This window comes from Aptenodytes patagonicus, chromosome 5 (genome assembly GCF_965638725.1).
Source record: "Aptenodytes patagonicus chromosome 5, bAptPat1.pri.cur, whole genome shotgun sequence".
In the NCBI taxonomy this organism is placed as follows: domain Eukaryota; kingdom Metazoa; phylum Chordata; class Aves; order Sphenisciformes; family Spheniscidae; genus Aptenodytes; species Aptenodytes patagonicus.
The window spans coordinates 66,667,752-66,728,699 of record NC_134953.1 but is presented as its reverse complement, the minus strand read 5'-3'; the positions used below and the strand labels follow the sequence as shown (position 1 = coordinate 66,728,699).

At 53.2% G+C, this 60,948-nt stretch overlaps 2 protein-coding genes and 2 long non-coding RNA genes across 4 annotated transcripts; 2 read left to right on the top strand and 2 right to left on the bottom strand.

The window, feature by feature from the left end:
• Positions 1-596: 596 nt before the first annotated feature.
• On the top strand, positions 597-1,766 carry FOXE3 (forkhead box E3). Its single transcript, XM_076338229.1, has one exon. It carries the CDS (start codon positions 597-599, stop codon positions 1,764-1,766), a length of 1,170 nt encoding a protein of 389 aa, XP_076194344.1.
• Positions 1,767-9,997: 8,231 nt separating this feature from the next.
• LOC143161334 (uncharacterized) lies at positions 9,998-18,603 on the bottom strand. Its single transcript, XR_012995513.1, has 4 exons — positions 18,446-18,603; positions 12,628-12,743; positions 11,235-11,380; positions 9,998-10,412 (listed from the first exon to the last, which is right to left on the bottom strand). It is a non-coding gene; the product is annotated as an uncharacterized LOC143161334 (long non-coding RNA).
• LOC143161333 (uncharacterized) lies at positions 14,933-15,774 on the bottom strand. The gene is made up of 3 exons (XR_012995512.1): positions 15,671-15,774; positions 15,339-15,549; positions 14,933-15,125 (listed from the first exon to the last, which is right to left on the bottom strand). It is a non-coding gene; the product is annotated as an uncharacterized LOC143161333 (long non-coding RNA).
• FOXD2 (forkhead box D2) lies at positions 17,499-36,250 on the top strand. Its single transcript, XM_076340250.1, is given in 4 exon segments — positions 17,499-18,355; positions 18,358-18,407; positions 18,409-19,028; positions 34,943-36,250. Coding segments are annotated over 3 exon segments (1,335 nt in total). The 5' UTR covers positions 17,499-17,565; the 3' UTR covers positions 18,904-19,028; positions 34,943-36,250.
• The last annotated feature ends 24,698 nt before the right edge of the window (positions 36,251-60,948 follow it).

Genomic DNA, 60,948 nt, shown 5'->3' with positions numbered 1-60,948 from the left:
CCCGGAGCCGCCTCTGAGCACTTTTCCCGGGGGAAAAAAGACAACAAAATCCAAGTGGTGCGGAGGTCCCGGCGGGAGGTTACCTGCTCTGCTGCTGGGGGCTGGCTGCGGCACCAAACTCGCCTTGGTCTGGTCGTCGGGACTCGTTTTGTTTAGTTCTTGTCCTGGGAGGAAACACCAGTTAAAAAGAAAGCAAAGCGCCATGGAGAATGGCCCGACTCGCCCGAGAGCGGAGCCGGCCGCCGCGCTGGCACCCGGGACCCCCGGGGGAGGGACCCCTCGGGGGCATGGCTGCGAAATAAAACCCCGGGGAGAGGCTGGGGGATTTAGCCGTGGGAGTCAGGACCCCTCCCCAGGGGCCTCCTGCTCCCGCCGGAGGAGAGGGGCCGGGCACCGCACGCCCCTCCGGGGGGGCGGCCGCCCTATATATTGCAAAGCGGCTCGGGACCGACCTCCCCATCGCCGGGAGCTGCCGCGGCGCCTGCCCCCCCCTTCCCCTTCCCCTCCCTCTTCCCCCCTTCCCCTCCCCTCGGGGGGGCTCTTTCTCCCGCCGCCGCCCCCCCCATCCTCCCAGGGGAGGAAGGCGAGGGCCGTATATGAACGCGGCCGGCTTTCCCTGCCTGCGAGGCATGTGCACGCTGCCGGCGCCCAGCCCCGCCGCCGCGGCCAGCCCCGGCTCCCCCGGGCCGCCCCGGCGGTCTCCCCCCGCCGGCCAGGCGCCGCCGGTGAAGCCGGAGCCGCGGGGCGGTGGGGGCAGCCCCCCGCCGCTGCCGCCCCCCGAGGAGCCGCCGCCCCCCGCCGGGGGCCGCCGGAGGAAGCGGCCGGTGCAGCGGGGCAAACCCCCCTACTCCTACATCGCCCTCATCGCCATGGCCATCGCCAACGCCGCCGAGAGGAAGCTCACCTTGGGGGGCATCTACAAGTTCATCACCGAGCGTTTCCCCTTCTACCGGGAGAACCCCAAGAAGTGGCAGAACAGCATCCGCCATAACCTCACCCTCAACGACTGCTTCGTCAAGATCCCCCGGGAACCCGGCCATCCCGGGAAGGGCAACTACTGGACGCTGGACCCGGCTGCCGAGGACATGTTTGACAACGGGAGCTTCCTGCGCCGGAGGAAGCGCTTCAAGCGCACCGACATCACCACCTACCCCGGCTACATGCAAAACTCCAGCGCCTTCACGCCCCCGCCCGCTGGCCGCCCCGCAGCACCAACAGCACCCTACCCCAACACCCTCTGCTCGCCCAGCTACGGCCCCCAGCTCTCTGGCACCGTCTTCCACCCCTATGCAGCTGGGACAGCACCGCCGGCACAGCATCCCAGGATGTTCAGCATCGACAGCCTCATCAGTGGGCAGCAGGCCCTGCAGCCCTCGCCACCCGCCGAGCTGGGCCACCCATCGCTGGGCTTGCCCGGAACCGAGCTGGCTCCCGCCTGCTCTGCCGGCAGCTCCGAGCCCCCCTGCTTCCAAGTGCAGCCCGTCAGCCCCAGCTTGTTGGGCCGGGCTGGCCCCAACACCCTGGCTTACCCCTATGCTGCCTCGCCCCCCCAGCTGCCCGTGGCTCAGGGCAGCTACTCGCCTGGCAGCCCACAGCTCTATGGGGCTCCCAACAGACTGGCCCTGCCAGCCATGCGGCCTCCTGCCTGCGCAGAGCATGGCGAGCAGCTCCTGGGGCTCTCCGCGTCGCCCCTCGGCCAGTTCGGCTCCAGCAACGCCTACATGAGGCAGCCCAATTTTCCTGCCGGCCTGGAGCGGTACATGTGATGGGGTCGGGGGGGGCTTGGCTGGACATCCCCAGGCTTCCACGAGCATCTCTGGACATGCGGACTTCTCCCCGCTGTGCTGATCGGCTGGGGTGGGGTCGGGAGTCTCCAGCCTCTGGCTGTGTGCGGACACGCACCTGTGGGGGTACCTAACTCCTCTCTTTCTCAGCTTATTTTTAACTGGAGGCAAGGCGATCTATTTTTCTGCCCCATCCCCTCCTGGAAAAGGTGCTCTCTGGCTACATCTGCCAGGCAGGGCTCCCCGCACCCGGGGGGTGTGCCTTCTGCACAGCCTGACCCTGGGGATGCCGTCTGCGGCAGGGCACCCTGAGCACCCCAGGGCATGCCCGGGGTGAGGAGGAGCACACCCAGGAGGTGGGTGCGTGGTGTACTGTGCAGCAACCCAGAGAGCAGGAACTGTCCTGCAAATGGGCTTTCTCCTCTCTTCCCTGTGTGCCTCCTCTGTAACTGGAATGAGAGTCACCAAAAAAAACCCCCACTAAACCAATTCACTGGATTTTAAATGAATATTTAAGATGTTTATCATTTCCTTCCTCTGTAGGAAAAAACCCACCACCCTGACTACTTCTTTTTACTATTTTTAAAAATAACTTCTATTGTTAGAAAGGACTTTTTTAAAATAAAGCTTTTTCTTCCAACATGTCCAGTGCTGCCGTTCCTCTGGCTCTGGCCGGACCTTGGCGAGAGGAAATTATCAGTCTCGTAACCAGTGGGAGACAGACTCGTGCTGCTGTTGTGGCACTGCCACGTCTTACATTTTTAGTGACACTCTCTAAAGCTGTCTATTTTATTATGATTTTTTAAAAAACGAATGGTAACTAACCACTGCCGAGCCGTGTGAAGGCTGCAATAAGTTCTCCGTCACCTGCAAGGTTTGCCCACGCAGCTCTTACTGGACTCGATGGTTTCCATTTGCGCAGCAGGGAACGCGTCTTCCCTCCAAGGAATCCCTTGCAGGTGAAATTCTGATTTAGCACGCCAAATTACGAGATCGTAGCTTTCCTTCCTAGCAACAAAATCAATTAAAATTCCAACCTGTTCACTGGCCAGGCTGCTGCTCTTTCTTTACAGGACTGCCAGCCAGAGCATCTCGCCAGGTTTGAAGGCAGAATTCCCCGTCCCTGGATTTAGTGTTTTTTAATTTAAACATCCTCTGGGTAAAAGTGACAAGCTAGGATTTCTTTCCTGTTTTTCAAGGGTGTCCTCTGAAGCAGAGCAGTTTCTTGTAGTCCCTATTGCACCTTCCTCCTGCTTAAGGAGGAGTTTGATGTCAGTTGAGCTTTGGTGCAAAACTGAGCATCTCGTTCCCCGGCTGCTGGTCATGACCGAAAGCTGGGCATACAGGCAGGTACCCAAGGAGCCAACTTTTGCCCACAGCTTGGGAGCTTGTGGCTTTTCATTCTTTTATCCCATGTGCTCCGTAGAAACTGAGAGTGGGGTTAGTGTGAGAGGGGAGGGAAGAAAATACTTTTTTCCTCTTGACCTCCTTAAAATTGCAGCTTCATCTGCCTCTAAAACCGGGCCTGGCTCTGGTCTGCTGCCTTCGGCTGAGCCGCTGGGCTCTGGGTCTCCTCTCTGGTCCCTCCATCTTCACCTTTTCAGCTTTGACACCGGTCCCAGCAGCAGCTTCTGTGCTTTTCCCTTGGTGATAGCCCTGCTCCGAAAGGGCATTGTGAAAAAACTTACCCCTTAAAATACATTGGCTCTCTGCAGAAGATATCTGTAGACAGAGATCTTCTATCTAATGAAAGTTTGCAAAGTGCCATTCCTGTTCATAACATACCGTCTGTATAGATGGACTGGGGGGATGCTGAAATGATTGCTTGCAAGGACAGTCAGTAGAAAGGACACTTGTCATAGCTCACATTCATTCCCAGGGCCTGGTCCTGCAATGTTTTGCAAACAAAAGCACTTTTGAAGTCTTGCCTAAGTATCCAGTGGGTCAGAGCCAGACATGTGCCCGAAGCGCTGGGTCTGCCGGCTTCCCTCCAGCATCACCGGGCGCCAGGCTGGGACTCTGCTGGGTTTGCACTGTGAGCAGGAGGGTTGCTGAGGTAGGGGAGAACCAAGTACCGGCATGAAAGGAAAACAATGTTGGGTGGAGGGGGTGGGCAGGAGATGCTGTGGTTCTGCCTGGGTGGCCGAGCCAGGACATGTCAGACCAGGCTGAGCCTGCTTCTCCCCAGTCACCCTGGAGCCCTGCAGGAGTGGGGAGCTGGTGTCGGAAAGGGCTTTCCAAGTTCCTGGCATCTCTGGGTGTTAACTCAAGTGCTGGTGGAGCCAGGGGGGCTCAGGGTGCTTGAAGGGCTGGGCTGTGGCTTGCTCCTGTCCCCCAGCTGCCTACGCCCTCCTGCCACGGGGCTCTCTGGAGAGCAGCACCCAGCTCCAGATCTTAGGGGGGGTGTCTACAGGAGACCCGTCCCACCCCTGTACCTGTGCAAGAGGGGTCTCTTCAGCCAAGGGGGCTCTGGTGTGAAGCAAGAGTCACCATACTGGACTGGATCCCTGAAAACCTGGCTTGGAGAGAGCAGATGACCCTATCCTGGTGTGTTGGGACAAACCCTGGGGCGCAGTGTTGGGTTGCACATCTTCCCAGGGTCCTGTATCTCCCCGTCTGCCAGACAGCCCCAGCCCAGAGCCCCCTGCAAGCGGCAATAAACTACCCTCACTACAGTGAGGCCTTACGCTGCCAAACAAGCTGGAAAGCATGGGGAACAGACCCCTTTTCTTCTTTTTCCTGTAGATATTAATCCTCACACGCATAAACCTCTGGCAACTTGTATTGTGATTGTCATTAAACTAATGCCTTAAGGGTGTCTTCTTGGTTAACTTAATGTATCCCAACCAGGCTTTTAAGCTTTCATTTCAAAGCTTTGTTTACAGTTAGGGTGAATCTAGCAAATGAGTAGGATTAAAGTGTCATGTAAAGCATGAGCCTCGCTGGGACAGAGTAGTTTTAAGCTTTGTAAAGTTTATACCTGAGCCCTTCATCTGTTTTAGTGTCTTTTCGATGTCCCTGTTTAGTGAATAAGAAGGATTTGAATGAAACAGGAGTAATTATCACCCAGATTTCAGTTGTGAAACCAAGTCTCCTTTGAAATCCTCCCCTCTTTATTTAGGGAGTTTAGGGAATATTAAGTAATGACGGTCATAACTATCTCGATCTTGCTCACACAAAAGCCAGAGGCAAAACTTTCTTTGCTCTCCGAGACTGTGGAATGAACGTCATCCTTTAGGGTGATGGCAAGAGGTCCTGTGGACATCTCGCAGTGGGGAGAGCCCTATCTTGGGCCCGCGAGACGCAGGGAAGGGGGGTTGGAGTTGATCCCGAGCACCAAAGAGATTTGAGTGGCGATCTGGGCTATCGCCAAGACAGTCTGACTTCTCAGGGAACAGCCCTTTGCAAATCAGGCTGAATTCAGATCTCTCAAGCTGCACGTTCAGAAACAAATAACCAAAATGAGCTGCCGCTTTGAACAAGATCCTTGTTTTCCTCTGGGAGATACTGGCTGCCCAGGGAAGACCAACCGAGGTGCCACATCTGTCTCTGTACAACAAGGGTGTTTCATGCTTGTACCACCTTCCTACAGCTTCCCCACAGGTTAAAACAAGCAATAAGAAATGCTCTTTCCAGCTGATATTCCCAAGCTATAAATAGTGTTTTCTATCTGGTTGCAAACAAACACAGCATTAGCTGAAATTTTAGTCAAAGCACATTTCCTGAAGAACTTGTTGGTCTCTCTGGTAGTGTTAGACTTTGTCTGGATGCTGTCAGCTGTCCACTGGCAGTCCCAGTGTTGGAAATTTTATACCATAACTAGCTTTTATTCTATGCAATGCTTTGCCCTTTGCAAATACACGGCTTGAAGACAGTCAGTGGTGTCTCTTTGAGGTCAAGATTGAGTCGGTAAAGTCAGCCCGTGATGGGGACATGGGCAGTGGGTGCAGTGAGACGCGCTGAGATTGGCTTTGCCAGCTGATAATGAGTTTTTAACAAATTAGCATCCGGGATTCAGCACTGCCCGAGCACTGAGCTACATCTCGGGGTCTTGGGGGTCTGTCACCACCTCTGCTACGTTATATTTGGGTCCTTTATATTTGGGTCCTTCATATTCGGGCAGGAGCGGGTGATGCAGCCGCTGTGTTTGAACAGGGCCAGAGCAACACTGCCCTGACCTCCGCCGCTTTACCCCGCGGGTGTAACGCCCCAGCGTGGGGGGGGGTGACGGAGGGGGAGGTGGCCCGGGGGTGCTAGGCGCCGTGCTCAGGCCAACACTGACCTCCAGTGGAAAGCCCTGGGAAGCCGCTCCCGGCCCCCCGCCACGGGCCCAGGGACCGGGGGGGGCTCAGCATGTACAGGCAGCATCCCGGCCTTTGGGGTCTGTCTTGTTCACGGCTGCGTGGGGAAGGGCAGGACATCGTGGAGGTTTGGGGTATGGTCAGGATGAGAACGGGGTGAGGCTCGTCCAGGGAGGGTCATTAAACACAGTGGGCTGGATGCAATCTCCAGGCTGGGAAATCCCTAGAACACCAATTACTGACTCTGGGAAGATTTCAGAGAGGAAGGTTTTCTCTGGCTGTACCCTCTTTTACTCTTTTCCTAAGCATCCGCAGCAGGCCATCACTGGGGACAGGATACAAGGCTGGATGGCGCTGGCTGTCCCCCTGCAGCTCTTCTCCCTAGAGTGAAAATAGGGAAGCAAGTGGAAGCACAGTAAGAATCTGGGCCCTTGATCGAAGGTGAGGGGGCAGTGGTGAAGGAGCACTTTGCAGCAGCCAGCCTCGTTGGCAGCCTGACTTTGTGTTTGAAATGTGCTACATGGTGTATGTGAATGGCAGAGCTGGGGGCTGGACGGACTCTTACCGCACCCGAGAGGCAAGGCTGTGCTTAGGCAGCAAAGCGGCAGAGCCTGAGCATTAGCAGCGTAACACCTGCAAGCTCTTGGGAGAGCATCCAAGGTCCATTCATTTCATGATCTGTGTACTGGGACTGCTGAAGTGGTTACACTGCAACAGTTGGTTTTATGCATGTATTGAATCAACTGTGCCATCTCAACGCCAACAAGCAGCCCTGGCTCGTGGCACCTCGGGGTGCTGCATGGAGGAAGGATGCACCTGAACCAGTTATGTACGCGCCTGGGGAAAGTTTATTTCCCATTTGCATCGGCTCTGCTGAGTCAAAGGAAGCAGTGTACGGCATCTGCGGAGAATGGGCCCAACTGTCTCAGACATTTTGGGTGCTTTTCATCTGCACCACAGGCATCTCTACTCAGTTTTAAAACCCCTTCTGCTAACCGGGTGTTGGAAACCAGACCCAGCCTGTAGATCCATTTTCAGGAGGCTTCAAGCAGCCTAACCTGGCTGGAGAAAATACATGTCAAAAAGCACAAAATTGTCCAAGTGCACTGTCACTGGCCGTCCTGGCTCTTTGCTCAGAGCAGGCCATGGGTTTCAGCAGAGGAATTAATTCACCAATGCAGGTCAGGCCAACCCAGGTCTTGGTTATATCCTTCTCAGATGTTCCCCGCTTGAAAGACAAGAGACTGAGTAACACTAAGGGGACTCTTCTGCGCCACATTATTTTCAGTTTCAAAAAGGTGCTTCACATGGAGCTGTAACTCCTCTGAGCATCCCATCCAGCACTCGTCCACAACAGAGATGTGTTTACCAGTGGGAAAACAGGAGGCTGCTGAACCAATCCAATCATTTGGAGTCTTTACCCTCAAGAAATCACAAGTTTTGCCATGCCAAAGACACGATTAGGGAACATTTTCCTGCCAGACCCCAAATGCATCCCAACACAGCTACATGTTCCCTACATTGTATGGAGATGGCAAAACTGGCCACTTGGCCAAGGTGCTCCCTTCACGTCACCATGGAAGTGATGGAAGTGGAGTATGGTTTTGCCTCCTGCACCATAGCTAGCACCCACGAGGTGGCAGCCAGGTGACACCCTGGCCAAGATCCTGCAGCCCACCCTCAGCTCTCCTGCCCAGACCCCACCAGCCGCAGTGCAGACCCTCTCCAAGCAACATTTACTCCTCGCTGGTTACTTATTGTTAGGTTTTCTGCAGTGTTGGTTTAAGCGCATATCCATCTTCCCCCAGCTCGAAGCCCTTTCTTTCCAGGCTGTCTGCTGCTTGGGTTCTCCCCGAGCTGATGCTTACCCTCTAAGTATAATTGCAAAACAAAGTAGTTTCAGAATAGCATGCAATAGTGGCTAATTATTTGGAACAATTATACATAACAAAGACAGAGCCAAGCAGCAAGAGGGCTTAATTGTCTGGCCAAGCATGAAATAGCACAGGATTATCGCTAACAGGGGGAGGGGAGGTAACGGAGGAGAATTGCCCCATAGAATAGCCAAGAATCCAGGCTGCTCGGGAAGGCAAAGTTTATTGAAGAACTTGAAAATTCCCCTTTGAAGCATCTTCTGAGATGCCAGAGAAGACATGAAAAGGATAATGACCCAGAATACGGGCTTAAGGCACAAATCCCCGCACTGACAGACTCCAGGCCTACAGACGCTTAAGCACATGCTTAAATTTTAAGCACATGAATAGTCCCCTTTGACGGCTCATGTGCTTAGAGTTAAGCTCAGGCATAAGTGTTTGTAGGATCGGAGCCCAGATTTTTATTACAACTAGGCTCTTCTCAGTAATGACAGGAAATAAGAGACCTATAAAGCACACAAGCTCCTAGGACAATGCCATGAAGCCCTTCGCTCCACGTGAGTGGCGAGCACCTGCGATAAACCATGGGGACATCCACGCCTTCCCTCCCTGCCATGGAGCAGGGGGAACAACAACTGTGCTGGTGGTGAGAGCAGCATCTCCAAGACATGGGTTAAGAGTCAGGCCTGAGAGCCCACAGGTGTGGGGGAGAAGGTGAGGAAGGTGCAAAATGGAAACAGGATCGCTGCTAAAAGCAAAAAAGTGCTGCAGATGTTGCTGGGGTTGAGCTTTGCTTGGGAGCACCAGAGAGCAGCATCTTGGGGAGCTTCTGAGATGGTGGGAAAAGTGGGAATAATCTTCATTAAAAAAAGCGAAGAAAATATAAAAAACCTCTATAGAATATGAGCAAATCAATGCAATAGCAGCTCTTCTCCAAATATTCTTCACGTAAGCATGCACCTGCTTTTTCTGCAGAATAAGGTTTCTCTCATGTGAGATCTTCCCTGCTCTATCTCCATCTCTGAAGTTTTTTTGCGAGGCTTCCCGTTTTTACAAGACAGCTGCCTGCTGAGCACTAGCACTTGTCCCTCTGCTTGGACCTAGATCACTGTTTTTCAATGATCTTTAGGGCTGGAAGGCTTTGTTTTTATTAGTGGGACAACAGCCTTGTGCTGGTGACTGCAGATGTGCTATTCACTGGTAGCGATAGTGGTAGAAAGAAAAAATGTGGAAGGTGTGGGATATGGATACTGTGGGCTCTGGTGGGCTGACTCTGACCACAGGAGGGTACAAGACCTATGGTACCTGCTGTCCCATGTGCTCCCACATCGCATGTCGCAGACCTACAGCCATGCCTGAAGGTTTGGATTAAGGTGCCCATGACAGCAGCAGCGTATGAGAGCAGTCCAGCCTGGGAATTTAGCCATGAAGGAGATTTTTCCTTAGGAAAAAATAGGTGGACATGTGCATCTGCCCCATGGGAGGCCAGACCCACATCCCCACTGCTGGGCTGTACCCTGCACACCCGTATCAGCCCCCCAGGGGCTCTGCAGGGCTGTGCTCCACAGGGTGGGAGCTGCTGGTGGAGGAGGTGACCCTGCCACTGCCTCCATTAGTGCACCTGGGCCCCCGCCTATGGCTCAGGCACTGGCATCCATAGGTCCAGGACTGCTGCTAGCAGCCACTGGAGGGCATTACACGATATATACAGCCTTCTTATCCTGCGATATGTGCAGCCTCCTTACCTTTCTGAGAGGCAGACGTGGTAGAGACCATGTGCTATGGAAACACCCACATTGCCTTCTCCTCCTTTACATCCCAACTCCCATACCAGGGGTCTGGACAGCTGACATTGCCTATGGGGAAGGGACAGGGCAACGCATGCCAGTGTGAGCTGGGATAGCCCTCAAGCACTCGCGACCTTCCCGAGCCACCCAGATGCCTCGGCGCATCGCCAGCCCACCGCAACGTGCCTGTGCAGCAGCCTGGAGCAGCAGGGCATGGATGGAGGATTTTTCTCTGAAGCCAGAGGTTAATTATGCTTTATTGGATAATTTTCAGCTGCCAGTCCTGGCAATAAAGGGGATTTCCTCTAGATGGCACGCTTATCTCTGCGCTGGGAGGGAAGCCCCACCAGCCTTCTTCCCCGCGCGGGACCCCAGTGATATATTTTCAGGGAGCAGATAACTTATCCCAAAGCTTCATGCCTTCTTATAACACAATTTTAATGCTCAGTTTCTAGACTATGCAAAAGCCTGGAAAAAGGTAATTAAAAAAGGCATTTCAAAATGAGTGGTGGTGGGATCCGGTTAGCTGGGTGATGCTGAGTATCCATCCTGCAGAAATCAGGTCTTTCCAAGTAACGTAAAGCCAGATGTGAAACATCAGCCTTTCTTTCAGCAGCCCTCAGTGTCGTTTCTTCCTCTTCCCAGCAAGAATAAGCAGAGGCTCACCTGCAGGAAGTGAAAGAAAGGGGGATGTGTGTGTGTAAGTGAAGCTTCAACACCCCCAGAGTGGCTGGATTAATTTTAATCCATGTGTTGACAGTCTTTCCCTCTCTTGCCTCCGTGCAGCTTGGGGCAACAGTTTCTTCTGGTGGTTTGAAGAAAGGGGAAGGAGAAGTTACACTGGTCTGGAGATGCTGGGGATGGGTTTCTTGTGTGTCCCTTTTACCTACTGCGCACTGCAGAGCACCTATTTTATAGAGATGGAGAACTGTCCCTTGCAGCCACACTGATGCTGCCACAAAATCAGCCTGGGATGTGCCAGGGCTGTGTGTCCCAGTGTGCAAAGCAGGGATTAGCTTTGGGTCCTGGACCTGAAGGAAGGAGCTGCTGGGGTGTGGAAGTGCTGAAGCCAGGCTGTGGGGTGAAGCTGTGACCTGGTGGAGATGCAGTGGAGGAATCGGCATCCACAGCCATATGCTGGTGGGGTAACGGAGCTGAGATTCACCCTTCTGTGCAGATTCAGCCCCAGACTATTACAGTGATGCCTGGTTTGATATTTTTTCTACCTGGCTGTCCTTCACAAGATAAGGGGACAGGGTTAAGGGGTTTGGCTCTGCCTCTGCTTCTCTGCATGGGTGAGATACTTCGTCTTCCTCCCCATGCTTTAGGTTGAAAACTTTTTCGCCTCTGTTTATTCAGCTCCTTCCCAAGATGGGAACGGAGAAAAGGAGCCCTGCGCTATATTTCTGTGCAGTAGCAACATCACAGCCTCCAGGTGACTGAAGCATAGTCTTATTTGAGGTCAAGAGGCAAAATATGTCTATGAACCTGTTTGCGAGGCAGATCTGTAGATATCAGCATGTATGTGCAGGGCTGATTTTTTACAAGGATACAGCAGATTCACCCCAACCTGATCCCCAGCTGGAGATTGCCGGATACTTCCAGGTGCAAAGATTCCTATCCCCAGCCATTTACTACACACAGAAAAAAATAAAAAGGAGTCAAACACTTTTTGTCCCGATCAAGCTATATTCCAGTAATTTTCCACCTTCTCTATAACTTCCTCCTTTGAAGGCCCTCTCTCTGTATCGCTCCTGGCCCCCAAGCTGAGGGTCCTCAGCTGGTGTTTCTGGCAGAAGTGGACTTTTGTGAATTCAGTGGGTGAGGTGGGCACTCAGGCTGCTAAACCGCTGACTGCAGAGAACTCAGCAGCAGGGATTTCCTGGGCACATTTGGCATGCTCAGATGCTAACATGGAAAACCTGGACTCAGAAACCTCACCACGAGTTTCTACATCCTTGTGAATCTGGCCACTTATTTAGGTTCTTGCACTGGTGCACCCACTTTTGGAAAATCTGATTTCCTCCCACACATCCCCCCCCCCCAAAAAAAAAAAAAATCCTTTATTTTATTTTCAGGGAATGCAGGGAAGAATGAAGTGACTTAGCAGGCTTGTTTTCACAGGGATATTTTTCCTCGTGTGGTAGGCACAGTTACCAGGCTGTTCTATACACGTTGCCATGTACCAGCACATAATTGCCTTCCTCATGCATTGGCCTTTGGCTAATGTGTTTTTTATGGCAACCAGGAGAGCTGGCTTTGGTGAGTCTCGAAAGTGCACCTGGTGGTTTATGGCTTGAAATCACTGCGTTCCTCTGAGTCATATGTGTGTGTGTGTGTGTGTGTGTGTGTATCCTTCTCGTCTCATGTCAGATTGCTGAAGAACAGTATGAAAAAAAAACTTATACCAAGCCGGAGTTAATCAGTTGAGTGTTAAGCTGCGTATGAGCTTGCCTGGTGGGCTTCAAATCCATGTGGGATGGGATCAGCTATGAATAGAGAGCAGCAGACAAAGTTTTTGAATGGCAAGTCCACAACCAAGGTCCTAAAGTCAGATCACAGCACCTAAATAAATGTGTATGTATGGGGGGAGAGGAGCTTCCCACTCGTCTGAAGAGTAGGAAAGACAGGGAGACTTGCTCTCCAGAAGTTCACGGAGGTTCAGCCCTGCACATGGAGTGCCTGGGAAAAGCCTCCCTTGAAATCCAGGTCTTTTTTGGTGTGGATTTTGGGACACCTCCGTTTGAAAATGCAAGTGAACAAAACCTAGATGTCCAACATCTGGGTGCTGCAGGGATGGATATAGGCACTTGGCTCCAGTGGTTTCCAAACCGGGAATTTCACGTATCTCGCACTATCCAGCACCACCATTCCCACTTACCTCCCTGCGCTGGGAGCTCTTGGTGTGCAGGCTGCAAACTGATCTTTGCAAACTGGGAGCTGGCAGTACAGGGCTGGAAAAAAGGTTGAACTGCAGGGAGCACTGAAGGTCTGAGCCTTGGATATGGAAAGAAGAGAAATAATATCAAAGGAAATCACATAAGTGGAAAAAGAGCCCCCTGGGGCAGCCCAGGCAGCAGCAGGTCTGTCTTGCTCATGTTTTCAGAGAAGTTAGAGGTCAGCCAAGCTTGATAACGAGGTAATACAGAAAAATCCATCACTGATCCTTGGGGGACTTGTAGATGCGGTTCTCATCAGAATAAACGAATTTAGATGCTGCTCGGCAGAGGAAACAAGAACGATTATGTATTGCAAAACCAACAGATCATCTGGAAGGATCTGGGAGCAACGTCGGCTGGGCTGGAGCTAAACCCACCGCACTGCCCAAGGCAGCGCACGGAAACACTGCAGGGCCCGATGCTGCCCTTCCCCGGGCGCAGCCGTGCAGGATCAGGGCTTTGCCCCCCGGTAAACCCCAGCGCCGGCGGATGCTCCGGCCAGGACCCTTAGGCGAGGGGCATGGCCAGTGCCGGGGCGGGAGCAGCGATCGCACCCCGCGGTGCTCCGGGGTTGTTCTCTCTGCCCTCCCCTACACCTCCCCCCGGCAAATAACGGTCTCGGCGGACAGGCAGGGAACGAGCTTTTCCCAGTGGAAAAAAAAAAATTGTGCCTGGTCGTTGTTGCCGTTTTGCAGCTTCCAGGGGCTCCGACCCGCTCCCACGGAGCTGCCCGGGCGGGGGCACCGGGAGCCTGGGGGGGGAAAACCTCGGCCGGAGGGATCCACCTGCTAAAGAGGTCTGCAGGGCATCAAAACGCCGACCCAACGCCTCATAAAGACAGGCAAGACAGACAGTGAAAGTCAATTTAAAGGAGGAAAAAAAAAATCCTGATCGGCTGATGCCCACTTCTGTTTTTCTTTTTTTTTTTTTTCCCGCACTGTTGAGACTTTTTGGAGACCCTCCCACGTCGCCAGCTCTCAGCCCCACGAACGTTTGATACCGCAATTTGACGTGAAATGTAAAGCAGAGTCGGGTTAAAACGGGAGATGGGAAGGGAGGCTGTAATGAAATACTTCAGAGAGGAGAGCAGAAAAATTAAAAATCTGCCCAAGGAAAAATGCTTCCCTCCCAGCCCTGCACGCCTGGGAACAGTGGGACGATGACAAGGCAATCTTTTCGGGTAGATCGATAGGGTTTCTCTTTCGGGAGACGCATCGTTTCTTACCCCGGCGTGCAAACCGGGGTAAGATTAAAGGGGTGATTAAAACTCACCCCTCGCTCCGTGTGTGGATGCACGGCCGGGAGCGTATGTGTGTGTATATACGTGTCTGGGATCCAACCATCTGGTTTGCTTCACTCCCGGGTTTCCCTTTCCTAAATCTTTTCGGGACGGATGTAGTTTAGGTACTTTTTCTCGTTTTGATTGGTTTCTGCAGCCGACCTTGCGTGGCAAAGCCGAGGCTAATACCGGCTCGGCGAAGAGGAGCCGCTGGCAGATGGAGGGACCGGGACTCACTCGCTGTCGTTTCCTTTTGGGTCGTTCCCGACTTTAACGGGGACGGTATTTTGCCTTGAAACAGGCAGGAATAGAGTCGATGGTGGCTGATCGGGACACGCTATTTCTCGAGCTGCGGCGGCTCTGGATGCGCGATGCTGAAGGGGGAGATCCAGGCGGGAGCGGGACAAGGCACCGGCCGCATCCCATCAACAGCCGCCTCGGATCGACCCTTCTCGCCCCCCCGCCCCCCATTTTCGGGCTCATCGGGGTCCCGATGCCCATGAGTACAGCGGCAAACGGCTCCATCCGAGCCCCCCGTTGCCGGGGGCTCCCCCCGCGGGCTGCCCGGCGCTGCCCGCCCTTCCAGGCAGGGGGAGAGCCGGCAGCCGGGGCAGGGCGGGAGGGGGGGTCCGGGCAGCAGACACCCACATCTGTTTCAATTCGAGCCGTGCGGGACCAGCCTCCGGGCAGGGCGATCGGGAGGCGGCCGCCCTGCGAGCGGGCGCCGCGGGGGCGCGGAGGGGCGCGGAGGGGCGCGGAGGGGCATCCCCCGGGCGGTGCCCGCTGCCCTCGGCCGCTCGCAGCGCGTCATTTTGCTGCCCCTCCTGCCCTCCCCTTCGCCGCCCTGCAGAGGCACAAGGCGCAGCTCCCGGCCGTTCCTCGCTGCCATGAAATGCACCAAGTGGAAATTCAATCGCCCCGTTGTGTGTGTGGTCGAAATCTCTGGCAGCTGCTTCGGAATTTTTTATGACACTTTCGTTTATGTAGGGGAGGCATAACTATTATTTTACTTAATAAAAATGGAAAGCGGCTCGGGTCTTTTCCCTCCGCGCTCTCTTCCATTTGTTCTTCCCATCGCCTTTCCGCGGGGCTGGTGAACGGAGAGTTTAAACAAAGTCGGTAGGAAAGATGCGGCGTCTCCGAAGCATTTCTCCGTGTTAGCTAATTATATATATGTAAAAGAAAAATATAAGAAAAATACATATATGAATATAAATATATACAGCTGAATATATATACACACACACATATGAGAGGGAGATGCATGCGTATGCGTTGCAAACGCAGGTTATCGGCGTCGGAACAGTATAAAAGTGAAAGAGCTCAGGAAAGCTCTCCCAGTCCTGACACACGCCCGCGGGACAGACTTCCCACCTTCCTGAGCAGCTCTCAGCACGGTTATTCATCTGTTTTCCCCTCCGGTCGAGAAATCATACCCGATCGCAGCGTTGGCGGCGAGGGAGGAGGATGCGACCGAGTCCGCGCAGAGGCTCCGGCTCTGCGATAGCTGCTTCAATTGGAGATGTGCGGGCGAAGCGCCGTCCGCTCCTGCCCGCTCCTCGGGGTCCCCCCGAGCTCGGCGAGCCTGTGCACCGAGTCGTTAGGGCTTGAGTAATTGTGACCGGCATTTGGAAGCGGGGCCGCGCAGCTGTTTGGCCCGGCTCCCCGGTATTAGTGCTGGAGATTTTATCACCAAATGCTCGCACCTGTTAACGGCAGCGACTGGCAATTCATCACCGCGGATTCTCACACTGCTGAACCCGGCCCTGGGAGGGGAGAGATCTCCCCCTGGCACCCCCTTGGAGGAAACCATCCCCTTCCTCCCTCCCCAGGCATCCTCCCCCTCGGGAAAGCGGCTGCGTGTTTGCAGAGCCTCTAAGGAGAAAAAAAAAAAGAAACGTGCGAGCGTGGCTCGGTGTGTCCGCGGCAGAGACCGGGACACCGGGCTGCTACAGCCACCCACGGGGCGTGGGGAGGGCGGCTGCAGCCGTGGCCCTGTCGCCCGCCATGCACCGGGGTGGCCGACCCGGCCTTGCCCTGGGAAAAGGCGGCCGCAGGCGGGGGAGCGGGGCTCTGCCACCCGCAGGGACACCGCTGTGGCTCCGGGGGGCCTTGGGGTGCCTCTGGTTACAGGGAAATTCTCCCGCTTCGGCTGCAGCCCGCGGCAAGGTGGGTGTCCGCTGCCCACCACCTCCGCCCTGCCAGCCGTCGGGGGATGCTGTGCCTCGGGGGGAGCGATGGCAGGAGAGCGGCGGACGGCAGATCCCGAGGCCGGAGGAGATTCTCCGTCCCGGAGGGGGCCTGGGGCCTGGCCGGGCTGCGGGTGGGCCACCTCGGAAAGCGGTACCCGGCCGGGCTAGCCCCGTCGGTCGGGGATGCGGGACTCGGGAGCCGTCCCAGCACCCCGCGGACACGCACAGCCTTCGCTGTGGTTATTTCTCGCGTGGAAGAAGGCTTGACTGAGCGTTGCTCCTCGCCTTCCGCCCCGCACCTGCCGGGCGGCAGCATCCCTTCCGCGGGTGCGGGCCCGTGGGAGCCCTCGGGGAAGGCGGGTTTCCAGGCAGGGTGCTCCGGGCTCGGTGACGTGTCGGTGACGTGAGCGTGCGCAGGAGGGGAGCGGGGATACCCAAATTCACACACATCCCCTCGGGGGGTCGCGAGGGCTCGGCCCTGGCGGAGCGAGGGTCCCCGCCGACGAGGCTGCTGGAGGGCTGCAGCTCAGCCCCGTGGGTGGGCAGCCCTCGGGGGGAGAAGGGACCCTCTGCGGTCCCCGGGCGGAGGCAGGCGGCCGTCGCATCCCGCAGGAATGGGCCCTGCGAGCCTCCAGCTCCGCGGGGTGCTTGGGGCAGGGCGGGTGGCTTTATCCAGCGTCGACCCCCTCTCCCGCACCAGCCGGCTCCAAGCGTAGCCGGGGGCATCCGAGCGCCGGGGGAGCGGGCAGCGCCTTTCCTCGAAAGCATCCCCGCCGGGGGCGGGGGCCGCGCTCCCCGGGGACCCGGGCCGGGCCGGGCAGCTCCTCGCCGTGCCCCGCGGGGGCTGCGGCGGGCGCCACGTGATGCCGGGGCGGCCGTATAAAGGCCTGGGGAGCGCTGGCAGGAGGCGCAGAGTGGGAGCGTTTCCACCGGGTCCCAGCTCGGGCGGGGTGGGGAGGGGGGAGCCGCCTTCCCAACTTCTGCCCTCCCCCCTCCCTCTTCCCCCGCCCCTCCCTCCCCCTCTCTCCCCCCAGCCCTGCCAAGGAGCCGCCGCACCCCCCGCTTCCCCCCCCTTTTTTCCTCTCTCTCTCTCTCTCTCTCTCCTTTTATTATCATTATTACTATTATTTATTATCGCTGCTTCCAAGCTCCCTGCCCAGCCTCCGGGCGTCCCGTCCCTCCGCCCCCGCCCCGCGCCCCCTCCGCCGCCCCTCCCTCCGCAGCCACCACCCCGCAGCCCTGCCGCGGCCCCGCCAGCAGCGGCGCGGCGAGCGGGGCGCGGAGCGGCGGCGCCGGGGCGCGGAGTCCCAGCGGCGGCCGCAGCCCTCCGGCACGGCCCCGGGCCCATCCCGGGAGCCGCCGCTAGGTGGGGGGGGGAGCCCGGCCCCGGCCGCCCCGGCCGCACAACAATGACTTTGGGCAGCAGCGGCGGCGGCGGCTGCGGGATCATGTCCGAGCGCTCCCCGGAGGAAGAGCCGCTCTCCGAGGTGGAGGACGCGGATATCGACGTGGTGGGCCCGCCCCAGGATGGGGGCAAGTACAGCGAGGACGAGGAGGAGGAGGAGGACGAGGAGGAGGAGGACGAGGAGGAGGACGGCGGCGATCCGCTGGGGCTCGCCCTGCCGCGGAGCGGGGCCGCCAAGGCGCGCATGGGGGGGTCCCCGGAGCGGCTCTCCCCCGCCGGCGGCTCGGAGCCGGCGTGCGCCCGCGGCGCCGCGCCCGGGGAGAAGGCGCCTGCGGGCGGCGGCGGCGGCGCGGGGGGGAAGAACCCGCTGGTGAAGCCGCCCTACTCCTACATCGCCCTCATCACCATGGCCATCCTGCAGAGCCCCAAGAAGCGGCTGACGCTGAGCGAGATCTGCGAGTTCATCAGCGGGCGCTTCCCCTACTACCGGGAGAAGTTCCCCGCCTGGCAGAACAGCATCCGCCACAACCTCTCCCTCAACGACTGCTTCGTCAAGATCCCCCGGGAGCCCGGCAACCCGGGCAAGGGCAACTACTGGACGCTGGACCCCGAGTCCGCCGACATGTTCGACAACGGGAGCTTCCTGCGCCGGAGGAAGCGCTTCAAGCGGCAGCAGCAGCTGCACCCGCCGCACCCCGAGCTGCTGCTGCGGGCCGGGGCCGCCGACCCCGCCGCCTTCCTGCCCGGCTTCGCCTACGGACCCTACGGCTACAACTACGGCCTGCAGCTCCAGGGCTACCCCCACCACCACCACCACCACCCCGGCGGCGGAGGCGGCGGCGCCGCGGGCGCCTTCCCCTTCCCGGCGCCGCACTGCCCGTTACCGGCTCCGCCGCCTCCCGCCGCCGCCTCCGTCTTCTCCGCCGCCTCGGGGCTGCCCTCCTTCCTGGGCGGCGAGCTGAACTGCAGGAAGTCCTTCTACCACCCCCAGCTGAGCCCCACCGCCCTGCCCGCCGCCCTCCTCCAGACCCTGAAGCCGGACCCCACGCCCGCCGGCGGCGGCGGCAGCGGCGGCAACACCAACCACCCCTCCCGGCCCTCTTTTTCCATAGACAACATCATCGGGGGGGCCGTGCCCCCGCCGCCCAGCACCAACCCCAGCGCCGCGCCCGCCGCGCCCTACCCCGCCGGCCAGGCGGGCCCCCCGGCGCAGGTCCTGGCCGTGCTCAGCCCCGCCTTGGCCCCGGCACAGCCCCAGGTCAGCCTGGCACACGAGCCGCTCCTGCAGCCGGCCCAGAACTTTTCCAGTAAAATCACAACCCTGAGCAGCTGTCATTTTTAAAGTGTGCTGGGGAGGGGGGGGGAGAGTCGCGAAGCAAACGGCCCCTTCCCAGCTCTCCCCCCTCCTCCGAAACTGCTCCCCTTCCCTCTCCCCCTCCCCCCCATCTCCTCCTGTTGTGTTTTAAGGTAGGAAATATTTCCTTTTTTTTTTTTTTTTTTAATTTTTACTTTATTTCCAGGCTCTGTGGCATCCGGATCTGTTTGTGTCTCTTTGCTCGGGAAAAAAAAAAAAAAAAAAATAAATCGGGATGGCGGGAGGGGGGAAAGAATAACACGATTTCGTCCCGCAAGCGCCAAAGCATATTTATAAATTGGCCGTAACATAAGCTGGGACCTGGGCTGGTTGAACACGCAACGTCTTGCGGGGGGTGAGGGGGGGATGTTAAGAAAGAAACGGTCTTAGGGTGGGAAATGTTTCCTTTGAGAGGTGCGGGTTTTCCGCGGGGGTCCCCCAAATCGCCTGGGAAAGTGGCCAGGGGAGTTGCAGCCGCCCCTGGTCGCAGCGAGCCCGTTTTCATTCCTGCAAATCTCTCTCCCGGGCGGTTTTGCCATGTGTGTCTGTCTCTCCCCTGCTCTCAAAGAAAATGTTTTAATGTCTCGATCTTATTTTTAGTTTCTTTCGGGTTTGGTTTTAAAAGGCACTGTTTAGGGTTTCTTTATTTTTAAGAAGAAGAAAAGTCGGTGAAACTCAGGACTGCGGTTTATTTTTTTCCTTCCCCCCCACCCCCCCCAATGAAACATTCAAATGCACGTTTAAAAGAAAATCCGATCCGTCAGGAAGTTTGGAGAATTCCCATACTGTTTTTTTTGATCCTCCGTTTTCCCACCCCCTCCGTGCGTGGGTTTTTTGGTGTATTGGTAATTATTTGTATATAGATTATTCGGGAGCTAATGAGCGGAGTCCAGTTAACTCTTCACTGGTTGTGCATCCGTCATATCTATTTTATTGAGAGAATCTGTGAATAATTTGATGTGGAAAAGGCAACAGAATTTTGTCCACCGTTGGTGTAAATTAATAAATGTTTGTGACCTGGTTAAAAAAAAAAATAATCCCAATCGTTCTTTGCGATGTCCTTTGTCACGCTGAGAGCCGAGAGCCCGGCTCGGGCCTCGGGAAAGCGAGTGGCTCCCACCCGCGGGCTGGCGACACTCGGCCGGTCGCGGAGCTTCGCCGCCCGCAGCCGGCGGGGCTGAGCCCTCCCCTCCGCGGCCGGGCGCGCAGCCTGCGCGGGGCCGCTCCGCGCCGCCTCCCTTCCCACCGCTGCAGGCTGCCACAGCGGCGGTGCCTCCCCCGGCCCCTTCCCCGGCCGGGCGCCGGGGGGGGCCCACTTTGGGTCCACGGGCCGGCAAGGGAAAGGACCCCCCGGATTTTTTTTTTTGTTAATTTTATTTTTTATTTGTTTGTTTTTTGGTGTCCCCCCCAAAAAAAACCCCTCTGCCTGTTTGCAGGGGGAGGGAGGTGGGGGCCGGGAGAAAGGTTATCCCTTCTCTCCCCGTCCGCCTCCCTTTATTTTGTTTGGAAAAGTTGACACATGAGAAAATAAGTTGGAGGGTTTCCCCCCCGCACACACGTCCCCCTTGGGCCTGCAGCATTTGAATGACCGAATGAAACTTGATCTCCGCCTAAATTTTGCAACAACTTACAAAGTAAATAAACATCTTTAAGCGCTCCCTTCTCCTCCAAACCTCCCCCCCCCCCTTATTTATTTCGGGGACCAAACGTGGCTCTTTGGTTTGTTTGTTGGCAGGGACCCTGATCTAAAGAATCGAGGCCTTTCTGCCCGTGCAGCCAGCTGAAGGAGAAGGAGAAAAAGAAAAAAACTGAGACGTACGAGGCAGGGAGCGGGGGACGGAGCCGCTCCCCGGGCGAGCGGGGCTTTGTGCGGGGCCCGCCGGGGCGCAGGCAGGAGCCGGGCGGTGTGCGCCGGGGGAGGGGGGGTGTCAGCCTTTCTTTTCTCTTCCCCCCCTCCCTTTTTTATTCCCCCCTCCTCTGCCCCTGTCTGTGCCACCTCGAACCTCCGCGCAGTTTGTTGATGTTGTTCCTGAACGTGCCGCCTCCCCGCAGCGAGCGGTCTCACATCTCGCCTTCACACACATTTGCTTTTGAAAAGCGATCTTCGTGTCCGGCACTTGGTTGTCTCCCTTTCATGTCCAGCTCCTACAAAAGAGGCTACAAGACTCGACATGGGAGAAAAGAGGAGGCCAATGAATCTATTTTCCAGATTGCCAAGCACATGGTTGGAAATTGAAGGGGCTTTTGTAGCATTTCCCCTTCCTCCCTCCCTCCCCGCTCCTTTTCTTTTGCTTGTGTGCAAATTGTTCAATTGCTCTGGCAGGGGTGTTCCTGACAAGCTCATTACTAGAAGGTGCCAGACCCCTCCTCTCCCTCTCCCCCGAAGTCTTTGATGAAGTTAAAATGCGCTGATAGCTGCTCTCGGGGCTATCTTTGTTCAGCCTCCTTTAATAACCGAGCCTGCTTTGAGGAGACGGGATCCGAGGGAAGAAAGCGATGTGCAGCGAGGCTGGGCGGTGGTTGTGTGTCTGAAAGAGGGGGGGCGGGTTATTTTAATATAAAGTAGCGATTTTTAATTTTTTTTTGGATTGTTTGTTTGCGAAGTGCGGGAGGAAAATGAGCCGGGATGCCAGGAGCGGCTAAGAAATAGCAGCCGGTGCCCGTGGGGATGAACTAGTGCGTCTCGCCCCTGCAGCCCCCGCTGGGTGCAGGGGGTTCTCCAAGTTGGTGGTCTCAGGGTCTGGAGGGATGGAGGGGGGTCCTCTCTGCAGGGAAGCGGTGTTTCCCCGGAGAGACCCCTTCCCCCACACGCTCAGGGGAGGGGGCTCGGCGGTTTCTGGGGCTGGGACACCTTTCCCCGGCTCCGTTCCCCTTCTTTTGCCTTGCGGAGTCATTGCGGGTTTTTAAGCCGCGGTCGCCGGCCGGGATTGAAGCTGAGCTGACTTGGGAGCGGGGGGATTTTCCCCCCTTAACCGGGAGCCGCGGTACCCCCCGCAGGAAGGGCCGGGCGGGCTGCCCGCTGCCGGAGCTGCCGGCCGGGCTGGGCTCGGCTCTCCCGGGCCTGCGGGGGGCTGCGAGCGCCGGCGCCGTTGGTTTTTTTTTTGGGGGGGAAGATCCCCAAGCGGCTCTAACTTTAGATTTTTCCCATCCCCTAAATTTCCCTCAAGCACCCGAGCTCTTTCCGTGCCCCGGCCGAACTCACGCCGCCTGCAAACATCTGCGTCGCTCGGGGAGCCCGGGGGGGGGATCGGCGGAGACCCCCCGGGAACAGTCTCCCCCCTAGCCGCCGGGGCGGGCGGCGACGGGGAAGGGCCCGGGGGGGCTCCTCTGGGGCCGGGAACCCCTGGCCGGGCTCGGCTCGGGGGGTTAACGCGAAATCTTGCCTCGGCGAGGCAGGATGGATAATGGCTCCTAATTACGGGGCCGGCCGGCTCCGCAGCCCCGATCTTCACGGGACATTATTTTTAAGCGTTCAGCGAGGATCATTTTTCACGCCTCGCTGCCTAAAGGAGGGTTTTATTTATTTACTGGGGGCGAGGCGGGGAGGACACCAGCAATAACCGAGCACTGAAAGGAAAATAATTAGCTGTTGCAGTGGCTGCTTGGGAGTCCCTGGCCAAAAAGGCGACCCGGCGTTTCCCTTCCCTCTCGTCCGTAGGCGAACCCGCCCGGTTCTCGGTGTTGCTTTCCGTGGTTGTTTTGGCAGCGTTAAACCCTGGGCAAAGCCGGGCCGGCGGCGACCCCTCTCCCGCCGCGGGGCCCGATCCTTTGCCGCAGGTTTGGGGTTTTTTTTTTCCCTTCTCCCTTTCGCGACGGGGCTCGGCTCGGCGGCTGTTTGCGAGCGGGGCCGGGGGGATGCGGGTTTCACCGCCTTGCCTCTCCGCCCTTGGGCAGACATCTGTGGAGCTCATTTTTTTTTTTTTCTAATGTGCCCCCGCTCCTCTCCTTTCTACATGTCAGATGAAGGGGTTGTAACAAAAACGCGATGCTGTCTGCGTATTTACTTCGCGGCGGTTTTCCGTGTGTGCGCAGCCCGGGCGAGGCGGAAAACGGGGGTTTCTCCTCGGGTTTATCGAGGCGGGATAAAACGATCCTGCCCCGGAATATCCCCGTTGGGACCGCAGCGGGGAGGGATAATTTCTCTCTCTGCTCTCGCTTAACTAAGCCCGTGTTAAGCAGAGCGGGTCCCGAGGAAGGAAGCGAGCGGCCCTTCACTCGCCGGCCGGGTTCCGACCCGCCGGCTGCGGGCTGCGGGGTGCGGGACCCCGGCCCAGCTGCACCGCCCGCTCGGCCCTCGCCCCCTGCCTCCTCCCCTGGCACCTTCTGCTTTCCATTACTGCCGATTTGGAGAATTAGGAAAGGTCAAGATCTTATTCCTTTCTCCGGTAGCTTTTTGGTTTTCTCTTTCTAGTTCCTCGCAGCCCCGAACAAAAATAAATCAACCTGGATTATAGCAACCATCTTTAGACATCAAGAGCATCTTTTCCAATAGCTCGACCCTTCCTCCGGGACTGTCTTGGCCCTTCCCTGTGACTGCGCAAAAACTCCCGTTTTCACGGTGGATTTAGGATTTAATAATAACGCCCAGTCTCCCTGTGCCCCAGTGCCCGACCTGAAAACATTTTCCTGCCTCGTAACTTTGGAAAATAGGTGCCCTTCAGCGTCTTCTTTCCCTCTCCATCTCCCTTTCGTTTCTTTCCTTTCCCGGCACAGAAAGTAGAGAAACGAGGTTTTAAAAAAAATCCCATTTTCCGATCTGGGAGGGCGGGAGGAGCTGTCGCAGCCGACTCAGCCGCAGGAAAATTGCCTTGAAAATTAAGTTGGTGCTTTTGAAATCCTCCTCGAGATGTTCGCGGTAGGTCAGGGCCCTGCACTCGCCCCTCTGTCTGTCTGTCAGGCGAGGAGAGGGGCCGAGGCTCCGTGCTCTCCTCTCGCCTCCCGGACCACGGCTCGTCTTTTCTTCCTCCTTCTCTTCCTCGCCTTTTCTTTCTCGTCCTCTCTTTTTTAATTTTTCTTTTTCTTTTCTCACTCCCCCCCTCTTCTTTCTCTCTCTCTCTCTCTCTCTCTCTCTCTCTTTCTTTCTTTCTTTCTTTCGATCTCTTTCTCTCGATCTCGTTCTTTTCTTTCTCTTTTTCCTCTCTTTCTTCTATTCAGCTGTTATTTGTTCCCTTTCTCCCTCTTTCCCTCTTTATTTTAATATATTTTTCTCTCTCCCCTCCCCTATCTCTCTCCAGTTTGCGTTTCCTCTCTTTCTCCCTCTTCCCCCCTTTTTTGTCTCTCTTTTGTGTTTTTCCTCTCTTTCTCTCTCTCATCTTTATTTTCTCTCTTTCTTCGTCTCTCTCCCGCCCTCTTTTCCTTTTTATTTTTCTCTCTCTTTTGCCTTTTCTCTCTTTCTTTCTTTTCCTCTTTCATTTTATCTCTCTTGCTCTTTTTCTCTTTCTCCCTCTTTTCATCTTTCTTTTTTCCTCCCTCTTTCTCTCCCTGTCTGTCTCTCCAGTCTCACCCGTTTCGTCTCGGGTTCATCGAGGGCCGCTTTCCCGCTCTCTCCAGGAGGTTTCCAGCTCTGTCCACTCCCGGGAATCTCTCACCCGGCCGCAGCCGGGGGGGTCTCCCCTCCTTTGAACCAGGGGAGACACCGGCGGTCCCCCCGCCGGGCTCAGCGGTTCCCCTGCCTGAGCCTGGTGGGCTGCGGGGCAGCTCAGGGCGCGTTTCCCGGAGCCCAGCACCCCGGCCGGCAGCACGGCGGCCCCGGGAGCACATCCCCGTACACCGCCCCTTTCACCGGCCCGTCGGTGCGTTTACCGGGGGGTCCCTGCGGGAGGCGGCATCCCCGGCCCAGGAGGGGTTGCAGGGGCGAGCGTGTGCCTGTCCCCGCTCTCCCCGGACTCGGACGGGGCCCGGCGCCCGTGCGGGACCAGTTCGCATTTTTTTATTAAATAAAATGCAACTTGGCGCCCCAAGCCCGTGGCAGCAACAGGTGACGCTGCGATCCGGGACGGGAGAAAAAACCACTCGCGGCAAGGTCAGATCGCGCGTTTCCAACCCTTCCTCATCATTCACATGCTAATGAACTCCGGGTGGACGGTACCGAGATGCGCCCGCCCGCCGCCCGGGAAGCGGCTCGCCCGCCCGGCCCGGCCCCGCTGGGCAGCCGATACCGAGCAGCCCGGAGCCCGGCGGCCTTTCCCAGCCGCGGGCAAGCGGGATGCCTCGCTTCCTAACCACCCTGGCTGCCCGCATCCCTCCCCCTGGGATACGGATAAATTAGGTGTACGGATATGGAGTGAATTGTAATCGTTCATCTCTCCGTGTGCCAAAGCAGGTCTCATAAACCCGAATGAAAAACTGCAAGGGAGATAATCTCCCCGTTGAGAGGTCGGGCGGGAGCCCGAAGGGGTATAATGAGTTTGTGTGTCGGTTCCTACAGGGGAGGCTTCGTGTCGGTGCCTCGGGATCTTTCTAATTACCGATTTGGTGGTGTTTCTCCCACCCCCCCATCCTTTCTGGGTATCAAGGGTCGGGCTCCATGTCACAGGGCGGCAGAGAAGCGCTTTTCGGGGCCGTCCTTGTCAGTTTCGATCAGATTTCGATTTCCCCGCTTTAACTCGCCTTTTAAGTGAAATTACATTCTTCTTTCGTTAGTGCCGGGGTTTTGAAACGGGTTAAACCAACACCGGCGATTCCTTTCACTCTCGCGAAAATTCCCAGATACTCCGCTTTTCCCTGCCGACGGAGGCGAGCAGATAGTCCTCGGAAAGTCCGTGTAACCTGAATGAGCCCCCACTCCCCCCCCCCAGTCACTCCCCAGCAGTGAGAGCCGTCTGCGGGGCACACGATCGCCTTTAATTCCAGCCGGACTCCCTGCAAAATCCGTGGGAATTTTTCCCCCCACCCGGACGAGATTACCTGGGGTGCCCCCCATGGCGCCCCCTATCAGCCCTGGGCAGAGGGAGAGGGGGGGACACAGGACAAGACTCCGGGTGTAGGAAACCCTACACCCGGGTCGGAGCGGGGCCGTGCTAGGGGCACCCCCGGCCGCAGCTCAGCCGCGGTGGGCCGGACCCCCGGCGGGCCGGGGACGGAGGGGCCGCCGCTGTCGCTTTAAATTTAAACAAAGTAAGTGGAGAAGGAAAAACTTCCCCCGTCTGGGGACGGGGCCAAAAAATGCCAGGGTCCAGCCAGACGGACTCCCCTCGCCTCGGACCGCGGCTCCCCCTCCGCGGCAGGTCCCGGCAGGGTGCGTGGGGGCGAGGGGAGGGAGATGCGAAGCGGCTGGCGGGGCAGTGCTGGCCCCCCCCTCCCGCCTGCAGCGCTCCTGTGATCTCCTCTTCCCAGGAGAGAGACGTGGCCGCAAAATAGAGGCAACAAAAGGAGCGGGCAGGGCTCGGCCGAGAGCCGGGGCCGAGAGCCGGGGCCGGGCGGGAGGGCGCCCTCCGAGCCGGCGCGGGGTGCAGGGCCAAGCACCCACCGCCGGCCCCGGGGAGATGTGGGGGGCAACCCTTTCCTTAGGCGAGCAGGGTCTCCCAGCGACGCTCTCCTGGATCTGTGCCCCTCAAACGCACCTTCCCACCGCTAACTCCCCGAGATTTTACTGGGGTTATTTCTGAAATGCCCTTTCCTCTCCCCGCCCCCCCCCCTTTTTTTTTTTTCTTTTTCCTATTTAATTACTTCTCTTGCAAAACCCGAGGCCGCTGCCACCTAACGCGGATCCCAGCACTGAAATCCACGTCTCCTCTGTGACTTACAACCCAAATCCCAGTCCCATGACCTTTCCCTTACCCCCCCCGCCCCGGGTCCCCCACCCTCAGTCATGTGGGACACGAGTAAATTTATCCACCCTGGTGGAAAGGCCTCCCTTCTGCAGTTGCTCCGGAGGAGCCCGACACGTTTCACAAGGAGGATAATTTCGTTTTCCCACCTTTCTCTCTCTCTTCCCCTCTTCTTTTTAATTCTGTTTTAATTTCATTTTCTCCCCTGCCCCACAACGCTCCCATCTCCTCTCGGGCATGCTCCTACTCTGTGTATCTCTTTCAATAAGCCCCTGCCAAAAGGACCACTTCAGAGGGACGTTTCTGACGGCTCTTGAGCTCAGGAGATCGTCGAAAAGGGCACTTCTGGCCTCCTGGGAGCTGCGGCGAGCCCCGGCTGTGTCCCCGGCAGCCTCCCTTCGGCCCGGGTCTCCCCTCCCGCCGCACTGTGGAGGGTCCCACACCCACTGCGCTCTGCCCCAAGGAGCTGGAGTTGTGGCTGGGGGCCGGGACCCCCCATAGCCCTGCGGGAGGGGAGACCCACCCGCGGCCGCCTCTCCATCTCTCCCGCGGCTCCGGCCGGTCCTTCCCCCCCATCCCGGCCACTTTTCCCCGCCCCGGCTTCTGGGGGGAGGCCGCACCCTCGGGTCCCCTCGGGGAACCGCAACTGGCGAAACCGCCCACCCCGGGTGCCCCCCCCCCAGCCTAAGTGCGTTTTCCAGCCACAGCCGGAGGTGGGGAACCTGTGGCCAGGCTGCGGGGGGAGTGCCCGTGTCCCCCCTCTTCCCACCTCTGCTGAGACGTGGGTGGCATTAGGAATAGGGTGCCTCCCCCCCCCGGGGACAGCACGGCAGCTGCAGAGGTTTTGTACGAGGGAGGCAGCTCCGGAGGGTCGTGCAGCCCCTCAGGGAGGCCAGGGCCAAGCGGTGCCCCCCAGACCCTGCATCCCCGGAGCGCCGGGCCCCGCCGTCCCTGTCGCAGCGCGCCTCGGCCCCTTCCCCGCCGGCGACCGGCGCTCCGATTGGGGTGCCCAGATCCCCCCCCTCCCCGTCTGGCTCGGGGCGGTGGGCCGATGCTCGGCGTGGACGGCCCGGTGCGGGTGCCGATGCCGCCAGCTCTGCCGTCGGGGCCGGCTGGAGGAAGCCGCTCCGCCGCCGCAAACCGCGTGTGAACGGGCTGCGGGCGGCTCCGGCTGGGGTTGGGCCGAACCCCCCTTTTTTTTTGGCGCTGCCAGCCGTGGGCACGCTCCGTGTTCTGCCCGGAGTGGGGATTTATCCCCAACCGCAGGGCAGGTGTCGGGCACATTTTGGTGGAGGAAATGAAATCACGGCTCTGAGCGGAGCCGTCTGGTCTTTCCCTTCCGTCCTTGCTCGGTAAACTCCAGCCCACGGGCTCCCGTGGAAAAAAAATCGCGAGAAATTGATAGAAACGGCTCGTTTCCCGGTCCCGCTCAGAGGTCGGGAAAGATATTCGGGAAAGCGTCGCTGAAATCCCGGAAAGCCCGATTTCGGAGCTCTGCTATCGGCCGCTGGCGACGAAAGTCGGGCAGTACGTTCTCCCATGTGGAAAATACACATATTAGAGCCCCCCGCCCGATCCAGTTGATATTATAGTCGATATTCCCAGAATTTTCCTTTTGCTTTTGCACAGTATTCCTCGGTCGCGTTTTTTTATGCGCCCGGGACAGAACAGTTGGGAAATATTCATCGAGAGGAAAGGGTGTCTTGTGATAATAGGAAACACAGGTCCTTTTTTAAAACATCTTTTCTCGCCCCAAATTTCGAGGGGAAAAATAAAAATGCGGGAAAGCAGCGTAGCAGCGCCGATGAGAAATAATAAAGGAAAATCAATCGGAAACGAACGTTTCCCCGAAAACCAAGCGGCGAAAAGTGGCTTTCCGGCGCGGGGCCGGGCCGAGGGAGAGGGTCTCACCGCCAAAACCGCAGGTGCCTCGGCGGGGGCTTTATAACCCACAGGTTTGTACCATTTTCCCGGCTCCCGGCGAGCGCTCGGGGCAGGGATCGACCCTCGCTCCTTCCCGCTCCCAAATCCCGGCCGCCTCCGCCTCTTTCCCGCGGGCGGGAGCGCGCTCCGCTCCCCGCGCCCCCCCGGCTGGAAACTGACCAGAATTGGTCAATTTCACGTTCCGCGGGAGCGGGGGGCGGCTCCGCGCTGCTCCCGCCGCGTTTCGGTTGTTTTCCCTCGGCCGTTTTCCCCGGGAAGGTTTAAATAAACCAAACTCCCCCCCCCGCCCTTTGTTTGCATCGGGGTACCGGTGTTATTTCCCGGACTGCCCCGACGGGAAAGCTGCGGGGTTTTGCCGGGCTGCTGCCGGTTTTTAAGGAGGGAGAGGCACGGAGGGAGGGGGGGGAAGGGCTGTGCCCGGGAGTGGGGGGGTCGGCGGCCGCCGCCTCTATTTTAATGTCATTATAGTTGCCGTGGCAACCCATTGGATTACTCCTCCTGGAATGAACCTTGTGACAATGGTTGGTTTGAGAGAAATCGGTAAATGTGCAACCGAAGGACACAGCTACATTACCGCGAACAACAGCGAGGGTTTAACATGTGACCCTTCCAATTATACTGATGATACCTCGGTGCAGCTGCCTCCGCCGCGCTGCGAAGATGTGGCTGTTTGGGGGGTTTGGGGAGGGGTCCCGGGGTTGTTTGGGGGCACAGCCTGGTGAGGATAGGGCCGCAGCCCGCACGCCTCTGCCCTCCCGGGGAGCCCTAAGAGCGGAACAGCATCTCTGCACCGGGATCGCGAATGTGGTCCCAACCCCTCCAAAAAAGAAGAAAGGAAGAAAAAGCTTCTCCGGGGGAACGTGGAGGGAGCCGAACGTGCGGAGGGTCTGTGGCAGCGGGGCTGGGGAATAAGGACCTGCCTGGGGGGTGGGCAGGCCCCCCCCCGCCCCGGCCCGCCACCCCCGGAGCACACAGTACTGGCGGCACATCTGTGGCACGGCTGCAGGGAGGAACGAACAAAATCCGCCCCCTCCCGCAAAAAAAATAGTTTGAAGCCTTAAAATATGGTTCAGAGAATTACAAGTAATCAGAGCTGCGGGGGTCAGCAGTGCAAACTTTTTAAGACTAATGTTTATTTAGAAAAGTGAGTGGTGTCTGCGTTGCTTTTCTAGTGCCCCAGCACAAAAGTCCTAATGGCTTTTGCAGACTTTCCATCACAAACTCCTGCACAGGGCGCGGGGACCACCGCCGAAAGCAACCCCGAGCCGCCCCCTTTCAAAGGGAGCATTGGCACAGGGTTTTAAGCCACCCCCCCGTCTTTCCATGAATCAGTGACGATATTTTCTGTACCACTTTTGCGCCGCTTTCGCGTTTGTTTGATGTAACCCGAACCCTCGATAATACTGGGGAGGCGAAATCGGGGGACGGGGACGGCGATATCCCCACCTCCCCAGCCCCGTTCAGCCCCGGACGGCTGCGGTCCTGAAAGCAACGCGGGGGTTCAGCCGAGCTGGAAACCTCGTTAGGAGGAACCCGGGGGCAGAGGCAGGAACCGGCGCCGGGCGGGCTGGCCGGTGTCCATCGCAGGCAAACCCATTCCCCCCCGTCTCACACCCTCCCCGTTGCCACCCTCCAGCCGCTCTCCCGGGAGCCTAGCCAACCACCAGTACCTGTGCAGTTTTGGGGGTCTCTGCTGACCCCACCCCAAAATTCGGGGAATATGACTGCCCTTGCAGAGACCCAAGTCTCCATCTCGGGATGCTCCTTTCGTTCCCAGGACTGGAGGAATAAACCCAGCAGCCCCCAAAATCTCGCATGCCTTTTGTGGCAGCCCCCCCGACTTTAAGCAGGAGGTGAATCCAGGGGAAACCCAGACCTGGGATCCCATTGGAAACCAGTGGCACCAGTGCTAGGTACCTCGTAGCAGGGCTGGGAGAGCTCAGCTGGGTTTAATTCCTGCCCACATCACCCCCCTGCCCTTGACAGGTGGCAGGACCTGGGAGGGCTGAGCAGGACAGGGGGCTCTGCTCCCTTTCCAGCAAAGCACAGCAATTGCAGCCTGGATGCAGACTGCAACCAGCAGCAAACCCACCTCCTTCCCAGAGGCCCCAAGGGGAGGGCAGAGGTATTGGGGCTGCTCAGGAAAATGCCTGTGCTTACCCCCTCTCCCCAATCTGTGTGACAAACAGCCCTAGGAGCTTTCTATTTACTCTCTTTCTAAACACAGACCCTTTTACTAGCCGTGAGCCCAGCCAGCAGAAGGTGGTGTGCTGCTAAAATCCTCCTGTTCCTGGCAAAGGTGAGACCAGATCTAACTCACCCCCCTAATCCGTGGGGCCTCACTGGCCACCCTGGGACACCCCAGCCCCTTTCCCATCCTCTGCCGGTCTCGGCAGGTTTGAGTGTGCCACAGCACGCCATGGACAGGGTTAGCCTGGCCATGCTGGGTGAGCAGGTCTGTGGGGACTGCATCCCCCCGTGTGTCCCCAGGGGATCCCGCTCAGCAGAGCATCAGCTGGGAAAGGGCTGGGTGGTGGAGCCATGGGGAGCAGAGACCTGGAGAGAGCCCTATCTCTGGACTGGGGGGTACGAGGCTAGTGACCCCCCCCCTCCCGTCTGTTGGGTCCCCAGTATGGATGCACTGGGGAGCCCCCGGCATGGCTGGGGTCAGCCCTGGGGTCTGACACCATTGTCCCCTCTCCCGTCATTAGGGTTCACAGCTCATCATCGGGGCGCCTGGGGAGGCTCTGCAGCAGGACAGTGCTCTCAGCAGTGGGATGTGCAGGAGAGAAACAGGGTGGGGGAGAGGAATGGGGTGGAAGGGGGTGAGAAAGGGGCTGGATCATGCTCCCTTTCCAGCCAAGTGACTGCCTTGTCCTGCTCCCGGAAAGGTGAGCTTGGTTTAACCCCTTCTTTGGTCTGTGTAGGGAAAAAACCTGTGTAGCTCAAACCTGAGAAGGCTGACCCAAGCAACGGCAGCTGAAGATGCCTCTGGAAACACACACACACCTGAGGCCTGATCCTGCCTTCCCCTGGCCAAGTCAATCTCAGGTGCTCAGCTCTGTCAGGTCCGGGTCCAGGGCTGAGGACGCAGCCGGTGCTGCAAGGCCGAGTGTGGTGGAGGGAGGACATCAGTGTTTATAAACTGCTTAAATGTGCCTGACACTTGAGGGAAGATCCTCTCTGCTCCCTTAAGGGCTTTCATTTGAAGGGCTTGACTCTGCCCTCCAAGAAGTTGATAAGACCTTCTGGCTCCCATTATCTCCCCAAGGGCCCTGTGTCGCCCTCCTCGCGGCATGCTGAAGCACTGAGATCACATCGCTGTAATTGCTTGGGGAATGGATGTCCCCCAGGCAGGACCTGGGGGGACCTCTCTTCAGGGTTTGGCCTCCTGGTGCAAAGCCAGGCTGTGGGAAGGGGCTGGGTGGCACCAGCCCTTTGCTATTCTGCATCCCTCCATCCCCCTTACAAAGAACAAATGCTGGGAACGCCGTTCAGCCCCAAATTGGGAACATTTGGGCTGAAATCTTTTGAATGCATTTGAAAAGGGGAGGCAGGGAGGGAGGGTGGGGAAAGGGACATGGGAAGGGGAAAGAGCTACAGCCTTGCTAGCACAAAGTTGATTCGTCTGGATTCTGTCCCTTGGTGCCTGTCATCCGTCACTGTACCTGGGAGATGCTGCAAACCATGTGCAGATGAGGCTCAGCCATGCGAGAAGCATTCCCACATCAGGTATCGTGACACTGCACCCACCTTGCCTTGCCCCCCAACTTAAATCAAAGCTGTACTTCTCCCTGGCAGGGAAGGGGTGGGAATTTCAGCCAGCTCCTCCTGCACCTGTGTCCTGCTCCCCAGGACCTTGCTGGGGCAGAGAGGTGCGTGTGACAGTATGGGTGATGGTGGGTGATGGTGTGGGTGCCAATGGGTGGCCCAGGGAGGCCAGGGGCCAGTGGAGCAAAGCCCCCCCATCCCCTGGGGGCTGGGGCCAGCCTGATGCTCCAGCAAGGCTTTTCATCTGCCTCCGCGATGTCAGCAGAGCACAAAGGCAGGGGAGAGGTGAACCCCTCTGTTAATACACGTGTTTTAAATAACCGGTATTTTTATTTCTTCCCTTTGGTGCAGTGGGTTTGGCACGCATCTTTGTTTGCACAATTGTCCTGCCTATATGTTCTGTTGCCCAAGTAAGGAGAAAAAGATCCTGTGCGTGATCTGGAGGTGTGCTTTGCTGGTTCTGACATGAAATTATTAATCAAGAAACAACACTGAAGAGACAAAAAAACCCCTCCTACCCTTGAACCCCTTCAGATCCCTTTATTGTCCTGGAAGTTGTTGCACTTGGACTGGCTTTTCGCTTTCTCCTCTCAGAGAGTCTGGCTCCAGAAATGGTCCCCAGATTCCTCAGCTACGTCCTACTGAGGGAAAACATTTGTTGAAGTTTTGAGATTATTGGGGAAATACATATTTCTGCTTCTTTTCCAAACTCCACCGACATCTTTTCTAAGCCAGCCCTGTGTGTCAGCACGGGGGCAGGAGAGTCATCCTCTTGCTCTCCTCTCGAAGTCGCTGCATTCTGTGTGAATTTCAAGTACCCAGAAATGCCACGGAGAGGGATTCCTACCGTCACCGTGTGGTTCATTAGTGGGCAATAGCGGTGGGTATGCGTGTAGTTTATTTTCCTCCATAAAGCTGCACTTCAGCTCACTCACGCCTCTGAAGAAACAGGAGGTATGGACACATGCATCCAGCTCCTCAGATAACTGCGTTTTGGATGACCTTTGCTGAGGCAGCATCAATGCCTTGGTGCTGCGTGGGAGGAAGCAGAAGTGCGGGGGCTATGGAAAGCAAGGAGGTCAAGGAAGGAGAAAAGGTCTGGTATAAAGCTCCCCTCGCCTTGTCGGCACACACGACTGCGACTGAACTGCGGGTATGCACATGGGGTTGGGCCGTGTCCTTGACTGGAGCATCCCTCATCATTCCTTCCCCACGATCGTGTGAGCTGGCAGGGCTGGCTGCCTGGCATTGCCTGTGAGCACCGTATGTGCCCAGCGCTCACCTCCTGCCTCCCAGCACCCCGAGCCAGGGTCAGGGTACTTGGCACCCCCAGGGAAGAACCCTTGCCAGCACAGGGTGCAGTGTTTTAAAACAGCAGCAGGTTGCTTGCTCCAATCATTCCTACTTCAGGCTCTGCTCTGTGCATACACTTGTGTGTATGTGCCTGTGTGTGTGCAGGTGTGTGTGCGTGTATGTGCATGGGTGTGCACAGGTGTGTATGTGCATGTGTGCAGGTGTGTACATGTGTGTGCAGGTGTGCGTGCATGTATGTGTGCAGGTGTGTGTGTGTGCATGTGTGCACAGGTGTGTGTGTATGTGCATGTGTGTGCACAGGTGTGTGTGTGCAGGTGTGTATGTTCATGTGCGTGCAGGTGTGTGTGTGCAGGTGTGCAGGTGTGTATATATGTGTGCAGGTGTGTGTAGGTGCATGTGTGCAGATGTGTGCGTGCAGGTGCGTGCAGGTGCGTGCAGGTGTGTATATGTGCATGTGCACAGGTGTGTGCAGGTGTGCGTCCGCATGTGTGCGCAGGTGTGTATGTGCATGTGTGCAGGTGTGTATGTGCGTGTGTGCATGTGGGGAGCTCTCCCCTGGCAGCACAATGGAACAGCAAAGTGTGAAACGCTCCTGTTCTGGCTCGGTGGATAAATTGTCTACAAAGGGCTCTTCAACCTGAACGCACACCGCAAAGGCGCACGGCACTTCTCCGGGCGAACAATGGCTGGGGCTGAGTCACAGTGCTGCTGAGAAGCACCCCACTGCTGCCTGTCAAGGGAAGGGGGCTTGTGTTTTACCTCTGAGACAGCTTTTATTAATGAATTCCCGAGATCACTGTGAGATCAGGGGCACAGGCAAGAAGAGGAAAGGGAGACTAGGGATGAAACGCTCAGGCTCTGCGTCTGTGGGTCAGTCACAATGCTCACAGCAATAAGCAGATATACATGTAATGCTGGTCCCTTTCCAGTTTCCATCCCAAAAGCTGGGGCTGGGACCACGGGGAGAGGGCACAGGCAGGTGCCCGGTGAAAGGACCGGGCAATCTGTTTCACATGAAGAAGAAGAAATACCTTATAGCACCTCATAAAACTCACTCTGCTGTGGCTCTCACTCTGCTGGCAGCTTCTCAGTTGGTAACTACTAAGAGCTTGAGTTTAGACGTGGCCTTTAGCTTCATATGTCCTTGAAGCTTCGGCTGCTAGAGGTTGGCAGGTTGCAGTGGGGAAAGCATTGCTCTGTGCTCACTGTTTCTGATATTTTCTTTCTAGGCATCCATCCCCAGCCACTGCTGGAGAGGAGATACTGGAGCTTTGGATGAAATCCCACAAATTTTCATGGAAGCAGAACGGCAGGAAGGCAAACAGGAAAGAAGAGGAGTAATATACTATTCTCAGGGGCACTGGTTGCATTTCTCTGCTTGCTTTGCTGTGTTGTTTCCTTTTCCTCCAGCCACATACTACAGGATTATGGCAAATGAATTAAGGGATTAAATCATAAGGGAGAATTAGGATCCTGCTGATTTAGAAGCAGAAGCCCAGATGGGCTTATTTAACTCTAGATGATGCAGGAGCATCTTGGGTAGTGCTGTGGATGTAGGTCACAGGATAATTTAGGCTGGAAGGAACCTCTGAAAGTCTCTGGTCCAACAACCCTCAAAGCAGAGCCAACTTAGATCAGGTTGCCCAGGGCTTTGTCCAGCCAAGTTTTGAATGTCTCCAAGGATGGAGATTCCCCCACCTCTCTGGTCCCCTGTGTTTAACCATCCTCAGGGTGAATTTTTCCCCTAATATCTAATCAAAGCTTTCCCTCCTGCAACTCGTGTTCACTGCCTCTCCTATCACTGTGCACCTTGGGTGGATGTCTATGTGCATCAGGGGCCTATTCAGGCCCTGTTGTACCTGCCTTGTAAGCCAGATTGTTGGGCACAAGCTTCAGAGACAGTGCCAGCTTAGACAGCAGGTTCTGGGCCTCCCAAGCCCCTTGGACTCTTCCCATATGAGCAGGCCTGGATGGGAGGTCTCACCTCTTCATGGTGTATCAGTACTGCTGTTGAATCGGTCTCACCTGTATAAGGACAGGGTGAGGATTTGCTATTGCTATGACTGGGGACACCCCAAGCAATGTCCAAAGATTGCTCCCACAACTTATTTCCAGGGTCATCCAGGTGATGGTGGGTCTGGGGAAAAAGGACATAAAGTGACCTTTGGTCTGCTGCATCCACCTGGGGAAACAAAGGCATGGATAAAAAAAGATCACCTGCCCACCTTCATTGCTGGTGACTGAGCCAAGCAATTCCTTCTCCCCAGTGCCCTGAGCACTCCTCCGCGCTGCCTGAGGTCACATAGCATCAGGCTTACAGGCGAGCAGACCTCTTCCAGTGTATTTTGGCAGCTGGGACTCATCTCAGTGAAAGACGGAGCTGTGACATATTTGGCTGCGCCTTGGAAAAGAGAAGAGAAGGGAAAAGAGAAGAGAAGAAAAGAGAAGAAAAGAAAAAAAGAGAAGAAAAGAGAAGAGAAAAGAAGAGAGAAGAGAAGAAAAGAAAAGAAAAAAGAAAAGAAAAGAAAAGAAAAGAAAAGAAAAGAAAAGAAAAGAAAAGAAAAGAAAAGAAAAGAAAAGAAAAGAAAAGAAAAGAAAAGAAAAGAAAAGAAAAGAAAAGAAAAAAGAAAAGAAGAGAAGTTGTCTACAACATCCCAGCTTGTCTCCGCCACTGGGAATGGATGTGACGGCTTGTTCAGGGAGGAGGTAGCCTGGCCCTGCGCAGCGAGGACGGGAGAGGCAGAAGTCATGAAACAAGGCTCTGTTTGGACCCAAATTCGATTTGCATGGTTAAAACTTGTTGATCCCATACAAGGTTTTCCTGGCTGGGAGCTGAACTTGGTTCCACAGCCAAGCTTTTTTCTTTTCCAGAGTGTTCAGCATAAATCAGACTTTCACAGCCGCCTTTGAGTAGAAGGAGCAAGAAATCACGTTTTGTCTCCTGTCCAGGAGCTCTGGGAGAAAGGAGCTGTCAGGAACCAGCCCAGATCCTCTGACATGTGCTCTGTGCATCCTCGCTGCCTGGCTCTGCCTTCCCCCATCTGGTGTAACGGCTCCGTCAGCTCCTGTGTGCTGCCTTCCCCAGCCGAGATCCCAGCCAGGCTGCTGACATCCAAGTCAAGCTGTGCCCCAAGCAAGGGACACCGTGACTCCTTTTGGGCTGGGCTATGCTCTCCCCGGCCTCTCACCCAAGCCATTAAGCGGGTTTTAACACAGATCCAGATCTGGCGTAGTGCCCTGCTGAGACCACTTGCACCCCCCTGGTGTCATATCTTTAGGCTCTTTTTTTCTCTAGAGGATTGGCCCAGAGAAGTCACATGCTTTTCTAACTCTCTTGTCACTAGTCTCACTAGGAATTATTTTCCTAATATCTAGGTAGAATTTCCCTTGCTGTGCCTTGTGTCCATTGCCTCCCATGCACCTCCAGGAAGAGTGCGGCTCTGTTTTCTCTATAATCACCTGTTAGCCTTCTCCTCTGGCCAAAGGAGCCCAGCTCCCTCCACATCTTCCAATTTGGCAAAGTACCGCTAATTTTTCTTGTACTGCTTCATAAACATTTGAGGGGGAGGGGCGAGTTCCCACAAACACTACATGGGGCACCTACGCCCAAGCATGTCCCGACAAGTAGGGAGGGCTTTGGTGGAGGTGGCTGCAGAAATCCTACCAGCACCTGCAGTGGAGTTGAGCAAAGGACCAAAAGCTCCATTGCTGATCCTGTTGAAACAGAGGGTTAAAGCCTTTCTGCTGGAGCCATTCCCTGCTAGTGAGGTCCATGCAGTCCATTAAAATTAGGGATCTTATTATGGGCTATATAAAAAAGGTAAAGAGGAAATGAGAACCTTATGAAGGGTTTCTTATGTGTGCAGATGGCAAGGGCACCTGAGGCCAAGAAAGCCTCTCCAACAGGCTTTTTCCAAACAGAACTGCTCACTTCGCAGGTTTTCCCCTCTTTCAAAAAGAGATAAATAGACGCAGGACTATCTTTTCTGCACAGCTCACCCCTGCTGACCAGCCACACTGTCCTCGGGATGGAGAAACAGACCCTAAACATGTGTCATGCTCTCAGGAGCATGGTATCCTCTCCTCCTAGCACCAAATGCAGCCTTCAAATGCACTTTTAGGTCATACTCAGGTCTCTCCCGAACCCAAAGGAGCTGACTGTGTTTGCTGCTTCCCCCAGCCTAGTTGAGGACTGGTGAGACATCCTCTGTCCATCAGCACAGAAGAGCTGTTTGAGTCTATTGAGTAGCATCAGGAGCACTGAGAGCCAGTCAAAACTGGGAATTCAGCCTTCCAGCAGTGGCACTGGGCCACTGCTCTGCCTCTGTTTCAAGACAGCAGAAACCAGGGACCTCAAATATGGGAAGGGCTTTGGGTCTGTAGCAGAACCAGAGACCCTAGGAGTCTGGGCATCCATTTGTTCACTATGACCACCTGCTGGGACATTTTTTCCCTTTCTCCTCCTGTCCCCACCCACCGTGCGTGGCTGTGCTGTCACGTGGTGGTGCCAGAGTGAGACAAGGTCCCAGAGCTGCTCTCTGAACCTGTAGGATCCTGTGGGACCCCTTGGCCACCCCCTTGGGTCCTGTTGGGGCCCCAGAGTGACTGCAGAGGCTGGAAGTGTCCCTGGTGCATGATCCTTGTTTATACAGAAGCATAATCTCTCTATAGAGCTGTAGGGGAGTGATTTTTGTCTCCCTGTGCAGGCTAAGAGCTGAAGCACGGTGACATGACCAAGGTTGTTCAGACAACCTGTGGCAGAGCAAGAACAGCAGCCCAGCGGTGTCATGAGCCCTCGTCACTGCTGCTCATCACTGCTGCTCGGTGGCAGATCTCTGGCCTCCTTGTCCCCCCAGACGCCCAGCCAGCCAGCCCACTCCTTTCTCCTTCAGACTCTTAAAGACTTGCAAAGGCTCGAGCGTGGTTTCGTTTTCACTAATAAACCCCTGCTTGCACTTGAAGCTGCTGTGCCTTTTAAAACATTATGCGTGGCTTTGATTACACTCCTGATGAAAGCAGGCATGGCCCTATTAGTTTTCATGGCAAACAACACTGCCACGTCCTGCTATCCTTTACGCGCTCAGTAACCCAAGTTTCACAGGAAAGGGAGGGGGCAAAAAAGGCATCTTGTAAAGGCAGTGTCTGTCTCCACCTTCACTTCAGACTGAGGACATTACACACTTGAAATCCCCCCCTAGAAACAGCTTTGATTGGTCCATGCCATTTTTTTTTTTTTAATTTTTTTTCAAAATTATTTTTTTAATTGCTACCAACAATTAACTCCTGCTCTGCAACTCCAACCTGATGCCTCTGCCTCTCCAGCACCTGCAAGCGCTGCACTAAGGGGCGGTAATGGGCATGGGGTGGGGAGAAGGGAAACAGGAGCTACTTAAGCAGTGATGAGCAATAGCTGCTCTGTAGTGGTGTCTCCTCTTCATGGCTCAGAGAGGAGGTGGATTTTTGGGGAGCAGAGTTAAATGCCCACAGCCAACCAGTGTGAAAAACCCACCCCATAGTAACAGGTTTGCTCTGGGTCGTTAATCCAGATATGCAGAGGGGTAAACTGAGGCACAAAGGTGTTAATGCTCTCTAGTGGGAGAGGGTGGGGGGAGAAGGGGAACTCTGTTCCAAAATTGCTGAGGTGAGCTTTTCAAACTCCTTCAGCTTTGTTCTGTCCCTTAGGCAATGCTTGGAAAGCTCTTGGGAAATGGGTTTACAGTGAAAGCAGAGAGACTGTGCTCAAACAGGCCTGCAGGCACCAAGCACAGGGACGCAGGACCATGGCAGTGAGGAAAAGGGAAATAGAGGGAAAGGGGAAGGGAAGGGAAGGGAAGGAAAGGAAAGGAAAGGAAAAAGAGAGACAGAAGGAGAAAGTTAGTAAGAAAAAGAAAAAGAGAAAGATAAAAAGAGAAAAAAGGCGAGGATAAGGAGGAAAGAGGGAAGAAGGTGAGGAAGCCCCTCTGCAGCTCCCAGGGTGGCCGGGTGCCGGAGGGCCGTGCTCCCCCTCTCCCGTGCTGGATCGCGCACCACCACCTGTGTCCAAGCACATTTCCTCCCCTGCAGAAGGGCTGGCTGCCCTGCCCGCCCCAAAAACAAGCCCAGCAGCTGTTGGAGGGGCTGGGCGGCCGAGCCGCTGCTGCAGCCGGGAAAGCACTGGCTTAGCTTGGCTGCTGCCCGCGTGGAGCAGCCGGGAGAGGGTGGCAGGTGAGCGAAGCACAGTCATTACTACAACAGATGGGAGAGGCATGACATTACATGGCAGGGCTATTATTTACTGAGTGCTCGTGTTTGTCATGGCTGAAGATGACATCTTATTAAGGAGTCATGACACTATGGGATGTTTTTAAGCCTGGGGGCCAAGAAGGCTAATGAACAGGGATAGCTCTAGGAATAGATGGAGGGTAGTGCTGCTTTCAGGTTGCAGGCAAAGCTGACTGATGTTTCACCAACTCGATTTCTGGGAGATTTTTAGGCTGTGGCACATCTTCCTCCTGCTGTTTAGGGATGGACACTCCTTGCCGTGGCCTGATCGTTCTGGCTCAGGTGGAAACGGCTGTCTCAAGAGATCCTGCTGCAAGGGAGCAAAGCCTGAGCTGTGTTACTAAAAAGCTCCTACCTGTACCTAATACCTGTGGACAGACAAACACTGGTACTCCTGCAAACAAGGGCATGTGGCAGGGAAAGGCTTTTGGACAGGTTTCCCCAAATCCCACCTTGCAGGGTGTTTGGAGGAGGACTCTCAGGCAGCACGCGCAATAGCTAGGGGAGCGCGGGAAGCGGGAACCCGCTGTCGGTATGGCACTATCACCCCTCTGTGATGCTTGTCAGGACAGCTAGACCAAAAGTGGGGCTGCCTGGCCCATTTTGTCCCCCCTCAGCCTGCCCCAGCACCGTCTCTGCAAGCCTTTCCCTCCTTTGCCTGAAATAAGAGCCGTCTCCCTGCAGCTCCCATGTGCCGGCTCCTTATCACTGACCCACACTGTCAGAGCGGGTGCTTGACTAATGTTCCCTTGTAAAATGTTGTGTTAAGCACATTCCAGCTGCTGACATTAAATACTTGGGCCAGGGCAGCGCTCACCCTCCGGCGGACAGAGCGCTGAGCCAGCCCCAGCCACACGCCTGATGCTGCCGCAGCCAAAACATTTGCTCTTTTCTGCCCCATCTCCACCTCTCCCCTGCCCTCCCTCTGGCGCAGGCAGCACAGGCAGGGGGGGAAGGAGGCACTGGGCAGGACCATGGCTATCTGGCAGATGAAATAATAATTACCCCAGCTGCCTCCCAGCCTCCCTTGCATTCCTCTGTGCTAACAGCTCGGCTTATTTTGTTTTCATCCACAAATATTGACTCGCTGGGTTCTTTTCACCTCGTGCCTATTAAAAAGGCATTGCTCATAGTATTGTTATTGAATTTGTTCTGCAGCTGCGAGAAACATCCAGCGGCTTCAAGGAATTCACCCGTGCCACTAGCGTGGGCCCTGAGGGCTGCGTGCCCCCAATACCCTCCGAAACTGCTTTGTCTGCTGCTGTCCAAGGGACAGGACCTGGGGCTGGCTCAGCAAGAATGTTGCCCAGCCTTTCCACCAAGGGGGAGATCAGGGTGGTGCTGGGGATGGGGCTGCAGAGATGTGGTCTGCTCCTGGGGGATGCTGCTTTGCTGCTCTGTGCCTCAGTTTCCCGGTTCAGCCTTGTGATTCCTGACTGTTTTTGTAATGCACTGTGAGTGTTAATGAAAAGATGTGCGGTTTAAGCCTGACCATTTGGTGCTGCAACTTGTCCTTCTATACTCAGTTCAGCTTGAAAATGTGGGAGTTGTTTTCAGATGCCTTAACCTGGCTGGGGCAATAACCAGAAAAATAAACCCCTTCATTTCGCACTGAGATGAATTATCTGGGTAATTCATGAGCATGACAGCAATGCTCACACAGCTCCAGCCCTGAGAGCTTGGGATCACGGTTGTGGTGGTTAATGCCTCTCCCCCATGTAAGGGGGGGTTTGCTGTGCAGGAGAGGGATGTACAATCTCTCCCCGCTTTCCCCACAGTGTTCAGCTGAGGGCAGGGGCAGCGGGACAGCAGCCTGCTCGTGAGGAAACCCCCTGTTTCGGCAGCTGTGCTCAGCTTTGGCATCTCTCCCAGAATAAAATTGACCGGCACCACATTCCCGGGGAGTCCCCTCTGTCCCCAGCCATCCCTCCGGGGGAAATCCCAGGGATGCTGGCGCTCTGTCAGCAGATCTTACCTGATTCCCAAATCCTGAGACAAGATAGGAATAGGGAATTGGGACAGGTAAGAAAGGCTGCAGCGTCAGCAGGCACTCGGAGGTGGGTGTCCTCATCAAAACCTCTCCCTGTCCCTTGTGAAGTGTCCTGATGCCCCCTTCTCCATTGGAGGTCTGACAGATGCTCGTACCTGCGGGTGGGCTGGGGTGTGGGCAGCCTTGGGATCCTCTATGTACACATCTCCTACGGCATCTGAGGGAGGGAAGGAGCCAGGGCAGCAGCTCGCAAGGGTGAGGTCTGCGCATATAACCAGTGACAGGGCTGCCTCTCCTCCTCCCAGCTGGTCTTGCTCATCCACAGGACAACTGAGCAACAAATCTGTGGAAAAGGACTTTCCATGCTGATCTGATGGACCAACCCTTCCCATCCTCCAGCAGGACCCTTGGCTCAACTTCTTCACCCCTCTAACTCCCTCCAGATGCCTTTTAACCTCCCCCAGCATGAAAAGAGCTAGCAGGTGAAATCCCAGCTCGCTGCCCCTGCCTACACTCCAGTGATAACCACCAGCCAAGTGCAGGGGCTGCTGCTGTCACTGGCATTGGGCAGAGCTGTGACCCCCTCGGTGGAGGGATGCTCTTTCAGGGGAAGGGATGACTTGTGTGCTGGCTGCCTGCCCCCTGCCTCATGAGGCCATACCTGCTGCTGCTGTGCCGCGCTCAACCCTTCCACTCGTGGGGCTGCTGCCCTGGGGACCTCCCCGGCCCTGGTGTGGGGACAGCAAAGTGTGGCAAGAGATGTTTAATCCTGCAGAGACACCTGGGAGCATCACCAAGGCTCGGGACATGGTGGCAGGTTCAGCTGAGGAAGAGGTCCACGCAGAGGGGGTTGGCCGGGGTGCATTGGGGATGGCCGCAAAGTCACGGGGGCAGATGTGATCCCAAGCACCCTGTGTCAAGCAGGTTGTTTCCTGCCTCGTGACCGGCCTGCAAAAAATAACGCGGCTCCCTCCTTCTCCCAGTGCCTGTTCGCAGAAAGCAAATGTCAGCGTTGCCATGCCTGAGTGTTTATTTTGGCAACGGCCGGGGGCCTGGCCAGCAGGCACGGGGAGACATGGCAAGGTGGATTAGCCGCCCGGCGGCAGCTCCTGCCATGCCTTGTTGAGGATGCGGCGTGGCTGGCGGGAACTTTTCTCCTGGCTTCAGGCTGCACCACATCGGTGCATTGTAAATACTGACCGGCTGCAGGGAGGGCATCACTCCGGGCCCTGGCGGCAGCCAAAACCTGGAGGAGAACAAGGACCTGCCTGTGGGTACCACTGAACCCTGGGGTGACCCATCAGGGCACTGGCTCCAGCTGATGCCTAGGGTCATTCCAGGCATAGCAGCCCCACGTCCCTGCCACGGGGGCGGGAAGAAAATCACCGCCAAGGAGTGTCCTGTTCTCCTGACCTTTGCTCTCCAAATATTTAGGATCCCACAGTGCACAGTCACAGGCCTTGTTCGGCTTCAGCACGATGCCATTTGCCTCATGTCTCAGCTGTCCTCAGTAATTCATCTCCGGCTTGCTGAGCCGGGGACAGAGAAGACGCACTTGCACCACTGGGCTCCCTGGGGTTAGTGCAGGGCCTGGAGCACCCTCCCAAGCCCTGTCTGTCCCTTGTTCCCTGGGCCCCCCTTGTCACAGGACCATGGTCAGCAGGGATGGAGGGGAGCATCCATGGGAAGGCAGTCCCCTGTCCCTGGCAGGGCTCACTGTTAGTTCCCCTGTCTGCATCCTTCAAGCCGGTGGTGATGAGGGAGAGTCCAAGCATGGTCAGCAGACCAAATGACTTTGCATTAAGGAAGGTGCTGGGAGAGTGTGTTTGGGGAGAGTCGGTGTAATAAGCAGGAGGAGAAAACTGAGGTGCCCGTGAGCCACTGGCAAACCAGAGAAGCAACCCCAGACCTCAATATAGCCTGGTGTTTTTTGGTTAAGGACTTGGGCTGGTGGCCATATGAAACTGTACTGCACGTGCTGTAATTCCCAGCCTGTGTACATGGCCCTGGACAGCACCTGCGGGGTCTGAGCTTGCTGTCAGGAGGTGGCATAAACTAAGAAGGGTGCTTTTATCTCCTGGGGTCGTTGCAGTTATACAACCCCTGCTGCATGAGCTCCTAGAGGTGTCTCTGCCCTGTGGCCACTGGGAAGAGACACCTGGCTGGGGAAGTCCGGGTGGAGGCTGGGATCTTTGGAAGAGACTCCAGGAGGAGGAACCTCATTTGGGCAAGATCATCCCTTCAGTGAAGGAGGGAGAGTGCTCAGGTGGCGAGTCCTTGGGGAAATGGCACTATCATTGAACATTAGTGACCTGAGGGTGCAAAGGAAGAACCCAGGAGGAGGATGCTGAAAACAGGAGTGACATTTTGAAAGGGGCAATGGTGGCTGTTGGCTTATCTCTGCTCTGACCATAGGTACGTGTCATGGTTTAACCTCAGTCGGCAACTAAGCACCACACAGCCGCTTGCTCACTCCCCCCCACCTCCGTGGGATGGGGGAGAGAATCAGAAGAGTAAAAGTGAGAAAACTCATGGGTTGAGATAAAAACAGTTTAATAATTGAAATAAAATAAAATACTACTACTAGTAGTAATAATAATAATAATATACAAAGCAAGTGATGCACAATGCAATTGCTCACCACCCGCCAACTGATGCCCAGCCAGTCCCCGAGCAGCGGCCCCCCTGGCCAGCTTTCCCCCAGTTTATGTGCTGAGCATGACGTCACATGGTATGGAATGTCCCTTTGGCCAGTTTGGGTCAGCTGTCCTGGCTGTGCCCCCTCCCAGCTTCTTGTGCACCCCCAGCCTTCTCAGTCAGTAGAGCATGGGAAGCTGGAAAGTCCTTGACTAGTGTAAGCACTGCTTAGCAACAACTGAAACATCGGTGCGTTATCAACATTATTCTGGTACTAAATCCAAAACACAGCACTGTACCAGCTACTAGGAAGGAAATTAACTCTATCCCAGCCGAAACCAGGACAGTACGGCTTATTATATATGCTAAAATCCTGGGGTTGGCCATGCTTTTGCTCCCTTTGGTTGAACACCCACTGCTTCCACAGAGGACTTCCTCATTCATACCTGACACAGTGAAAGAAGAATATGGACTGATTTAATGAAGACAGCACATAAGAGTCAATGCTTTAAATGAGACAGAGCCATAAGGGATGTGTCCATCAGAGACCATTGAGCCAGAAGGCCCAGATGGACCCTGCCATTCAGAAGTTCCTTTGCTGATGGTTGCCAGGGGCTGAGGATGGCAAAACCCCCAAACCGCAGTGTGCACGGTTTTATGATGAGCTAAAAGTTTATGGTGTTTCACAGGCAAGAATTTTTTTTTTAAGGTATTTTCAAATGAAATGATATTATTATATTTTATATATAATATTATATAAAATATATAATATATATTTCATGCAATATATTATATATTATATTATTATACTAATTATATTTTCTTTTTTTTATGAAATTACAGGTGTTTTTTCACTATGCTCTTTGAAATCCTGATAGCAATTCTTTTATTGGCCAAACACTACATTTTCTTACCAAAAGCCATATTTCTGATGGTTTCCAAAAATAACAATAAATTCAACAAAAAGTACTGATGAAAAATCATAGAAAAGGTGCCAGTTTCAAAGCATGGGAAATGGGAAAAGAATGTGAATTTTTTTCTTTTTTTTTTTTCAGACGGATTTGCTTCCATTTCCAATCAACTTTTGATCATCCAATAATGATGTTTTCTTGAGAGAAAAGAAACCCCAAGTGACCACAGCAACGTGGCTTAGATTTTCAGCTGATGCAAGTCAACCCATCTCCACAGGGGCTGGCCTGCATGTTTATGTGGTGTCTTCACACCCCTCCGTTTCCTGCTGAAACCGGTAGCAGCACTCCTGCCCAGACCAACAGGGCTGCGATTGAATCATGTAGAGCAAAAAACCCTGCGGAGATAGAGAGAAAATCATAAGCAAATGAAAAATGGAAGTTGAAAGGTGAGGTTTGATGAGGGGAAGTGACTCACGGGTTGGGAATGAGGGACGGGGTCTTAGGGAGGCTCGGCAGCTTGAGCTCCAGTGACCCCCAACTGCGAGGAGTCATGGGATGGACGGAGGAGAGGCCAAGCATGGAGCAATGAAATGAACGGTTGAGCCCGGGGAGAGCTATGAAAACCAGGAAGACAAGCCCATGGCGGTCATGCAGAAAGTGGAGGGATATCCAGCGTTTCCAGACTGTCTGTGCTGTTTATCCTTCCCCTGGCTTTGACCGGGGGCTGTGTGAGACATGACAAGGTAGAGACCTGAGGGAAACCAGTAAAGCTGATGCATCTCCAGCAATGGTTTAAAGCTGCATTCAAACTCCTGACTCCGCATCTGCTGTGCTGTGTAAGGAAAGGCAGTGGTATTTCCTAAGCCACTGTAGCATAAAGGAATGGGGTAGTATGTTTTGAATAGTTTGGATGTCCTCAAATGAACCCTCTGATTTTCTCCTGCAAAAGCCACCAGAAGCCAGCAGAGCCATTGTGTGTTCACAGCCAGGGCTGGGTGAGTTGGGGAGGGACGTATGGATGCTGCAGCGGTGCACATGTACCACATTAAGCAATGCAAATGTGCAGATGAGTCAGGGACCCACTCCTCTTCACATTACTCTCCAGTAAATCTGTGTCTATGTGTAGTGAGGCTTGGTGTATTTGCATCTGGTTGTAAAAAAAGCTATTTGGACACCGGTTGTGTCTTAGCAAATAGTGCCTGAAATAACACAAAGAAGACCTCACCACTGTAAAAATGGGGCTGGCTCACAAGTCGGAGAGCTACTTCCAAAGGTGCTGCGGTGGCAGCTGGAGATCAAGCCATATGCTCACCCACTGGTGTCCTCTGCCTGCCCTAACCCTGTCTCCGCGCTGCCTGCACCCTCCTTTCCCACCTCATACAGGTGGTGGCTCCCGTGGCATCTTCACAGCTCTGAGATCATGCAGAGGGCAAGTGCCAAGAGGCATCCTTGGCTGACTCTAACAACACTGAGCTGTTCTTGGCTTCGTTAGAGCCTGATTTGCACAGAAGGGAAATAATTGGCTCTAATTGACTTAGACTGGACATGGTCTTCAGAGGGATGCAATGCTTACAAGGGAGTTGTGGAGCAAAGTGGCTTTTTCCACCATTCTAGGGAAGGGACGACATATAGATATGTATATTGATAGTAGATACCTGTTTTTGCAGGTAGATAAAGGCTTTTATTTAACCTCATTCTAATAAAACCAGATTTTAGCTTTAGCTATAGAACATCCATTTCTGAACATCCCAGATACACCTCTGTCATTCATGCATGGTTTTGCTGGAGTACTTCTAGGGCTAAAGCAGGCTGGAGATGCTGCTTTCTCAGGAGAATGCAGCAGTTGTCTGGAAACCCTGTTAGTGCCTGAGCTGCCATGTGCCAGGACACCAAAAAGATTTAATTCCAGGGTCTGTTCTCCCAGGGTTATACAGGACAGCCTCAAGGAGGTGGAGCTGAAGGAGACCCCTTTGATCTCTTGGTCCTTCTACCTTCATATCTGATCATTGCTTCTGGGGACAGAGGAGGCAGAAGCCTGTTATTTGGAACATGAAATTATTAGGCGAGATATTGCAGCATGGAGACGCTGTATTTCCCAGTTCCTAGCACAGATGCTGAAAAGCACAGCTTTTAATGATCCCTTCTGGGTGGAAAGCCCCAGAAATACCACACAGAGCCTACCAAAGCCCTGGCCAGGCTTCAGCCACCATGGAGCAGTTTCCACGCTTGCATCCAGAAGGCTTGTGGCCAACCTAGTTTAAACTCAGCGTGCGGCGGAGCTCAGCGTTCAAGGGGGAGTCAGTCAAGGTATGCTTGATGCTTCCCATCTCTTCTGATAAATCTGCAGCACTCATGAACTAAAACTGAGCTTTTGCAGACTGTAGCAGGGGAATTTCTCTCCCGCTTTCCTAGGCCAGCACTTGGATGAGGCTCGGCAGAAGTTTTAGGGTAGATTCTACTGGGCATAATACTGGAGCCTTTAATTGTTGTAGGAGTTGGCTTGGACTCCTCTATTTCTTGAATGCCGTTGAGACAAACATCCTGGCTGAGGAATCAGCCCAGGCACCCCCTAACTTGGAGGCAGTAACTTAGGCCAAGTATTGCTGTGAAGCACTGAAGAGCGCTCCAGCATCCAGCCTGGCTTTGCCTTTAATGCAGAAGGCAGTAGGTGCCATTAATTTGGGCCATGCACTTAAAGAAGATCATTTAAAGAACCCAAATCCTGTGAAGCAATGCTGCTCCGGAGCCAGGGCAGAAATGCCCCTGATGCTGTCTATCACAGCTTGGTGGCCACCCTGTGTGTGTGTGTTAGCTCCACCCCATCAAAACAGGCCCCGCCCTGTCACAATAGGCCCCGCCCAGTCATGACAAGTCTCCTGTAAATAGCCCTTTATTTGCAGCAATCTCTGCTCTGCAGTGCAAGGTGCTGAGTGTGGGGAGAGGATGGAGGTGTGTGCCCTGCTTGGAGGGGAAGAATAGGAAATTTAGGTTGCTGGCAAGCCCTGTGCAAGTTTTTCTTCTGCTTGTCCTCCAAGCAATCTTGCTCTGCTGCTTGGAAAATAATCTCTGTGATATTCACAAGCAATGGATTTGTTGATTGTAAAATTAAGGGAGGCTTTGGGATTAGGGACCCTGACGTCAGATCTAGCTCTTCTGAGGTTGTGGATCCAGGCTGGTGTTTTAGCTGGAAAGCATAAATTTTTGAGCTAGCAAGTAACAATAAATGAGCTTAATGTTGGTTTGTTATGCCTCTGTTAGATGGATTTTAAATGTGGAGCCCTAATTGTAGACAGAGCCAGGTTAATACTGAGTAAGGGAAGCTGGTTGGAGGTTTTTTTTTTTAAAATTTTGTTTTGGAAAAACTTGAGTTTTTTGTGGGAGGAAAAAAATGTTTTACTTGCTTTCTGAAGCTATTTTTAATGGAATTAAAAAAAAAAAAACAAAACACATGAGCTGAACTTTTTGTGTATAACTGGTATTTCCTCTTTTTCCATACTAAAATGGTAGAGGAAAGATAAAGGAGCTGGGAGAGAAGAAAAAAAAGGGATATAAAAAGATTAGCCTGTTTCCCCTAGTCTTTTTGATAAAAGTATTTATAAAACAGTTTTTAGAGAATAAACACTGTTCCTTCTTGAAGTATATGGAATGGAAATGGTTGTATTGTGGTGGAATGAACCTTTCACTTCTTAAAACCAACTTTGGCAAGATATCTGTAATATAACTGGAGGGTCTTAAATTGCATTAATCTTGTGTGCTCAGAAGTCCTTCCATTACCTTCAGAAAACTGACATCTATTTTTTTTTTCAGGCAGAGCAGTGGAGAGATGTTGCTGAAGAGACATGCCTGTTTTTTTTTTCTGACGATCCTCCAAACCTGCTTGTGCTGTAAGTCAATGATGAAATAACTGTAGTCTGGATAGAGCTTTTAGTGCTGAGTGTGAAAAAATAAGCAATGGGAATGGGGCTAATTTGTCTCTCCCCTTGGAGAAAGATGACTCTTGTGGCCCAGTTGCCATAGTGTCAGCCAGAACTAATTTGCAAATGAAGGGTCTGCAACTCTTGCATGAGCCTATTGCTGCTCCAAGAGTTCATCCCATAATTTTCTCTGTGCTTTTGTGTGCTTTATTGCTCAGGGGTATGGCGAGGTGCCAGCAATATGACAGCAAGGGGTGAGCACTGCCAGCAGATCCATTTTGGGCTTAGTTATGAGTATCCCAGGTGAAAAGTGTTAGCTAACAGAAATCCGCCTGAAGTGTCAACCTCCATCTCCAGGAGGAGGCTCCATCTGGGATGTCATTAGAGAAAGGGAAAAACCTACCCTGGATTCTTCTACCCATTTGCAAGGAGATGTTGGCTGCAGCTTTTAAGCCATCATTACCAGGGCAGTCCATGTTCCACATACCCACCAGGACTCGCTTTAGAAAGATGTTAGTGACTGACAGAATTGGATGATTGGGGGCTGGGGGGAGAACATCATCTTGGGCAGCTTTTGATGGGTCTCTGCTTTGTCTTCTGCCCAGGTTCCCTGGTGTGCCAGCAGCTGGGATCAATGGTCAAACAGGACAGCAGTGCCTGGCTGTAAACTTGCACCTGGATTGCAAGGTAGGGACACAGAGGCATGTTTTATTCCAAAGGAAAAGCAGAAGCTCCACCAGCTATGCCAGGCAGCCAGCTTGTCCTCTTGGCCTTATGTGTCTCCATATGTCATGCGCTCACAGGTGAGAAATATTTACTATTCTTGGAGAGATGAGTCTAAATGTGAAGCTGGCTGTTGTCATATATTTGTTGTTATTGCTTTGTTGTACCCAAGTGGAGCTTATCACAACTTCACCCTGTTCATATCTGCCCCCAGTTCTCCTGTGGTGTTTCACAAATTAATTCTGGTTAAGTTCTTCGTGGTGCTGTTTAGGGCTAACTTTGTTCCTGTCTGATGAACAGGGCTCCTCTTCTAGGTTTGAGGACTGAGATGTGACATGGATGGCAGTTACTTTTATTTATATTGTCAAAGGGAAGGTTAAAAAAATGTTTTGATGTATGTTTTGTATTCAAAAGCAAATCTTACTGGAATGTGGATTTTTTTGCTGCAAAGAAATGTTATTTTGTGTTGTTACATTGTGCGGACCTTTAAAAACAGCATTTGGAAGCTTTCTGAAGATAAGGGACAGGTTGCATTTGTGTTGTCTGCTAAATTGTCCCATGTAATAATGCAGGCTGGTGGGATAGCAGAAGGTCACCTGCAGAACCTGAGGTTTCATGGTGAACAAACCTACTGAGCAACATATGTGGGTCTTCGATTTGCTTGCAACAGTCCAGTGTGGGAGAAGTTTCAGTAGTATGTGAAACTGCTTTTGAAGTCTGATTCTTCTGTTTTTCTTATCCAGCCATGTTGTTTTAGGACGGGTGGGGTGATTTACTACAGGTGTTTCTCAGGGGGTGGTGAATGAGCTGTGAAGGAGATCAGGTGTAGCTAGGAGTGTAATCAAACACTAATTCAACAAACCAAGTCTTTTGGCTCTGTGAAACCATGTTGAAAATATTTTTTTCCTCTTGGGGAAGGATGTGTTTGCAGCATCTGGGATTTCTGGGAATTCCTCATTCTGGATGGACTTAACCACAAGTAGAGCAGAAGCTGTGCTCATCTAATGTGTCTGTCTATGCAGCTCCAGCCGGAGACTTCACCGGGTGATCCTCACATCTGGCACAAAGTCCTGGGGCTGAGCAGTGTCTAATGGCACAGAAAGAAAATCAGTTTCAAACTGAAGCTACTAAATGTTGCAGATGCTCCTCTTGTTAACTTCATGCTCTGCCGAGATTTCCTAGCATATTCTCACTCAGTCATTGGTCCAGGTCTCTGGATGAGGCATTGGGCATATTGTTTGAGAAGGAATGGAGATGTGTTAGTGGGGCCCAAGCAGGTCCAGAAGGAATTTGGGGTTCACTTTTTTCCTGGGTGATTTGTCTCCTTGACTAACTGTGAGGGTCAGGATAGCACTCTGTTCAGCTTTAGGTCCAATCTTTAGACTGTTTTTGGGGATTGTTTAGGCCTGTGTAATATCTTATTCTATATATAAAATAGGCATTTATTCTTTGTGTGTAAGCAGGTTTTATATCAGTGCAGAGACAGTAATCCTAACAAATCCCTTTTCCTTTAGTTAGCAATTAAAATACACATTAAAATCCTCACTGATCGGGTGAAAAACTTTCTGCAGATACTTCTTGACCCTGCTTTATGTCCTGGTGTCTGTTACCCATCTTTGGCATAATCAAAGAGCTCCAGTACAGCAGCTGAAACCAGATTCTCTAAAACGTTAGAGTGGTATGTTTGACCTGGTGTTAATTATATGTGTCAGTGATATTTAAGTGGTAGAGAGAGGAGATATGTGCCAAAGATCGAGTTTTGCTGGGCCAAGATTCAGTAGCAAAACAGGACATGGCTTTTACAAAGAGAATCCCAGTCTCTGGCAACATCAGTTCCGGATCCTGGAAGCCAGAGCCCACAAAAATGGGCACTACTCAAGTTTGCTTTGCTTTGATGCAGAAGGCAGCATTAGATCTGGTATTATAGGGGCTGGGGAGGGGCTGAGCACCTGATGCCCTTGGCTTTGGAGCAGAAGAGCTGAGATGATGCCTTGTACTCAGGCAGGATGTCTTCTGCTGGGAATGAGACCAGGTGTTTCACAATCTCTTGACCAGCTCTTTGACATGTGGGCTCCAGAGTTGTATCCTGGAAGTATGCAGCTTGAATGGCAAGGCTGTTTCTGACCCATTTTCTGAAATGTAAGAAAATTCTGCTTTAAAGGAAAATAAGGCTTTCCTGAGCAATGAATCCAGTGAAATCATCATTGTAACCTTCACTTTTCATACGTTCTTGTCCAAAACAGTCTCTCATTTCCCTGATCTCTTAATGATTCTCTGTGCAGCAACATGCACAAGATGCATCTGGTTCTGAGCTCTTTGTGGTGTTTAGCTGGCCGTATTTCCATGTTTGTGGGACAGTTAAACTGTCTTTGTTTCCTTTTGTCTTGAGGGACAAACTAGGCTTGCTGCTTTTTCTTTGTTTCTGCCCCCTCCCCACCCAATTCACAGCAGTTTTATTTTTTTTAAGCTCAGTAAAGACTGATCAAGGGGTAGAAAAAGTGGGGAATGGTTCAACATTTTTAGGGGGAATGAAGAAATTGACAGAATCATTGCATCAGTGTCTTTAGTGTTAGCTTACAAGGATAAGAGAATAAAGTTAAATTATTTTCATCTCAAAGATGAAATTGATATAACTTTGTTAGCATGTGGACAGCTATCACCAGCAGGAAATGTATTAATCTATCTCCTTGGGGCGGGGCGGGTGGGGGGGAGGAGCAGAAAAATAAAGGCTGGATACCAGACCTATATTCAAAGTAGAATTACAGTACATTTCTCTTTTTTAAATAGTGAAGAGCAAGCTGCAAAGAGAAATGGTGGAATATTCATCTTTGGTCTTAAAATCAGTATGAATGTTCTCTTTGATGTCCTGGCCAGTTGGAAGTTACTGGGCTCAGTGGAGGTGTAACTGGGTTAAGTTCTGTTCTAGGTGTTACTTTGGAGGGTCTTGCCTGCCCCTTCATGTCCCTGAAATGCAGCACACAAACCAGGAGACTTTACAGTAACGTGTCACGTGGGGCATGTTCCTGTAGTGGCTGGTCTAATAATCTGCATGTGTTAGCAACCCAAAAACAGATCAGGGAAATAACAGGGCCTCATTCAAGGCTGTACCTGTCTAAAAAAAGTGAATTTGCAGTTGCTGGGACCAATACCAATTTACGTATGAGGGTGTCTCCCTGCTGGAGTAATGGCAGCATTGAAACCAAGCTGGGTTAGAAGTTGACTGCAGTGGGGGTACAGTTTGCTTGAGCTTCTTGGGTTTCCTTTTAGATTCGCTAAGATTTTGTTGTCGTTCTGTAGGCTCTTCACATCTTATTTTGCAAGTCAGTAATGAAGCTTGCAAGCAAAGGTGTATCAGGAGAAGGAATATGCTGTACAAGCCTGGTTCTTGCATTATTTCTGATTCTTCTGTGGTCCTGTGGCAAATGTTGGCCAACAGATAGTACTTTGTAGCTGCTCCAGCATCAAAGCTGGCTTAGAGAACGAGCTGGACCTTTCATTTGGCTTGCCTTTGGTTTCAGTGGGGTGGATGTTTACCCTCTGTTTGCTCTGCACCCTATGTATAGCTTAAAGTTCTCCTAGATGCCTTGTGACCACAAGTTCCTCCTGAAAAATGGAACAGGACACCTTTTTGGCTGCCTTTAAACCATAGAAATTTTGCTGAGACTTTCTGTGAAAGGGGAACAATACAACCTCAACAGAGAAGTTAATTATAGCAATGGAAATTTTTCTTAAAGACTTTCTGACGTGAGGCTGGTATTGCTTTTCAGCAGGATAGAAGTCTTAGAAATGCCACTTTTAATGAAAAATGTTTTAATGGCAAATACTTTCCACAGTGTAATGGTTATTCTTGGGTTTGTCTGAAGCCTATTGAACCTCTGTATTCCTTTGCGGAGTTATATGTAACAGGGTTTGGCTCTGCCTTTTCACTCTTGCTCAAGTGCAGTCCTGGTCTAGGTGAGGTGGATGCCAGGGAAGTCATGGGAACTGAATATGATAATTGTGCAAATATTTTTTTAATGTTGTGCTTAGACCGTGATTTGTATTGAACTGCTGTACAAAGTAAGACATTCTGAACCTTGGACTAATGGATATTTGTTTCTGATATTCTGGCCCCCCTAAAATCATAGGCCTTATTCTCATCTCTATCTTCAACTTCATCCAGCTTGAGCTATTCCTGGTTTATCTGGGTTTAAATGTATGAGAATTCTCCTAAGAATTGATCCTGTAGGCTGTGGACTGCCTGGGATGTCAGCAACAGGTATCATCTCACACAGATACAATCCTAAAGCAAGGTTCTGGCAACAGAACAGAACTTTTCCCTGTAATGATGATTTTTTTTGAGGAGAAGGCAGAAATTTTCATATAGCTGAGATCCCATCTGTTCTTATCCTGTTTCATCTCTGGACAGCCTGAACTGTGCTTTATTTTCTGAGTTTGTGCCAGACTTGCTCAGTTCCCCCTCTTCTCTGGAAATCTCTGCAACTATGATTAAGGACAGCTTATGCTAGCTGGGAAGGTGTGAAGCAAGTGTCCAGGCTGGATCATGGTATCAGGTTGCCACTGGCACTAATAAAAGGACTGATAATCTAGTCATGTTTTTGAATACTGAAGCAACTTCTATGGCCTTGTGTCATGGTTTAACCTCAGTCGGCAACTGAGCACCACACAGCTGCTCGCTCACTGCCCCCCCCACCCAGTGGGATGGAGGAGAGAACTGCAAGAGTAGAAGTGAGAAAACTTGTGGGTTGAGATAAAAACAGTTTAATAATTGAAATAAAATAATAATATACAAAGCAAGTGATGCACAATGCAATTGCTCACTACCCGCCAACTGATGCCCAGCCAGTCCCCGAGCAGCGGCCCCCCGGCCAGCTTTCCCCCAGTTTATGTGCTGAGCATGACGTCACACGGTATGGAATATCCCTTTGACCAGTTTGGGTCGGCTGTCCTGGCTGTGCCCCCTCCCAGCTTCTTGTGCACCTCCAGCCTTCTCAGTTGGCAGAGCATGGGAAGCTGAAAAGTCCTTGACTAGTGTAAACACTACTTAACACACTGATGTTTTAGTTGTTGCTATCAACATTATTCTCATCCTAAATCCAAAACACAGCACTGTACCAGCTACTAGGAAGGAAATTAACTCTATCCCTGCTGAAACCAGGACACCTTAGTAATATGGAGAGGAGGAGGGGAAGAGTGTGGAGAAGGGACTGGCCACAAATAAATTCACCTGTAAATCTATGAAATAAAAAAAAAAAAGCAAGAGCTTTGTAGCTCACAATGATCTTCTCTTTGGATCTCATGGAGTGGTACAGTCAGAATTTAGATACTGTGGCCAGAGCTGACACAACTCCTCCAGCACCATGCTGTGCCCTGGCAGGCACCTGCTTTTGCTATACCACAGATAATAAAGTGGTGGGACTCTGCTGTTTGATGCCATGGTGATCATAAGTGCAAGTGGGATAAAAAGAGGATTAGATAAAGTCATGAAGGACTCATCAGTGGCTGTCGATCATGGAAATCATTGTCATAGGAAATTGTTCAGAAAGAGATTCTGCACTTGGATGGACCTTTGCTCTTAAGTGCTGGGGCACCTAAAGTCTGGGTCCTGCTACAGCACTGAGGCAGCACCCTTTTGGCAAAGCTAAGACCTCATCCCATAGGTGGGTTTTGGCTCATGGGTAAGCTTCTCATGTCTGCATCTCCTGAAGGTCCAGTAGATGTGCTTCCAGTCTGTCTAAGATCACTCTAATGGCATTGAGTTCACCACTGAGTACAGCCTCTTCAAGGGTGTTGAGAGCTGTCCTCTTCCTTCTGAGCGTGTTAATGGCTAGACATGTATGTGAGACACCTAGGGTTTTGGTGGCTTGTGGCTTCTACTTTCAATGTTACTTTTCCATCTTAAGTAGTCACTCTTGGATCCAAAACAAATCATTAGCCCTGGAATTAGAGTTCATCACTTCTCAGATCACAGGACAAAATCTGGTCCCTGCCTGCTTTTCTCTTTTGGGCCCTGTAAATCTAGTGTGGTAATATGGTCTGAGGGAACCCTTCATTTCTGGAGGGTGTGGATGGAGAGTACCGGCTGCAATCCCTTCTGGCTGTGCTGTTCACCGTGTAGGGTGCTTGCCACAGGTGACTGTTCAAGGTCTTTGGGATGCCTCCCTTTCTGCTGAGCTTTGGAAGAAAGGAGTTGGGTATCTGTGCCCAAAGAAATGTGTTAAGTTGCTACTGCAGGAACAAATTTAGGGTGAATCCCAGTTTCTGAAGCACTAATGGAGGCCTGTTGTGCCAGAGGCCTCTGTTTATTGCCTGAGTAATATACTCAGCAATATGAATTATGGAGCCTTCTCTAGCACCCATAAATCTTGGGGGAGAATCAGAGTCTTCAACCACGTACCCACCCAGGCTAATACCATTTCTTGCAGCTGGAATTAATCATGGCATTAGACAAACAACAGGGGTTCATTAGGACCAAAGGTGACTTTAATTTAATTGAAATATAACTTGGCAAGTAAAGAGGTGATCCAGTTCACAACACCTAACGGGAGGTCTGGGTTATATATGGAAAAGTTAATGGCCGTAAAAATATCCAAACAACATATTTGTGCACGTGTTCCAGTAAAACTCCGAGCCAACTACTTTTTAATGGTTTGGGTTTTCAAATGTATATATTAATGTTCTTAAAATAAGAATGAGACTATATGAGCACACACAGCATAGAAATATGAGGCGGGTGGAGGTGTGAGGGAGGGGAGCCTCATGGTCAGGACAGCATCAGTGGAAGCCGTGTTCCTCCTTGTGCTGGAGGAGGCTGCTAAACCTCTTTGTTTCCCAGAGCATGTGTCTGTGTAATGAATGTTGCAGCCTTGCCCTAACAGGTTGAGGAATAAAGGTTCTTATCTGTTTCTTGTGGTATTTTGGATAAAGGTGCTATACAAATGTACCTAAAAAGGATGTTTTGGGTTTTTGGCAGTTTCATGTACTTTGGTTTTATACAATTACATGAGCCCATGGAATAAATGAAAAGCCTTCAAATGATGATATTGGCATTCCCTTGTGCATGACCACCCACACCCCCAAAATAATCATATTCAAATACTAATTAAATCAGGCAGCCTGTAAATCAGTGCAGCAACACAGCCATTTTAACCTCCCCTTGCTCCAGTAGAACAGGCCCCCCCATTTCAGCATAAACACTGCCTCATAAATGGACTCCTACATAAAATATTATTTATATTTTAGTAGGTAAACATATGACAGTATGCATACATCAGTGGGCTGTGACATCATAGGACCAGCCTGCAGAGTATGTAGCTTTATACCTATTTTATTCTCCAGGCTGTTTTTTTGTAGAGAAGGGGTCATCTACTTTTTCATGGGGATGCAATCTCTTTATCCAGTGGTAAATGTGAATCTGTACTTTGAAACAGACTATTGGAAATAAAACTAAAAACCCACAGATTTTTCCCTTCCCACTGGTGTTTTTCCTCCTAAATTTCTTGTGCATCTTGGTGAAAGGGCTCACCTGACAGGCCATGGTGGAACATCATCTTGTAATTGATTTCACAGGGAATTGGCTGGTGCTGGTAGTGTGATGCCAACATTGTGAAAGCTTGTGAGACGCTTGATTCTGCAGTGCTTAGACTGAGAAGAGTAGGTGAAAGTAAAGAGTCTTAGATGATGATGAGTTAGGAGTGCATAATGGAAGAATATTTATGCATGGAAAGTAAAGAAAAAGGTGGAGGGGGGGAAGGAAAAAGCAAGGTAGAGGACAGGGAAGAGAAAAGGGTCATGTGGGAGACTTAGAAGATCTTAGCTGAGTGGCTTGCTTGGTGTTATCACTTTGGGCAGGTCATTTGGGGTGCCTGTGTGCTGAAAGAGGGACTGCTACGAGGTGCTTGGAGAGCATGCTAGGAGGCGCCGAGTAGGAATACATCTCTTGATGGCTCAGCCGAGATTGCCATATGGTTTTGTTTAGATGGTGCCTCTTGGGACCTGCTCTGTCTTTTGGTGGCCTGTGTGCCTGTTTCTCGTTTCAGCAGTTTCTCTGATGGTTTTATTTCCATGTCCTTTGGGTTTTGGACCACTGAAGAGAAGACAGTCTTTTCACCAGCTGACTTGAGCCTTCAGCAGGGCTCACCTTGTAGTTGAGCTGGCTTTAAGCATTTCCTTTTTGGTAAAGCAGCTGTCTCAGAAGCTTTGTGAAACCCACAGTTTGGGAGGAGGAAAAGAAAAATGAGATAAAATGGCAAATGAAAAACTGCTGCCACAGACAGGAGGCAGTGGACTTCCAAGCCCCAAGGGGAGGAGTGTGATTGAATGTTAATAGTGAACCCCTTTCATTAGCTCCACAGCAGATGAGAGATAAAAACAGAAATGATTGCCAATCCCTAGTTTTAGCACAGAAATGTGTCTGCCAGACACCTCCTCCCTGTGTCAGAGCTGTCTCCAAAGGGATCTCCCCAAAAGGGGGAGCTTTTAGCCCACCGTATGGCATGTCCCCAACTGGCTGGCCTGTTTCACTGTGTTGGAGACCCCATTGGACAGAAAGCATGTTTTGCACCTTGCAGCTACTGCCTGAAACTCAGCCGTCCTCCCTACTATGTGGGGAAATGAGGTGTGAAAGTAGCCACACTTCAGGAAAGCTATGGCTTGAGTTGCTTCTTATCAGAGCTTTGCCATCCCATAAGACTTGGAAAATTTTCCCCCAGAGGGGGTCACTTGCCTTCTGTTATTGCAGGGAAAGAAGCACAGGGAGGTGAAATGATTTTTTTGAGGTCCCTGTAGGGGCTGCCAGCAGATCCCAATCTGACAGCTCTTCCCACAACTCCTCCTCTCCTCCTACTGACATCTGCTAATATCCGTGCCTGTATGGTGCCTCAAAAGGCCAAAATGCCAAAAGATGTGTTTGTTTTTAACCGGTGATGGCATATTTGACCTTCCTCAGCACTTTTGGCACCTGGTGGCTTGACTAGTTTTGCACATGTGACCCTGCATCTGTGAAGCAACCCTAAAGGACTTGGTGTTAGATAGCTGTCAATCAGTGCATGGGAGCATGATGTTGTCACCTTTACTGGCCAGACTCCAGCCTGGTGTTGCACAGGCCAGCTCTGGCCCTTGTATCGTCTGCCAGCTGATGCCCAGCATAGGCCACCTTTGCGGCGTGCTGACCCCATACTCCCTTTATGGTGCTTGTATAGCAAAGGGGTGCAAGCAGAATAGCCGACCTGCACAAAACCTCTGTGGTGGGTGTATTTGTTCAGCACTGAGGTGGCCTGATGTTGGCTTGGTGCCCTTCAGCCTGGTCTAGAAGCCAGGCAGAATGAAAGTGAGCCAGCTGGTCATCTTTAGAAATTTCCTTGGAAGAAATCTAGGTTGGGGTCAGCCCTACTCCCCTCCACCAGAGCTCCTTGGTGCCTCTCACTGAAAGCATGGCTCTCTTCACCACCACTGCTCTGACTCCCTGCAGCCTCCTGGGCTAAACTGCTGTGGCTTTTCTGGCTCCATTGGGCACAGGAGGCTGCGAGAGGCACCACAGCCGCAGGGACGGGGCAGGGAGTAGATTGAACAAGATGCTGGGATGACAAATGTACCCTGGCTTCTCCATTGCTTCACCCTCAGCCTTCTCCCAAGGCTGGGTGTGGCTATTGTTGGAAGTTTTTTTTCTGTCTAAACCTGGGGGATTGCTGGGGGCACTTAAGGGCGTTGAGCTCAAGCCCAAGCTCTTGCTTACATGCTGGGGGCTGAACATGCTTCTCCTAACCCTTCCCTTGCTTCCCAGCTTGGACTTGCTAGTTGCTGAGCAAAGCCAGCGGTGTGGGCAAAATCCACGGAGTTGATGGGGCTCAATTTGCTCTTGTGGGCTTCTGTGCAAAGAAGCATTTGTCAGAAGGTAAATGAGGTAAACTAGTTCCCAATTAGTCTGCACAAAGGGTCTAATACTATAAATGTGGAGTGAGCACTATAAATCCAGCCTGTAGCTCGCCGCGTGGTAATTTTCCTGCATAGACAAGCCTCAAGTCACAATTCATTACAGCTCTGCTTCGTAGACCCTCCAACGTTGTGCTTCCCCTTTGCTGAGGGCAGATAGTCAAGCTGTGACCCTGCCTTAGTTAATTAACCTTCAAATGGGATTTATTTTCCCTTAGTTACTTGTGCGTGCGCAGATTTGGTAATAATGACTGTCCGCTTCCCTCGCATTTGCTAAAAGGGGAGTAAGTAATTTGTTAGTGTTTTACCGGGGTAAAAAAATAAAATAAAAAATACAGGCCTCAACTTTCATGGAAAATTGATAGCTTTATGCCAGAAAGAGACAGTTCCATCACAGCCACTTCTTCAGCTGTCTGCAAATATTTGAAACCCTGAGATATTTAATGTTTTTCAGATGGCGATAAATCTGCAATAGTGCGGGCTCGCTTGAGCTTAGTGAGAGATGAAGTGAGATAGGAGAAAACGCATGAGCCGGCACGGGAGAGGTATTGCTGGTCACACTTCTGCCGATGTCAGGACAGGTTTTCAGGACCTTGCACATACCAGCTGGCTTCTCTTCGCCAGGGAAAAATATACACAAACGCAAGCTTCCAGTTCATTTCCCATCCAGTTGTGAGCTAAATGTTTGCGCTTTTTTTGCCTTCTCCCCCCTTTTTTATTATTTTTGCAATCTGACATTAAAAATATGAACCTACAGCTGGGGAGGGAGAAATGTCACTGGCTGAAAACTTTTTTTTTTTCATCTGGCAAGCCTGAGATATTGCTCAGGGTTTGTTTGTTTAACCTTTTGTTTTCTGTGCAGAACCTCT

Excerpts from the sequence above, each read along its gene's own strand:
- FOXE3 (XM_076338229.1), top strand. The coding sequence starts at position 597 with ATGAACGCGGCCGGCTTTCCCTGCCTGCGAGGCATGTGCACGCTGCCG.